At 51.6% G+C, this 66068-nt stretch overlaps 2 protein-coding genes across 2 annotated transcripts; both read right to left on the minus strand.

The window, feature by feature from the left end:
• Positions 1–776: 776 nt before the first annotated feature.
• On the minus strand, positions 777–24287 carry TMEM201 (transmembrane protein 201). The gene is made up of 11 exons (XM_087820123.1): positions 24175–24287; positions 17375–17495; positions 16531–16725; positions 15113–15289; positions 12755–13107; positions 11859–12062; positions 6414–6646; positions 4798–4869; positions 3920–4219; positions 3068–3205; positions 777–2010 (listed from the first exon to the last, which is right to left on the minus strand). Exons 1-11 carry the CDS (start codon positions 24285–24287, stop codon positions 1913–1915), a joined length of 2004 nt encoding a protein of 667 aa, XP_087676249.1. The 3' UTR covers positions 777–1912.
• Positions 24288–27399: 3112 nt separating this feature from the next.
• SLC25A33 (solute carrier family 25 member 33) lies at positions 27400–48509 on the minus strand. Its single transcript, XM_087820124.1, has 7 exons — positions 48408–48509; positions 38415–38594; positions 33999–34076; positions 33221–33321; positions 31539–31605; positions 29067–29347; positions 27400–27877 (listed from the first exon to the last, which is right to left on the minus strand). The coding sequence occupies exons 1-7, from the start codon at positions 48461–48463 to the stop codon at positions 27675–27677; spliced, it is 966 nt and encodes a 321-aa protein (XP_087676250.1). The 5' UTR covers positions 48464–48509; the 3' UTR covers positions 27400–27674.
• Positions 48510–66068: the final 17559 nt, after the last annotated feature.

Below are 66068 nucleotides of genomic sequence, written 5' to 3' on the forward strand. Positions count from 1 at the left end.
GGTGGTTCTTGTCTGAAAGAAAATGTTAAGTAAACCCCTCCCTGCCCAGCCTCTCCCCTGCCTCTGCGGGTGCTCGGACCCCGGTCCTGGGAGAAAGGGCCAGGCCTGGGGGGCGGTGTGGGCTCTGTGTTGGGGCTGCCTCAGAGCCAGAAAGGAAGCACATTTGAGAATGGAGTTTGGCTTTATTAGACAAAAAATAAAATTAAAAAGTTGACACACATGCCCACTGTACAAATGGGGCCCAGAGACACCATCTCCGAGTTGGAACCATCTCAGGAAGTTGGATGCAGCTCCTGGTGTGGCCCCCAGCGCCCATTCCCCGTGCTCCGGGGAGGACCGGGCAGGAAACAGCTCTCGAGACAGGAGCGGGGAGGGAGAGAAGTCAGAGCAACCTCCTTCCCCGCCTGGTAAAAAAAACTACTAAAAAAGCACCCAAAGCTTAAAAAAACTAGCCCTCCCTGGCCGGGAGGGTTGGGGACATCCTGCTTACCAGCAAAATGCCTCACCTGGCAGAAATGTGTAGAAAAATAAAATTAAACTTTATCCCTGAATGACAGAGTGAAGACCCTTCCTCCTGCCCTCATGACCCCCACCCCCAGTCAGTCTCAGAATTCATCGAGGCAGCCACCCCTCCCCAGGTGGCACAAATGTGCGCACTGTCACACACACACACACACTGCTCCACATCTCTGTCCAAAGCCCAGGGCAGCAGGGACTGGGCACAAATGTGTGCACTGTCCCACACACACACACACACACACACATGCACGCACGCACACACTGCTCCACATTTCTGTCCAAGGCCCAGGGCAGCAGGGACCGGGGGTCTGACATCCACAGGTACACACAGTCTTTCAGCATCGTGAGGGTCCCTGTGCCACACTGAGGTCCCTCCTTCCCCCTTTAGGGGCAGGACAGGACCCCAGCACCAGGGCAAGGGTGGGGGCAAACCTGCAGCAGCAGCTGGAAGGGCAACGGCAGGGACAGAGGGGAGCTGGGGAGGAAAGAAAGCCAGTCAAGGTGGCCTGAAGGCAAGAGGTCACACTTGGCCCGTGGTGACAGCAGAGTGAGAGGGAGGACAGTGTGGTCTCAGCAGCTGAAAGGAGCCAGGTTCACAGGGGGTGGGGTCCAGTCTCGTCTGTGACCTGCAGGCCACCCTGGGCAGTCCCATGGCACAACCAGGGTGAGAGTTGAGCAAGGCCCCGGTGGGCAGCACATGTGGAGCCCTGGGTAGTGTTCTCAGGGTAACAGGGCTGTTGCCTGAGGTCGCCAGAGGTAATAAAACAGGGGCACTTGGGCAGAAGGGTGTCTGGGGGCGAGATGTATACACCAGTCCTGAAGGCCCAGCTGGGCCTCTGAGACCCCTGCCCACCAGGAGAGCCAGAAGCAGACCTGGCCCAGGGCCAGCAGGAAGGGGTAAGATGGGCAGAGGATGCTCGTCCTCAAGGGGGCCTGCCCAAGGAAACGTTTCCCCTGGGCAGGGTCAAGGGCGGGTGACACAGGGACCATCCCTTCCACCTCCCCGGGGAGCCTGAGGCACCCGGTGGGACAGGGGAGTACAGTACTGAGGTGATCGTGGCCCAAGGCGTGTGTTCAGGGACAGCCAGCTCCTGCTGCGGTCACAGTGGTGGGCGTCCCTGCAGGCGGGGCTGGGCATGCAGCCCCTGGGGGAACCCCTGGCTTCGGGGCAGCACCAAACACAACTGATGTCAGCAAGATGAGCGGGAGGAGCGTGACCTCGAAGACCTGCTCAGCCCCGCGGTCTGCTGGGTGAGGAGGGGAAGGCAGTCCGAGGACAGGACTCAGTCCAGCAGGTCGAGGGCCCTGGAGAGAGGGCGCAGGCGGCAGGGGCCGCAGCAGGCTCCTGGGCACGCCCTCCGGGGCTCCCCGTGCCGGGAGGCTGGGCAGCAGCTCAGCGCAGGCTCTGGTACAGGTAGGCGGAGGTGAAGAGCGCGTTGGCGGTCAAGCTCACGGCCAGGAGGCCCTGGACCAGGGAGGGGACGAAACGACCTTCGAGAGAGTAGAGACCCAGTCAAAGGCACAGATGTCAGAAGATGAACCCAGGGTGGAGGTCTCTGTGCAGCTGAAGGCCCCGGCCCACCAGAGATGCTGCGGAGCCCTGGGGCCCCATCCCAGCTCTTCCCGTGCCCAGAGGCCTCCCCACCTGGAAAGACACTCCAGCCCGGGGTCACCTGGTCAAGTCCTGGTCCCTAAAGGCGCCTCCTTTCTGAGCCCGTGCCACCCGACAGGCACTGGCTAGGGTGCCCTGTGCTTGCACCTTGGTGATGGGAGTAGGGATGTGACATCACTTTACAGATGGGGAACAGGGCTTTAGGGGTACAAGAACCCGGCCCAGGTTCAGAGGTAAGCAGCCAACGGGTTCCCCACCTGTTTGGGCTCTGGGGATGACCTCAGTGCTGCCAGGTTACACCCTAGACCCCACCTGATTTGGAGGCAGCACCTAATCTTTCCAGGAAACCTACCTCTGTCCGTCTTCAACACGCGTAACCCCCCCCCCCCCCCCCAGGGGAAAGTACCAGGTGCTGACAGCTGAATGCCCACCAGGGGCCCAGCGCCTTACACAGAACCAGGATTTGATCTCACAGCCGCCCCGCAGCCCACAACCGAGTGCCCGGCGCAGGCCTGCAGCCCCTGTGCTGGCCCCCAGCGGGCTCAGGCTCCTTGGCCAGCGCCCTCCCAGGGAACCGTCTGCGAAGGTGAGGCCTAGGCCTAACAGAGCAGCCACGGGCCACATGTGGCAATGGAGGCTTGCAATGTGGCTGGGCAGCTGAGGAATTAAACGTTTATTACTAAATTTTAACTTTCTTAAAATTTACATAGCACCTGTGGCCAGAGGCTACTGTGACAGAGCAGATCCGGACCCAATCGGGGCGGGAATGGTCTGCTGCGCGCAGGCTGCACCCAGAGGGCGCTGGGCGGGTTACCTAACCGTCCTCCGCCACTAGAGGGCTCCCTTGAGGGGTCTTTCGGTACAGAGAGAACAGGTGATGCAGACCCCAGGCCCCCAGGCTGCCACCCCCCTCCCGCGATAACCCGGGGTGCAGACCTCTCCAGGCGGCGGCCTCCTCGGAGCAGCCCCGGGTGGTGGTGTCCACCACACAGGTGGATGACTGCGACGAGTCGTCCTCCTTCTTGATGGAGCGGCTGCTGCAGGCGCTGCGTCTCTCCGGCACTAACCTCACGTCTGCAGAGAAGGGGTGTCTCAGCGCGTGCTCACAGTTCACTCCCAGGGACAGGACAGTCCTTGTCCTTCCCAACCTGCTGGCCCCACCTTGGGCAGTGGGAGGCCAGATCCCCATTCAGATCCCAGCTGCTGCCAGGAAGGGAGCTGGGTTTAGATCAGGAGCAGCAAATGCCAAAGCCAGCAGCTGCGGCCACAGCTGAGACTGGACAGGGGACCTCAGCCTGCCTTCTACAGTCTGGCCAGCATTCAGACCCAGTGTGGCCAAGTCTTCTGACATCACAAGAGACCCAAGAAATCCATACATTCATGTGAAAATTCTAGATTTTCAAGGCCGCGGCCTAATTTAAAAATTTTTTAAATGCTTTATCAACCAACATTATTTGAGCAAAACAAAAATACTGTTACCAGACGCAGCCTGGCAGGGCATAATACGTTTCTGATCCATCCCAAGAAACAGACAACCCTCAAGGTCAATTGCAAAACAAGAAAATAACATCAGCCAAGATATGGCAGTGTCCTAGAGGATTCAAGGTCATGAGGAGCCAGGCCAGGGGCTACTGGAGCTTGGGAGAGTGGCGGCACACACAAAGATAAGATCAAGGACAGGCCCTGTGCAGCCTCCTGATGGGTGTCCCCACCCCTGCACTGACCCCAGAGGTGCTCCCACCCCTGCTGGGCTCTCCTGCCTCCAGGGAGGCGGTCAGAGGGTCATACCCACAGTGTGCTTTGTGTCCTGTGCCAGTTGCCTCTGTGGGACCTGGGGTGGCTCAATGTTGAAGTGGCTGCCGTTGTGGGGCAAGTGTTCGTCTGAGCTGCTGGGGGTGCTGGGGGCCTCTCCAGGGGGTGATGGGAACAGCAGCAGCTTCTGCCCCTTCAGGTTGAGCCGGGCAGGGCTGATGAGGGGCCTCCGGTGGCGCAGAGAGCCAGAGCTGGAGGCCACCGAGCCGGCCACGGAAGGCGCCGGGGAAGGGAATGGAGAGGAGGGGCAGCTCCCCGACAGCAGAGAGAAGTAATCTGGAGGCGGGAAGATGAAAGTACAATGCCGGTAACGCATGAACGTCTGGACTGTCACAGTAAGCCTGCCACGGCTACTCTGTTCCTGTCAACCCAGGAAGGAAGGCAAGGCTGTGCAGAGGGAGCAGCCAGTACCGCCAGGCACCTGAGGGAGGGGAGAGGACCTCAGGACCTCAGCAATGTCCCCTCTGCCTCCTGATTTCTATCCAAGGCTCTGGTCCCTCCCTCAGCTGAGAGCAAGGCTGGGACAGAAACCAACTTAAGACTTAAGGTCAGCTCACCTAAGCCCTGCTGATGCAGAACCCCAAGTGTGCCACCTCCACCAGTGGTCACCGATAAGGACGACAGCATTGTATCTAATCCTAGAAACTATCATGCCCATTTCACAGATGAGGAAGCTGAGGGACAGGGCAATGAGTCACTTGCTGCACAGCTGGGAGGTGCAAGGCTGGGATCTGAACACCGGCCCTGTCTGATCCCCGAGCTCATGCTTAACCTCTGCTGCCCCCCCCATGCTCTGGAAACCTCTCCCACATGCTCCCCACCGGAGGCAGCTTCCCCGCCGTCACTTCTCTTACCTGAGACAGGAACCTCCCCAGATCGAGACATCTGAGACGGTGGGCGGCTCCCACTGAACAGATACCCTGAGTCTAGGGGGGAAAGAAGGGAGACACAGGTCAGGCCTGCAGAGACGACAGGTGCCCACCCCGCCATCCCCCATGGCCTAATCTGCTGAATCCAATTGGTCATGAAATTGGTTATTTACATCCCTGCCTTTCACCCTGGGGGCTGATTAACGTGAGTCATTTCATTTTTTAAAGAATAAACCAAGAAGCAGAGTGCCCAGCGCCTAGCAGTCTGCAACACTCCCTCCCTCCACGATGGTCATCAAGAGGCTCCAGCAGGGTCTGCACCCACCGTGGGCCCAAACCCGTCGCATGCCCACCCTGAAGCCCTGAGCCCCCCTGGCTCCTGGTGGGCAGCTCCAGACAAGTCTTTTGGGGAAGGGCCAGGTGCTGGGCCTCCCAGGTCCCCATGTCCAGGGCATTCTGTGGTCCCCCTGCTCCAGCTGCTCATGAGGAGCACCGGAGGCCCCAGGGCCTGAGCTGGGCCAGGTCTCAGCTATGACGCGAGTGCAGGGACTCAGGGACTCTGCTCATCAACGATTTCCTGGCAGGAGCACAGGCAGCAGCCCCTCTCCCATCAACCTGCCACATCTGCTGACACAGAAACGTCCAGAGTCTAGGTCCCCTCCTGGGTGCAGTCCCACCCCAAAGGCCTCAAACTCCACCCACCACTCAGTCCAAACACTGTGCCCTGTGAGCTGTCCCTCCTGCAATGTGACCCACCCTCTACCTACAAGGTCCCCGACCTGCACACAACAGGGCTAGAAGCCGAAGCCAGGTTCAGCCCCACACCCCAGCAGCTGCAGGACCCCGGGCAAGTCGCAGAAGGAAACTGAGGTTCAGGGGGGTGTCTGATTGAGCAGGAAGCCCCACCTGGCAGAGCTGCTGAGGGGCTTAAATGAGACAGTGACCGCACGTTAGCAAGCCCTGTGCAACTGAAGCGCCCACATTCTTAGAGGTTGGGGTACTCCTCCAGGGCTCCCCCAAGGGTGAGGCAAACCCAGCCTGCGCCAGGCAGCTTCCCCAGGGTTGAGGGTTATCACAGAACATGAGGAGAGCTGAGAAGGCAAAACTGGGTTGAATTTCCCATCGCTTTCCAGGAAGATCCAGTGGGGACAGGTGAAGAATGACAGTGTCTCATGACAAGGACCACGTCTCAGTCATGCCAGAGTCCACGTGCAGCAAGTGCTCAGCAGATGCGACTGACCGGAACTGAATCCTGCGCTCTGGACCACACAAAGGCCAGGGGCAAAATTCTCAGGCCCCAGGTCGAAAAACAACATCGGAAAAAATAAGGGCAAGGATGGTGGTGAAAGCACACCCCAAAGGACGTGAACATTTCCCGAGCACCCGCAGGATGCCACTGCCCTCGTGCTTAACCCTCACAGCCACCATGAGATGGGTTCTACTGCTAGTCTTATTTTTCTTGAGGGAAACTGAGTCCCTTGGCGAAGGGCAGCTACTTTGTGGACGCAGCAGGATTTGAACCCAGTTCCTCCAGCTTGCACACAGCTGGCGTCCCTGTGCCCAGCTGCCCCCAGGCCCGCTGATGCCCGAGCGCCCCTTACCTGCTCGGGTCAGAGAGGGTATGGTTCCCAGCGAGAGTGCCCGGCTGAGGCGGCCTGGCAGCGAGGAGGGCGAGGCCCGTCGGGGCGACCGGAACAGCTGCTGGTTGGTGAGGGGCAGGAAGCCCGGCGAGGCGGAGAGGAAGAGAGACGGCGAAGAGCCCGCGCTGCTTGGGCAGGGGACGCCCAGGCTGGGGCACGTGGGGAAAAGGCCGGCAGAGTCTCCGGGGAGGTACCTGCAAGAGCCCGCGGGCAAGGCGGAGAGGAGGGTCAGCCTGGAGAGCTCTGGGGGCGGCCTCCGCCTAGCTGTCCCCTCTCCCTCGGTACAGGTGGGGCCTGAGTCAGGGTCCCAGAGGCGGCGTGCGTTAGTTGAAGCGGGAAGCAGTCTGACCACATTCACACCATTAGGATCAGGTGGCTGGGAGGTGCCAGCATGACCCACCCCTCCCCGCATGCCCCCTCAGATCCCCTCAGCGTCACAGCAAACTAGTTCCACTACAAGTCTCGGTATTAAAGTGACACTGTCACCCTTGCCAACCTCACGCCAACCCTTCACCTTGAAGCAAAAGTGCCCAGCCCCGTGCCAGGCTCTCAGTAAAGGCCAGTGGCCTTGGGCTTCTGCTTGTCCTTCCTGCTTGTGCCCAGAGCCTCCTGACAGTGGCTGAGCCCAGGGGGCCCTGCTCCCTGGAGTCTGCCTGCTGCTCTCCGGCCTCAGACATGGGACACTAATCTAAAGCCCCTTGTAGAGCAGAGAGGGGCGGCCAGGCTTAGGATCCCCAGGAAGAGACACAGGACAAAAGCCAAACTTGAACTTGGAAAAGACCGATCCATAAGCGACCGCAAGGCTGCCCAAAAGACAGGTGACAGTGTCTCTTTAAGTCGAGAATGGTACAAATCACACAACAGGACCCGGTGGCCCCAAGCCAGAATGTCAACCATGCTTCTGATTAAGGCAACCGATTACAGAGGGGGAAGGACAGCAACAGTTAATACATTAGTCTGCCCACTGTCTGGATGGAGTCTCGGGAGGCCCAGCCTTACCTCGGTCCCAAGGGACAAAGGAGACCATGGACAATGTGCCGACGGACTGGCAGGCTGGCTCAGGCCCTGCAGCAGAGCCAGGCGGCTAAGGGACCCACCTGGGCCATCACAACCGAACGCACGGGGCCCCATTAGCCAAGCTGCACTCCGCTGAGTTCCTCGCTATTTTCACCCCTCCCTTTCAACAAGCTTTGAGGAAAGCACAGGGTCAGTGTTGCCCTCCTAGAGATCACGTGACATCTTTAAGGCCTTCCAAAGGGCCAGCAAGCCACTTGGACTTCACAACCAAAGGCAGGCCCGTGTTTGGGGAACGTGGGGAAATCAAGGCAGGAGCTCATCAAGCCAAGCTGCAGAGGTTTGGTTGGCCTGGCTGGCCCCAGGCTGCACATGCCTGCACTCCACCTGCTGACCTGTCCCGAAGCCCCCAAGACACCTGGGGAATGCTTCCCCCCTAAACAAAAGGTACAATTTTGTACCCTCGTTTTAGAATCGCGAAACCATTCGCGGGGGAGGGGGGAAGCTTTGGGCACGCTGGGACCTTAGGCCAACTTGCTCTGATCACGCATAACGCTGTTCCCTGCTGGGGCCCGCGCCTCCTAGAGACCCAGGTCTGTCCTGTGGAGCTGCAGCCGAGGCCCTTCCAGCAGATGGCAGCAGGACTCTGTGGTGGGGCTTCCTGTGCCACGCCCACCAGGCAGCCCTCCTGGGGCCACCCCAGCAAGCAGCAAGTAGAGGAGAGGGTCCGAGCCAGGCTGCAGGTTTCAGAGGTGGCCAGCTGGCCCAGGATAAGCTAGGTCTTGCCAGCACTTTCCCCATCGTGCTCACACCTGCGGCCACCCCATGCTGAAAACCTGTCTGGCACAGGGGCTGTCGTGTCTCTGATGCCACTAAAAACGTTGGCATTGAGGGGGAAACGGTTCTTCGGTCTGACCCCTCTCGCTGTGACAGCCAGTGACATCACTCAACTAGCAGATCCTTATAAGGTGCCAAGTGTGAGCTCTTGTCACTGCTGCAGAGACCAGTTTCCTGGGAGCCTCCTGTTCGGGGGCCCATCTCCGCGGGCTCCTGAGCTTCCAATGAACCGACCCTTCCTTTGGCCAGGTGCCCAGACTGCCCTGCGGTCCAGATTCATGTCTCAATAGGCACCCAGCCCGAATCCCAGCCTGTACGTCACCGGAACAAAGGGTCTGAGGAAGGGATAGGTGCTTGTACCACGTCCCATCCGACACTGAGAGGGACGTTTGGCCTTCTTCAACCCAATCCCAGTCCAACCCAGGAGTGGAAGGAGCAAGGATGTTTTAAACAGCAGTTATTGAGAAGGGAAAATCCCACCCAGCAGGGCACATGACAGCTGGGAGCTGGGTCGCTAGATGCCCACACTGCTAGCTCCCAAACCTGACTCCTTGGGCATGCCTGTACCCCAAAATTCCCACCCCGGCACAGAAGCCAAAGAAAGAACGTGAAAGAAAAAACAAAAAAGACGCGGTACCTGACGCCCACCGGTCAGAGCAGGGCCCCGGAGGCATTTATTTAAAATACAGCATCAAACACACAACGTCTATGGCCAGGAGCTGCGGTTACAGTGATTAGAGGGTCACTAGACAATCATCTGCAGTTCTACTACACGACCAGAGATAAGAGACACAGCGAGAGTCATAGACAGAAGGGACACGGGTCCTCCCCAGGCCAGGGCTTCAAGGCAGTTTGCTTCTGGGCAACTGTTACTGGAAGAGCATGCTCAGCCCGGGATGGGGACCCCAGACCAGAGGGAGAAGACAGCCATGTGACGTCCCTCACATCCTGGGGACAGAGGTCCCTGGCAGGGGTGACACATTCCCAGTTAATAAACCACGATCCCAGTGGTGCCTGCACTCCCTCGGCTTTTACCAGTAACATCAGAAGGTGCTAGAATATGCTCCAAGTAATGAAACTTTAAGGGACAGACGGGTAATTCAAAAAGTCACACAAAACCCTAAAAAGGCCAGGAAGCCTTCCTCTGATGAGGCTCATTTCATGAGGGTATCTTCCCATCCCCACCAGGGGTAAGGACAGACATCTGCTCAGCAGGGGCTCCTGGCCAGCTAGAGAGCTGGTTCTGATTATAAATAATTTAACTTAAATACACACATACACACAGATGTCCTGTTCCTACTCAACGCCAAGAAAAGCAGTAATTAGCAACAGGCTGTCAGCTGCCTTGAGAACAGAAGACCCCAGAGACAAGGGCACGCACGCAGCCCGCTGACACCCGGCTCTGCACCTGGAAACGCTGCCCCTCGCCCTCAGGCAGGCTGGCCGGGGAAGGACAGGCAGACAGGCTAGGTGCTGGCTCAGTCACCCCACTCGTCCTCCACTTCCCTTCCACGCAGAATAAGCAGGCAGGGGCTTGTCTGAGGCCACACAGCTAATGGGGGGCAGCTCCTGACGCTCCAGGCTCTTCACACATGGATACGGAGCAGGGCATGGGATCGGTAGGGTGGGGTGGCCTCTTAGGACGCCGTGAACATGAAGATTAGTGACAGTGGGGCTCAGGTGCAACTCTTGTGCTCCCTGGGACCTCACCTGGGGTCTGGCCAGGGCCTGTCCCACATTCCCCGCAGGCTCAGTCAGTGCCCCCTTGCTGAGTGTGGCCGATACACGTGTCATCTGGCCTTGCGGAGTAGAGGGAGGAGGCTTGAGGGTGTGTGATCCACTCTATGGTCACGAAGAGTACAAAACACGAGGTAGGGGACAGCCTTGGTCCACTCTCTTGCCCTGACCCTGAGGCAGCACTCATTTCTAGAGCAGGTCCACACCGAGGTCGGCACTCACGGGTCCTGGAAAGGGGTCTATTGCTCATTTCACAGATGGTAAACTGAGGCTGGGAACAGCAGGGACCTGCAGGACCACAAAGCTAGTGAGCAGCAGGTCTGTGCCACGCACCAGCTGCTTCCCCTGGAGCACCGACTCTGGGAGGAGGCAGCCCTTCATGGGGCTCTGGGTCAGCATTGGCCGTCCCCTTCCAGGGAGAGTGCCGCTGAGGCCCCTGTGGGCTTCATGGTGTCCTCTAGGGGCAGAACAGTAGTGACTGACACACCAGAGTGACAAGGTGACAAAAGATCTGGTGTCTTCATGGACCTGCATGTCTCTTAGGCCGTTTACCCTATGCTAACCTTGGGCAACTAGATCTTTTCCCAGGCATCATATGAAGGGGTGAGTAGAGAACTGGGGGCATCCCACACATCAGGGCAGTGGCAGGGCCAATGAAAGCTATTCAGGCCCCGCACTGCTGGCCAGTCAGGGCAGCCTTGGCTCAGGAAGCCTGAACCCCAGTCCCTGCAGGGGCACGTGGAGGACCCAGCCATGAGGGCTGGGGTCCTGACTTTACAGGGCAGAGCTGGGGGCTTCCAGGAGAGTGGGCAGGGCGTGTGTGCCCTGGTTCTGTCTGACCCAGAGTCATGTCAAATAAACAGATGAATATAGGACGCTTCAGAGCCCCCCAACCTGGGCCAACTCCCACCGCGGCCTAGCTGTTAAGAAACCTGCTGACCACAGCAGAAGCAGGATCTTCTACTGTTCACCTTGAGAAGAGCCTTGCCCTACACACTCGTGGTCAAGGGCAGCCTAGGCCTAAGAACTGCACCCTCCACTCCCAGGGAAGGAGGCTAAGGGGTAACGGGGTTCTCAGGAAGCTCTTGGAGTGGGAATGGAGCAGTGGATCTAGGGGGACAGCCCAGGCTCCCTCTGGTCCCACCAGCTTCCAGAAGGGCTGGCAGGCACAGGGCAGGACAAAAGGGACAGACCAGAGAAGTGATGTGGGGGTGAGGTGCAGGGCTCTCTTCTGGGCCCCGCTCAGCAGCACCTGCCCGTATCAAGTTACCCAAGTGGTCAGGCCATGCGGCAAGGGCCCAGCCTGCAGCCAGCTGTCACCAGCCCGTGCCAGGAGCTCAGAGACGGGGCTTGTGAAAGGGGATGCAGACAGCAGGCCCACAGCCCTCATCCCATGGTGTCAAGAGCCAGAAAAAGGGCCATGGCCAGGATGGGGATGCCTGGAGCTGCCAGGAGGAAGCTACAGGTCAAAGGCAGGCTGTGTGGGTGCCACCCATGTTCTGGCCTTGGGGCAATGGGGGGGGGGTGTGTCTTTGGCCAGAGGTGGTGGCAGTGGTGAGCAGCTGAAGGGCACTCGGGAGCGTCTTAGGTTGGGGGACGACTTATTGGTGTGGAAAGGAAAGGGGGGGGGGGCAGGCCCGACTCCTAGGGAAGAGGAGGGGCTGGGCCAGGACTGGGGGCACTAGGCTGGGCAGGAGTCAGAGTGAGGCAGGGAAGAAAGATGCAAGACAGAGAAGCGCCCTGCACCGGGCTGGGGGCAGTGCTCTGAAGCTGTCTGTCCGTCTGTCCTCCCCCCGCAATCACTGCTGCTTCTCTGACCTTCGGGGCCGGAACCTCCGTGGGCCCGTCGCCTTCCTCGTGGCCACGGCTGCCGTGAAGCCCACCAGGCAGCACAGGGACATAGTGCTGAACTTGAGTGTGTCCAGCCAGCTGGGTGTGGCAGCCTGCAGGTACTGCTCGGCCAGGTGCAGCCCCAGCAGCAGGGCCCACAGACCGGTGGCGAAGGCATCAATCCTCCGGAGCCTGAGGGAGAAGCAGGGGGCGGGGGTTGTGTGAGGGCCCGTCTCGAGGGGACAAGTCCCGTCATCAACTGCCACTTCCTGCCTCCTTCATCCACCCAATCCTGCTCAGAGGACAGAATCTACAGCCAAGAGGAGCAAGTGGGCCTCTCAATCCGCCTCCAACACGTACACCCTGCACAACTCTGAGCAGGTTAGTGTTTCTCCTGAGCTCAGTGTTCTAGCCTGAAAAATGGGGCTAAGAACCCTCCTCCCCCAAGTCACTGAGATGACGTGGACACCATTTGGATCAGGGTATGTAGCTGCACAGGGAGGAAAGTCAAGGGCCATGAGAACCCACTAGGCTCTCCAACAGCCCATAAGGTGGCTGGTTAACAGAAGTTTGAGGTGGAGAGAAAAGAGGCAATTTGTGATTTGGCCTTGGAGGTCCCAGCACGCAGTAGTGAGTAGGGGGGTCTGCTCTGAGTGCCACTGCCCCCTCTAAGGCAAGTCATTTGCTTTATCTCACCCACCGGACTCCCAGCTGCTGGGAAAAGGGATGCATCGTGTTTCAGTTACAGCTACATGTGGAACTCAGTCCAGGGCTGTGCATCCAGTAGGCCCTCCTGGTGCCGGCCCTAGCACTCCCCCCGCCCCCCAGCCCTGCCTGAAGTAATCACAGTGACCCAGGGTAGACCCGCCAGGCCCCACACGCACCTGATGCGGCCAGCCAGCAGCATGGCCAACAGGCAGGTTAGCAGGCCCAGCACCACGACACCCGTCTGGTGGCTCCGCCCAAAGGCCCAGGCCTCCTGAAGCTTCTCTGCCACATGCTCCGGTAGTAGGCCCAGCAGCTGCTGCCAGCCCTCAGCCCCAGGGGCAGTGCCATTGTCAGGAGCAGCTGAGCCGTTGCCACCAGGGGGCAAAGCTGGGGGCAGGTTGAGCCCTGGGGCAAAGGGGTCACTGGTGCCATACAGCGTGGTGGCCAGCAGGAAGATACAGGCCAGGAAGGCGAGGGTGCGGAGCACGATGACCTGAACTGGGGCCTTCACCGCGGATGAGCAGAAGCTCTGAGGGAGGGAGAGACTGGTCAGTGAGATGGCAAGAGTCACTGACAGCCATTGCCAGTGCCCACTCTGTGCTCGGGGGTCTGGCCAGGGCCCCAGAGCACTCGCTTAAGAACCTACCTGGGTCCTCATAATCAGAGATGCTGTCTACAATGCCTGAAAACCTCAGGCATTCTCAGCTCTCTCTAGGCTTATTGCTGAGAACCACTGAACTGTCCCATTGCTGAGTCTTCACCCCACTGGGAAAGTTACTGTGGGGGAAGGGTCTACCACACCTCCCCCCCCCTTCTTAATATTTTTATTGATTTTTAGAAAGGGAGGAGAGACAGAGAGAGAAATATCTACATGAGAGTGGAACATGGATGGATCAGCTGCCTCCCACATGCCCCCACTGGGGAGAGCCCACAACCCGGACACATGCCCTGACTGGGAATCGAACTGGCAGCCTTTTGGTGCACAGATGATGCCCAACCCACTGTCCCACACCAGCCAGGGCTGCCATGTACTTTAAAGAAACCTTTTTGATATTATGGTGACCTTACTCTTTCAAGTAAATTTTCAATGACTTTGCCGAATGCACTGTAAAATTATACTGTGATTTCAACTGAAATTATAGTAAAAAATGTATACACACTTTAACAGCTGGTAACTTAATTTTCACTCCTTTTCAGGTTTAACTGATTTGAAATAATGGGTGAAGCCAGACTAAGCTTTGAACAAAGAAAATTTATCCTAAAGTGGTACTAGATTTTTTTTTATGAGGATTCATAAAAGATAAAAGTTTACGGTACAAAACCGGCAATAGTCGACAAATTGAGGGCATGCAAATGTGGAACAAAATGATTCTTGGTGTTTGCGATTTCATTGCTTCATGTTACCAACAAGGCCTGGACCAGAACCGTCATCAGTTTGAAAACAGGCATTGACAAAACAATGATTCATTTCTGTAGATTCTTTTAAATTTTGAAAATGAACTGTATGCTTAAATAAACGCTGACTTTATAATCATTCAAAGTGCATATATATATTTGGGGACCTTCTATATAAGAAAATTTAGCCAAAGTTAAAAAATATGGCAATAGGTTGTTCAACCTAGGAACATGGTGGTGAGGAACCCCTAGGCCTGAGCGTCTTGCTGTGGAAACATGGGTTTGTGGGCAGGCGGTGTGGCTGTGTGGGCAGGGGCCCTGTTATAGACTGGAAACCACATGCCAATTGGACACAGGGCACATCTGGGGACTCGAGGGGGTGGGTAGAAATTTCTTTGGGGGATAGTTTTACATCTTAATCTACTTGCTACTACATCAGATTTTAAAAACCAGTACATTCCACTAACTGAGTACTGTGATAAAAAGTTAATGAGTTTTTGCCCAGCTGGTGTGGCCCACTCCGTGGTTGAGTGTCAACCTAGGAACCAAGAGGTCACAGTTCAATTCCCAGTCAGGGCACATGCCTGGGTTGCGGGCTTGATCCCGGCTAGGGGGCGTGCAGGAGGCAGCCGATCAATGTATCAGTCTCACATATACATTTCTATCTTCCTCTCCCTTCCCCTCTCTCTCAAAGTCAATAAAAACATATTTTAAAAAATTAGTAAGTTTTAGCCAAATGGTCCTGGGTTCAAATCTCAGTGCCCCCACACATCAGGTGCGGGGCCCACTGAGCACCAAACCTCCCCATCTGGTGTCCATGGCTGTGAGTGGGAGTGGAAGAGCATAAGGCCGCAGCCACCACACGGCGCCGAGGGCAGCGAGTGCAGGTGCGGGAAGTGCTCAGGCGCAGCAGGGCAACTCAAGACCTTCGAGGGCGCAAGTAGACTCCAATACCGAGCCACTCTTCTCAGAACACCCACTCCAGCTGCTGGCCCAAAGGGGCTTGCGGACAGGGTAGAAACGCGATCCCACGGGAGGTTGTTTCCCAGGGAGAAGGGTCTCAGCTCTGCAGAGCTGCCCTCCAGTCAGTGGGGCCCAGTCCTCCGTGGTACCCCAAGTGCCCCGGCGCCCCCTCAGACCTGCGCGTGGCTCTGGTCGGCCTCCCGGCGCTTGAACTGGCGGCTGAGCAGCAGGGCGCGCAGCTGGCGGTTCTGGTGCTTGATGTAGTGCTCCACGGCCGCCTGGCACGGCCTGCACAGCTTGTAGATCTGCTCCAGGTGGTGCCGGTACACCTCGACCTCCTCGTCGTACCTGCCCTGCGGGGCAGGAGGCGGGGGCTCGGGCCTCGGGTCGACTGAGGCTGCCGGGCTAGCAGGGGACCTGGGCTCACTTACAAGAGGGCTGACCATGGGCAAGTTGTCCCCACTCTGATCCTCCTCCCTCTGCTGCCCAACAGGACACACAGTACACTGAGTACGGTGATGAAGGGCTGGCCCAGGGCACAGCAGGGACCCAATAGGTGACTCTGGACAAGTTCTATTGCTCCAGAGGATGCCCTGGAGGCCATCCCTCAACGTGGTCTCTGCTTCAGGCCCTGCTTCTGGACTCAAGCTCCAGGAAGGCAGTGAGCCACGGGAGAAGGTGGCTCTGGGCTGATGCTACCTGGACTTGAGCAGATGGACACCCCAGAGGCAGGGCCTCTCCTCCTGCAAACCCTGCATCTAGAAAGCACTGGCTGGGCACAGTGGGAGCTACAGGGTCCTTGGGGCTTCAGAATAGCCTGGAAGACCACGTCCAACCCCTCCCCTCCTCCTAAGGAGGCAGCAACGCTCCTCTCCCTCCGTTTCCAGGGCGCCTGAACATCTCAGTCTGCAGGGGCCGGCAGGGTTACCAGTTTGACTTTATCTTGCTGGGACCAAACTCACCAAAAAGCTTCCCTGGTTGCCAAGTCACATATGCCTCCTTCTTTCTGCAGATCCCCCACCTCCCCCTGCCTGGCTTCCCTGTTTCCCTCCCTCCCACTCACCCACCCACCCACCCAGGCTGGGCCTTGGGAAAGCCAGCGTCTCTGGGCCTCAGCTCCTGAGTCACGACCACCGGTATGGGGGTGGAAAGACAGGACTAGCTAGATGACAAGGCTGCTGGGCTCCACAGCAGGCCCGGGGGAGGTGAACTCCTAACAGCCAGCCTCTCAGCAGCGCCCAGTTCCCTCCCCTCCACCAACTCCAAAGCAAAGTGCCTGGAAAGCCAGTGGGCAAGCCTGACTCAGAGGGACAGGCAGGATGGATCTGACAGGGCTCCAGCTGGAACTACCTGCCCCTGCCCAGGGACAAACCCCTCTGGACTGGCAGGCACTAGGTTTCCAGGCTTGGAGCCAACAGAGCAGGAACCAGGAGACGGGGGGAGAACAGAAGTGTGCTGAGAGGAGATGAGAGAACGCACCCGAATGTGAGGCCAGCATGGGTCAGGGTGGGGAGGGGCACTGTCTGAAGAGCCCTGGGCATGCCTCCCCTAGGCTGCTCTGAAGCACCCCAGCCTTCCTCGCCCCCTGCCCTACCTCATCCCGAGGCGAGAAGGCGGCCAGCTGCTTGATCTTGGTGGTCTGATGGTGGCTGCACCTCCTGCACAGCAGCACCTGGCTGCTCACCCACTGCTGCGGCTGCGAGGGGGTGCGGGGGCTGGGCACGCTGCTCACCACGTGGTTCAGGTGCTCCAGGTACTGGGCAGGGATTGGCTTGTTGTAGTCACCATTCTGGGGAAGGAGGGACAGAGTCAGTGGGGGAGCCCTGACCCAACGGGTTAAGTCTCCATAGTGGCTTGGGCTCGATGTGAGGGCAGAGACCAGAGGCCCGGGGCAGCGACACCCCAGAAAGTGAGAGCAGACCTCAAATGTTCCCAATGTTTCCTTCTTCTCATGCAGCAAACAGCAGAAGCTTTTCTTCCACACAAATTTCACAAGGAAGACTGACAGGCAAGCTGCCAAGAACGCAGCCCCCAGGGGAGCGCAGCCTGGAAACTGGTGTAGTGCAGGGGCCCGCAAACAGCCCGCCTGCGTCTGTGAACTGAGTCTTCCTAGACCACAGCTGCCTGTACTCGTTTGTATACTGTGTGCGGTGGCTGGGCAGAGTTGAGCCGTGGGGACAGAGACAGTGTGGTCTGCAAAGCCTAAAGTCCTCCCCGGCCCTTTACCGAGAGCCCACTGACCCCTGGTCTGGTGCAGAGCAGAGTAGGCGTGAGCCAGAGGATCTGGGGCTGAACCCGAATCTGCTAACTTCAGTGGTGTGACCCTGGACAAGTCACCTGGGTTCCCTGGGCCTGTCTGCTCATCCTCAGAGGACAGGTGTAGGGCCAGGGCTGTGGGGAGGGGAGGGGCTGGACAAAGGCCTGGGGTCCCGGCGCACCTCCTGGAAGCCATTGTACTGCTCGCAGTGGGGGCAGTCCCAGCAGTTGCGGTTCCCGTAGGGCACCACCGTGTCCTGGTCGCAGAACCAGCAGTTGACTGTGGTGTGCGTCGGCTTCGCCCTGTGCACAGGGAAGAGGAGAATCAGAGGAAGGCCTCTGCCCCTTACGCAGGATGGAGACCCCGGGGCGGGGCGGGGCGGAGGCAGCAGCAGGCAGGGCGAGAATCTTCAGTGGATGTTCTGCATCCACCAGGAGGAAGAGCAAGGCAGCCACACGGGCTTGGGCTTCTCCTCGGTCCTCCAGGCAAAGCCCCTGCACCCCAGGTCTTCTGACACTCACCAGACCCCTGAGCTCCAGCATGCCCATGAGGGGACCCAGGGCCACCCGCCCCTGGTATCCTGGGGCTCAGGCTGGTCAGGCCACAGGGCTGACAGTGATCAGGTCCAGACCTGACACCCTCCCTGTGAGGCCTGTTCCCAGACTGTGGAAATGGTGCTCCTAAAGCCTCCAGATGGAAGGAGCCTCCTGTGCTTCACAGAAGGAAAACACCCAGGAATGGGGGCCAAGGAGGCGAAGGGGCAGGGACTAGACAGCTGCTCGGCCTGGGGCCAACCCTCCCTGTTGGAGGGAACAGAGAGGGCAGGCCACAGGGGCCTTCCCAGCCACACATGTGGTGACAGGTGGGGTCTGCAGGATAATCCCAGCTCAGACACCAGGCGATATGTGTTCTGGGCCCCTCTAGCCACTTCACTGGCGATGGGTATGGCAGGGGGTTGTGCAGCAACTGCCCAGCAAACCTCTCCAGTCCCAGGAATCTAGAGACAATGCAGGTGATGGGAGGCAGCTGCTTGAGTCCTGGGGTCCTGGCCAGGCCACCGCCAGTTCTGGGGGTGCTGCCTAGACTGTGCTGCCATCGACAGTCACACCACACACAAGATCCTGCTGTCCACAGGATGGCACAGCACCCAGCTCTGCCCACTTTTATATGTGAGCCCCCAGGAGCTCCTCCTCTCTCTCGGCCCTCTGTCCATCCTTTCTTCCTGCCTGCCTACCTAGGGTCATGTCTGCAAAGTGCGTGATCACAGCACCCAGGGTATCTGTGCATTACAAGGATCCAATGATGTAAGACACATAAAGGTGCTTTGTCACGTAGAGGGCCAGTGCTGTGACTATCCTTCCCCTTGGGAGCAGAGCTCCTACTCCAGACACTGCAGCTGCCCCCTGCTCCGCCCCTCCAACAACCATGGCAGGTTCTGAGGGTTCTCCAAGCCTCAGTCTTAATCACCTGTTAACTGGGGACAAGAAGATCTCCCTCACAAGGGACTGTGGCTGAGAAGTGCTTAACAGTGCCTGGCCAAAATGCCCCACAAATGGTAGTTACATGTGGTAGGCGGAGAGGAGAGGAAACTCAGGGAAGTGCCCCCTCTCCCCATAAACCCCTCAACCCATTTCTCCCAGAAGCTAGAGACGGACAGAGGTGGAACCCCGGATCACCCCCTGTAGCCACAGCCCTACATCCCTTGCCCCAGCTCAGGCCAAAGCCCTCACAACAGACATGGGACAGTTACATCACAACTCGTCAACAACAGAGGGTAGGCCTGGAAAAGCAGCACTGTGGTCACAGGTATGGCCTTTGGGGAAAGTCATTCTGCCTCCAGAAACCTCCACTTGTCTTGTTCATCTGGTCAGTGGAGATAACGATAACCCCTGCCCCCAAAAGGCCGCAAGCAGCTAAGATCAAACAGTGCCGAGGGCATCTGGCAGGTGGCCCCCGCTCAGCACTGACAGCCTCACTGGGCTTCACGCAGAGCCTGGAAGGAGGCACAGCCCGCTGGAGGTGTGGGCGCACTGAGATGCCAGCGCCTGGTGCTCCTGGCAATGAAGCGCTGGGCTTTCTGTTAGTCAGTACGTGGCATACAGGCTTCTTTCTAACTGCACGGGGCATGTCCCAGTGGGTGACGATGCAGGCAGTGACCTCTCTCACCTGCCCCCTGCGACCCTCCAGTTCTTTCACCCCAGAACCCCACCACGCCACACCCGGCCTCTGGACTGAAGCAAAGCAGAGGAGCTGGCAGCCCATGAATAGAGAGGCGGGCAAGGGGACAAAGACGCAGCCAGGGCGCCCTGGTGGGTGAGCAGGAGCCGCTGCCTCCGCCCGGGAGCGAGCCCGAAGCCCCTCCCACCCCGGGAGTCATCATTTCCACTCTGAACTCAGCCCGGTTGCTAGGGAAGTGAGCCTGGCCTGGGAGCCGGTGGCAGGAAGGGGAGGATGATTAGCCCTGGTCCCTGGGGCTGGCGGCTCTGGCTCCTGTCACTCTCAGCCCTTGGTAATCCCTGCCCAGGGTGTGTGTGGGGGAGGGTCCTCTCTCAGGGCCAGAACAGAGGTCACCCATGTGGCGGGGGGTGGGGCAGGGTGGGGGGGGCGGGGGCATGCACAGGTTAGGGAGTCATCTCCCACAGCTCCTCTGGGTGAAGCCCTGCAAGGGTCCCCAGGCCTGTGAGCGGCAGACGGGCTAGCAGAGCGACAGGGAGCTGGGCTGAATCTCAGCCCCCACATATACCAGTGTTGGGCCTCACATGCATTAAGACACATCTGCGAATGTGAACTGTGTCCGGGCTACACTCGACAGCCGGTTTGCACGGCTTCCATGCTGGCCCTGAGCTTCTGGCATCTGGGCTACACCCACCTCCATCCAGCCTGATGTAGGAATATTTGGGTCCATCTATCTGAGCCAAAGCTTACCCCAGCCCCTGCTCTTACTCAGGGAAATGGCCCCCAGCTCCCTTCATAAACCCCTAACCCCCTTCTCCCCTCCCAAGCCTCTGGGACCAACCACTCTTAGTGCAGGTCTGATGTGACAAGACAAAATGTTCCTGCTCGCCTCAGGAGGCGGCTTTGGTTCCAGCAGGTGGGCAGACAGGAGGCCTGGAAGGTGCTCGCCCAGCTCCCAGCTCCCACTACACTATCCTTGTGCTGAGCTCTTGGCTCTGCTGGGGCCAGGGGAGGCCTGAAGCAGCCGAGAACAGGGGTCCCTCGGGAGGAGCCGGGGCAGCAGCATGCTCTGGACCCAGTCCTCCACAAGCCTGAACACACGGGGAGGAAGATGACCACGTGCCCTTAACGCCAGTATCACCCCATCAACCCCGAACACAGGTATTTTGTTAAACAAAGCTCGAGTTCTGCCATCCCGCCATTCCCTACAGATGGGTGTGTTCTAGGAGTGAGGCCACCGCTGGGGGCTGCAGCTCCAGGTCCTTGGCCCAGGGCCCTGCCAGGGGTTGGGCACCTGCTGAGGGCCCAGCGCTGTGCCACATGGAGGACACTGGATGGTGCTCAGTCCCTGTCTGAGAAGCTGAGAGTCTGGGGGAGGTGAGTGTGTCAACTAGTTTCCACCAGGCCCTGGAAGTGCCCTGTCTCCCTCCAAAAGGGGCCTGGCACACAGCCTGAGACCCTGGGCACTGTGTGCTGGCCTGGCGGGGTCTGGAGAGTGGTCTCAATGAGTCAGACCTGGTTCCCTTAGGGGCAAGAGGTCAACCTCTGGCAGGATGGGGCCCTTGCTGGACTGCTAGTTGGCTCCTCACTCGCTCCCCTGTGCCTCCAGTAGATAAGACATGTTGTCCTACCCAAAAGGGAGAACCTGAGGTGCCTCCTGGGCTGCAACGACAGCAGCATCAATATGCCAGCCAGGACCCAATAGGCCTCCAGGAAGAGCAAGCCTAAGTCCACAGCAGCCCTGCCACACCAAGACAGAAAGCCCCAACCCGCCCCTCTGGGGGCCGACCTGGCCTGGAGCAGGTGGACCCTCCTTCACCTTGTGTTTACAGAGAGGCAGAAATGAGCAAGCTCTTCACAAGAATGAGGACCTCATGGGGCAGCTGGTGACAGATGCCACAGCAGAGAGGCCAACAAGGGGAGCATCTGCTATCACCCTAAAGGAAAGGTTTGCTGGCCAGCAGAGCAAAAGGAACAGATGGCATTTAAACAGACAGGGCTGCTAGGCAGAGGGGGGACCACCCAGGGTGCAACCAGGGAGCAGCGTTCCCTCAACCAGAGAATGCAGCACCAGGAGCATGGAGAGCGGTGGGCGGGAAATGGGGACTCTGGGTACCAGGACAAGTCTTTGCTACTTAACCCGAAAGCTGCATCCCCTTAGTCTCCCAACAAGACGAAGTGGACAATCCAATCAACACCTCTGGGTGCTGTGGGTGGTCCCTGAGGTCCGGAGCCTGGATGTGCTGGCAGAGAGGATGGAGCCTGGAAGCAATGCCGAGCAGCAGGGCCTGGGGGAGGGATGGGCTCAGGAAGCCAGCATGGCCGCCTGGACCCAGGGCATGCAGGCTGAGGGAGGTGTAATTTGGGCTTCCCCCAGGTCAGTGCCGGTGCAGACATCCGTAGGCTCCCACGGGTGCTGAGAACAGCCGAAAGCTCAAGCCTTGGCTAGGAGCTACAGCTGGGATGGGGCGGGATCTGCTGTTTAAGAGCTGGGTGCTGAATGGCAGGAAGCCCAACCTTCCAAGCTTTCATTTCCTTAGGTGTGGAAAGGGGGACACCAGGTTTCATCAGGTGGGGGCCTGTAGGGGAAGGCGCAGGGGCTTCCCCGAGTCATCAGCACAGTAGCGGGGTCAAGAGGACTCCACAGGTGGGGAAGCCAGGTGGGCCCTGCCTGAAGCTCTGGGTGCACTGCAGGCCTTAGGGGAGGGGGCCTCTTCCTGAGGCTCCTTGGCCAGTGTTCCCTCCACATCTGTGCTGAGCCCGCAAACACCCACGAGGACAAACCACTTTCCAAAAACAATTCTCCTCACCTGTCCTCTAGAGGGTCACTTGAAGCCCATACTTCGGTGGTCAAAGCCACCGTTCCTCTCTGTCACCAGGCTTCTCATCCCTGGAGGGAGAAGGGCTCAGTCTCTGCGGAGCTGGTCTTCTATCTGAATTGCAACAGTGGCCAGTATATGACCCCATCAAAAGCCAGTGCTCTACGAGCATCTCAGAGCATCCTGGGAAAGGCTGGTCCTTCTCAGCCCAACAGGTCCCAAGGCCACCCCATAGCACCCCTCGTACCACTGGAGTGAAAACCTTCCAGGACCCTCCCAGCTCATCCTCGCCCAGCTCTGCTCGAAGGTCCCAGACCCTGGCCTCAGGGAGAGGGAAAGCTGTGGCTGGCAGCCCGAGAACAGCTGAAGCACAAGACACTGGAGCATGCGACACAGTTCAAATCCAGCCACACTACATACAAATGAGGCCTGGCAAAGCTGGGGACAGTGCCCCAGCCCAGAATCTGATCCTTGCAGGAACATTTCCCCATCCCGGTTAAATGAGAGGCAGCGGCATCCAGGGGACAAATCGGCTTTGGAACCTGAGCAAGGCACCTTGTACCTCTGCACCCGTCTCCTCATGTATAAAATGACTGTGGTTTGAATCAGCTGGTCCCACAAGCCCTCCTAGCTTCCAGAAATCAGGCAGGAACTGGGACACTAGAGATGTGGGTTATCAGGGACCCCTTGAGTCGGGGCTCCTTCAATCCTACAGCTGCCCTCCCCAGGAGGCTGCGCCCCCTCAGCTGGCCAGTCTGGCTCATCCTGCAGACACAGCTGATGTTCCTCCTACCCTTTCCTCCTGTGACTCAGTCACCCTCACTTCTTTTCCTCTTGGGTGAGAAGTGGTGTGTGGTGGTGGTTGAGGAAGAACAGCCCCACTGTCCAGGTTCAAATCCCAGCTCTGCCGCTTGCTGCCAAGTGACCGTGGGCAAGTGCCTTCCCTTCTTCCACCTTTTAGCGCACCGTAGGCTAAAATCTGAGCTTCACACATCCCTCGCTGAAGCTACAAACCCACTCACTGTGTCCCCAGAATGTACTCTCAGCCCCACTTCTTCTCCCTGCCGCCTGGGAAGGTGGATCAGATGGGGAGACAGTTTGGCTGCCGCAGTCCCTGCTGAAGCAAGAGCTTTTAGCCTTGACCACGAAGGTTCATGAAGACAGGCTGGCTGGGGGGGGGGGGGGGCATAATCTCTGAGCCTGGGCCAGGGCTGGGGGCGGCCCTGAACCAGCTCAGCAGCAGCCCCAGCCCATCTGAAACACCTCTGAAGGGTGCCAGGCTCTCTCCGCTCTTGGGGACAGCACAGCCCAGGAGTTGGGGACGCAGGCTCCAGGGTCAGACCACTTCAGATGATACCCTGACTCTTCTCATCAGTGAGAGTTTACTTAGCTCTCCTGTGCCTCAGCTCCTCCAGGGGACGCAGAGGTGGCGACTCTGCAGTGGGCTAAGGTGGGATCAGAACACCACCTGAGACCACGGAGCAGCCAGAAAGTGCCGCCTGCGGTCACGCCGCCCAGCGCGCCCTCGAGGCCCAGGGAGCGGGGCCGCGGCCGAAAGCAGTCGCAGCGCAGTGCGATCCCCGCTGGACCTCACGCAGGGTTTGGAGGGCCGGGGGTGTGGGGGTGTGGGCGGGGACCGGAGGCCGCCGGTTCTGCGGCTCAGCCCGCGCAGGTCTCCGCGGGGAGGGAAGTTTGCAGCCCACGTGCTGGCTGCTCTCGCCCGCCCCGCTTTCCTGGAGCCCCCCCCACTCCCAGCGGCTTCCGGGGGACTTCAAACCCGGTCTTTCGGGGGCGGGGGCGTGCAGCGCGGGTCTCAGCACGTGGGCGCACAGGCCCGGCCCCCGTCGCAATGGCGCGGCCTCGCCGGGCACCGGCCGGGCGGCGCTGTGCGGCCCCGGAACCCGGCGGGAGCGCGGGCGGGCCGCGGGGGAGCGCGGCGGCGGCGGCAGGGGCGGGGGCCGCGGGCGCGGGGGCCGCGCGCACTCACCTCCGCGCGATCCGGTAGAGCAGCACGCCGGCCGCGGCGCACGCCGTGACCCCCAGGCCGCCGGCCAGGCCTGCCGTGGGGCAGCGGGCCAGCAGCGCGCTCACTCCCTCCATGGCGTCCCGCGCGGCCGGCCGGCGGGCGGCGGGCGGCGGGCAGCGGGCGGCGGCGCGGGGAAGGGCCGCGAGCGGATCGCGGGGCGGCGGCGGCGGCGGCGCGCACCTCCTCGCGCCGTGACCTTCGTCGCTTTGTAGCCGGCGCGGGCCCGCCCCCTGACTCGGCGCGCTCCCGCCGCGCAGCCAATCGCGGAGTGGGGCGAGCCTGGTGGGCGGGGCGCCGGGGCGGGCGGCGGCGGCGGCGGCCCGGCCGCGCCCTCTTGCGGCCGGAGGTGGGAGGCGGCGCGCAACCCTGACCCGCGCGCTCCGTTCCCGCGCTCGTCAGGCCCCTCCCGCAAAGCCCGCCAACCTTAGCATCGAGGGCTGCTTGGAATTAGTCTTCGCTCCCGCTGGTCCTGTTTTCCCAACGCTTTAGCCAAACTAGACCTATGCACGCAATGCTGGTTTGCTGCAAGTTGCAGCTCCTTAAGCCACTTCCACCAAGCCACTCCAGTGGTCAAAAATAATTTATAGAAACATGATTATATTTATAGAGATGAGATTAAATAAATCATAGGACAGTCCTATGTCTGAACATGAACGTAATGCAACGATTAGAATGTCAGAGCTATAGGTAGGTATTGGCCTGGAGGGATGATACACTGTTCAGGAAAAGCAACATGCATATTAACTTTGATATCTGAAGTTTAAATAAACCCCTATACTGTGTATTCTTGCAGGAGGCAGAAGACAGTTAAATGAACTGCAAAGTTACCTCCAGGAGGTGGGATTAGTGGGGAAGATACATTTTATGTGTTCTAGTATTATGGATTTTGGCTAAATTACTAACTAAAAAGAAGAGAGAAAATATTTGTATTTAATTACACAATGTATTTCAGTATTCCCACTTTTCCATGTTTTGGGGGCTCACCATTCGAGTTCTCATTGTCGTAGCAGTGGTGGATTGACAGGTTTCCTGTGGCCAATCTGTCCCACACCCTAGTAGAGTGCATCTACAACAAGCTGCCTGCAGAGAGGGAAGGGAGCCCACCCAAAACCTGGGGGTGATTAGAGTCTGCACTGGAAGCTCCTTATTCTTGGAAGTGGGTGTTAGAGCAAAGGCCTTTCGTTTGCGGTCTTGCTGCTTTCACCAGTCTGGAGCACCCAGAGGAATGAACAGCAGTGAAGCTGCCCTCTAAACATGTGACATTCTGTTTAAGTACCGTTCTTTTTCCAAGGAAGATCCAGCATCTACACAGTAACCCACTCACAGGAAGGACTGTCAGGGCACTACTGGTTCCAGTGCAGCTCTTTGGGGACCCAATCCTTAGGTGAACTGAATGCAGTGCTGGGCTGGAACTTGGCTTCAGTTAGAACACTCCACAGGTTCAGATGCCTCCGCTACTTTTCATTCATCTACTGGAGAAGCAGTACAGACCTACTACTGGTCAGCTTATTACTCACCATCTCCGAGACCTCAAACAAGTCATGTAAACCTCTGAGCCTCCTATTTGTAAAATGTGATGATAATACCTGCCTCACATGGTTGTCAGAATTAACTTAAATGAGAAAACACACAACACTTTGCACAGTGCTTGGCACACACTGGGTAAGCAATGAGGGTTTTTATATATATTATATTACTTAAAAACAATAAAATCCCAACGACTAAGCTTGTGGAGAACAGAGAAATTAATCATGGGATTTCCCCATTAACAGCTCAACCAGTGGCATTTCCCACTTAAAAATCCAACAAGCCCCTTCACACAGGAAGCATCACTTTTTCCGGCCTGTTCTCATCCCGCCTTTGGGGCCCATATTTCTTGCATTTCAGCGCCCTGGTGCAGGAGAAGCAAGCAGAGAACTAACTTGTACTAGGTCAACATCAAATTTATTAATTCAAGAAGAAAGTGTAAGTGGATATTATTTTGAAATAATTCTCTTACCCAATTAGTGAACATTAAACAACCGAATTTTTAATCTTCATATTAGATAAAACCTTGAGGAAAAATTCAGGTCTTAATATGACTACTAAAACAAAGACGTTGATAAGTGCCACTATCAAACAGCCGTTACAATGAGTTTCTGGATAGAAATCTCTCGACTGTCCTGCATTTTGGAAGCACTGAAGCATGACTGATGTCATTTATCTTGACTTCTACATAAGTTGTTGAAAGTTGAAGCAAATTACACTAGAGAGCTCACCACCACCAACCAACTTCCTTTATGACTCAAGGGAAACAAAATTAAACTCAATTTAAAAACAGTTAGAAACCATCCTCCTCGCCTCCCTACCAGAGTATGTGCAACTCAGTTGGAAACTCCAAGAACTGGTTATTTAGAGTCATCTTTCTGACATTCACACCGAAAGGGAGCCCAATGCACAATATGCGCCAGGTCCAGTGAGAGAGCTAATGGGAGGCCATCCATCGTACCCGCCTTCTGTCTTGGCTTTCTGTCCCTTACTAAATTTCCTTTTAAGATGGGAGGGTGGGTCTACAATTTTCATAATTTCTCATTTCTAGGATTTAAAAATTTTTTTGAACTAGGGTATTTAAATACCACCACCACTTCTAGTCAGAGTAAAAGTGAGCCTTCCAAGGAGCCGGCAATCAGCCTGCGTCACGCGCCTCTTTCCCAGCAGTAGGGGCCGAGAGCAGGCTCAGGCCCCAGAGCGGGCGCATCGCTCACTGCATCCCATGTTCACAGCCAGCCGCACTGTAACACGCCTACAAAGCACGCAGGCTCGACTAGGCTTAACTTCTGGAGATACATGCAAGAGCGAGGCCACTGGGAAACGGTTCTTTAAAACTCTCGCCTTTGGTTCCAACTGGGGATAAAGGACAGCTTCAGGAAAATGTGTATAGCTTAAAAGAACCAATGTCAGAACGCTGTACGACTGTTGTTTTTAGCTCAGCAGCCTGAAAGCTTGGAGTATCAATCTGCATGAGACTTGGAAATGCACAAAGGAGACCACCCAACAGGGACCCTCCTACCTGCCCCGCGCAAGGTCTGACACTCAGATCAGGAAACAAGTGCACTTGGACTTCAGAGGTCCCCGTGTTTCTAAAGCTCGTTTCCCTGAGCCCTATAGTTCACAGTACAGTGGACATCAAAGAGCACAAAAGCCAAATTTATACTTAAATTAAATAGCATGATTTAATTTAGTTGCTGCTTAGTCCTGAATCCTCTTAAGTTAAAAAAAATTATAATTAACTATTAACGTTAATGAATTTAAACCTTCCAGAATACATGAATCCAAAAGGAAATGTCCAACAGGTGACACGAGCCACGTCTTTTATGGCCTTTCCTGTGTCAGTCTCGAGCATTCTAAACATCAATGGAAAAGAAATTCTCTACTGAGTTTTTCAGTTTTATTCTTCTAGATCACAATTTTCTGGCCTTAGGTTACTGAGGACGGTCTTCCAACAGGTACACAATCAGCTCGTAGGTGGACAACACGATGGCTGTGTTCGGTATCTGCCGGATGAGCTGGGCAAAGAGTCCTCTGTAAAAGGCAAGGTAGCCTTCCTCCCGGAAGACCAGCCGAGCGGTCTGGACAAAAGACTTGTACTTGGTGCCTTCCTCCCGGAGCCGCGTCCTTATGACTTCTGTAGAGAGAAACACATACTTTATGTGACAAATAAGTTGCATTTCCAGGCAATATGAGGAGAGACTTCAACGCACACAGCTTTATAATTGTCAGTGTATACCTCTGCCTATTTGCCACCTAAAATAAAAAACCATGTTAAGATCTCAATAGATGCCCTGGTCGGGTATCTCCGTTGGTTAGAGCACCGTCCCGATATGTGAAGGTTGTGAGTTCGATCCCTAATCAGGGCACATGTAGGAAGCAACCAATGAGTGCATAAACAAACTGAACAACAAATCGATGCTTCTTTCCCTCTCTAAAAAATATTAAAAAAAAAAAAGCTTAGCTTGAATGGGAATTAATTTTATAGTTTATGGTTTTCTACTCACATTAAGCAAACACTGTAATTTCACAGAAGGTGAAATGTGTATTAAGTAATACCTTCCACAAGACTCTTTTCATGCCCTCCCCACCTTTCTCCTCCCAGCATCCTCCACTCTGTCCAGCTTACACGCGGCCTCCTTCCTTTTCAAACCTTGGCGCACTTGGCCCCCCTCACCTAGGCCCACGCTTCTGCCTGCCTACGATGAGGGGGCCAGCCTGACCACTTCCCCATGAGCCCTGAGGCCCCTGAGGGCTCTGGCTCACCCAGGGGACTCATCTACCTGTTACTGAGTTCACCATGTGCATTTGTCATAGCTGACAGTACAGTAGGCTTCTGAAAAAACCTTTTTTTTGTGGCACAGTAAACAAAGTTATTTTTTAATAGTAGGTCAGAAGGACATGAGGCCTATAATTCTTTAAAAAATAAACCCCAAAGTAGCTTTACTCAGCATTCCATTCAAACTGGAAGCTGATTTTTTTTAGAGTTTGGCTCCTATGTCATTTTTTTTTAAATCGAGAGATTTTTAAATAAAATCCAGATTTTTGGCTTCTTGAAAGCATCAGAAGTTCTACAACACAAGGCCCACATTCTGCACAGCAAGTTTTGGGTACAGCAGCTGGGGCTGAGTGTCACCAAGTTCCTGCCACTCACACAGCCAGCTTGTGCGTGCATACACATGGGGGAGACCAGATGCACCTGGGCTGGTTCCATCACTACCTGCCGGCGCCTGCATTTCAACTGGCTCCAGGGGTCTCTATGTACACTGACAAATGACACAACCTGACAGCTGTTTCACTGCTCTGGGAGAGAAAGCAGCACATACCGTGTGGATAGGCGATACAGGAGGCACATCCCTTTGACACAGCAGCAGCTGCCATGAGTCCAAAAAAATTTGTGGAATTCTTCTCAGTCCCATTTGTAGAGGGGGCTAATGGAGCGTCTTTCAGATACTTCTTCAAACTTTCATAAATAGCAAAACAGATGACAGTTTCTGAGATTCCCGCATACGAGGCAGTTAATCCCCGATAGAAGCCGCGAATGCCTTCCGTCCGGTAAACGTGGCGTGCACATTGGAGCGTGTTCATCTGTTTGCAGCCACGCACCCTGGTAACGGAGACCAACGACAGGCCGTCAGAACATATGAGTGAGTGGGCACCAAAAAGACGATCGCTGGACAGGAAGGAAATCAGTGGGTGACACATGTCCTCCCTGCACTGTGGGGGCTGCCTGCGCCTGGTGCACTGCGAGCCCAGGTCCACAAGCTGGGCCACCTGACCGGCCCACAGAGAGTGTGTGGCCTGTACAAGAGTCACATTCACAGCCTCTGACATGATTTTGGAAAGAGCTACATGGAGAAAGACATTCATCACACAGAAAATATAATCAAAACCATCCAAACACCTAAAACAGGCAGAGATAAGTAAACTACGGCACGAGTGCCAGGCTGAAACTGCTGTGAAGGCAGTAAGACATGGGAAGTGCTGGAAGCGGAAGGGAGACAGGCTGATGTGTAAAGAGTAGTTAGTTACGATACAAAGGTGTTCTAAGAAAATACTGAAGGAAAACCACCAACCTTCAACAAGGGGGTGAGTGAAAGGATGCCCTTTCTCATCGCTTGTCTCTGACTCCATCACTTCTAAATTTATAAAATCACAAACGTTACAGACTACACAACTTAGCAAAAACCTCAGGCTGGGTGCTCCTCCTGGTGACGCAGTTTTCATGAACTGCTTGGACACAAACTGAATCCCAGGACCTGACAGATTTGCCTTGGTCACAGTCAGAGACCCTTCCTGCTCCCATCTGTCTGGATGGGCCTTCTCCACTGTGTTTCCCCCAGGCCATTCTCTACACCCGAGCTGGGGTGACCTTTTCTAACACAAATCCAAACAGGCCACTCCCTGCTTACCACCCTCTATGCAGCCTGAGAAATACATTTTGGGCCAGATAATTCTGTTGTGGGGGCTGTCCTCTGCACTATAGGACCCTGGCCTCTACCCACCACATGTCAGCAGTATCCCACCTAAGCTGTGACAACTAAATATATCTCCAGACATTGCCAAATGTCCCCTGGGGGCAAAGTGCCCCAGGCTGCCAAAAATTTCTCTTAATGACTCTCCACTGCCCTCCAAATAAAGCCCAGGTCCAACTCCAAATTCCTTCCCCAGGTTTTTAAGGATGTTTCTCCAGCCTTATCTTTCCATAGTTCCCTCCTGCTCCAGAACATTCGCATGTGGTACACTCTGACCACACTTCCCTTCTTCTAGTTCCCCAAAATTAACGATGCTTTTCTGCTTCCAGATGTTCTGTGCACACAGTTCTCTCTGCCTGCAGCCCTCTTTACTGCCGGCTGTTTCTCAGATGGCAAGGTGGACGCTGCAGCTACAGGAGGCCCCTGGCTGCCCTTCTCTGTCCATCCTGCCTAGACTGCATTAGGGACCCTACAGGGTCCTGCAGTACTTAGGACCCTTAATCCATCAGACTGTGATTTTCTTTTCTGTAAAGCTGAGTTTATGGAAGGCAGGGCCTGTGTCTTATTCCCTGTCTCCCCGGTGACTAGTGTACAGGAAGCGTGCAAAAACACTCACTGTTGAGGGACATGTTAACAGAGCTGACCTGAAGAAAGCTTTACAATCTCCTGAGCACAGATCACTACCAGGTAGATTTAAAAGGATGCACACGGAGGCTCTCAGCCGACTCATGCACTTATCCACCGCTAAGGTTACGAGGACACTGTGCACACCTGGAATTGGAAGTGGCTACTTAAGATTTCCAGGAGAGGATGCTGATTAGAAGCTGGAAAGACAGGTTGGTGTTAGCACAACCAAGCAGGGCCTGCGGGCTTCACCAACTACCAAAGAATCCGCAGCCTGTGGAAGAGTTTTAGGGCAGAAACCCACGCACTGAGGGCCTTGGGGTTCAAATGGCCCCGAGGGGCCTGATGGCATCTGCTGCTCTGCCCTCACTGCCATCTTCCCACTTGAAAGAGAAGCACCTGGGGAAAGCCCACAGCGCTGCAGCTGGCGTGGGGTTGGCCCAGAGCAGAGACCCCCGACCGTCTGTGAAGGTCGGCACTGCAGACCAGGGGCCACAGTGAGCGAACCTCCAACCATTTCTGTTGGCCCTTGTCCCCCACAATGCTTGACAGCACGAATCTTCAAACTAAAGAAGCTGCTACATAGGCTCACATTCAAAAAGAACAAGGAGTCCGTCTGTACACTGCATTCAAAAGACAGGAATGGGGGGGACATCCCCAAGAAGTCTTCTATCGAGGAAGCAACACTTAATAACTTACTTCCGTTCTAGCTGCATCCGGGTTTTAACCATCCATATAGGATTCATTAAGGAATTTGTGACAAAAGCTGGAAGAAAAAAACAATAGACAGTGTCATCACTGAACACAACCAATGCTGATTAAAGTTGTCTATTCCATCTGATAAATGTTGAAATCAGGCTTTCAATGGTTTAATAGTAAAAATGGATAGTAGGAAGCAGCTACAGTTCTGTACTGCAGACAGAAGCTCCAGTCCCCTAAAATGTAACTTCTCTTGGTATGTTGGACCTAAAAAAAAATCTCTCGTTTCTAGAGCCGTCTAGTGTTTCCCAGCCTCTAGGTGGTGCTGTTGGTATTTCTGTCAATGTGATTCCTAAGGTAAACATGAAACCATTCTAAAACTCAATTTGTAAGTGTCAGGTCCACAAATAATTTGTTTTTAAAAGTTGCTGTCCTAATCCAAAAGGTTACCTTATATCAAACTTAAAATAGTAGAAACTAAATCTCATTTAAGTGAATCCAAACATAGGCATTTTAATACCTGACTAATCATTTCAGGAAACTGAAGTTTTAACACTGATCTGCTTACAGGAACCATTTGTTAGTAAGTTTTCCCATCTTAACACTAATCATTCCAGACCAGCCAGAACAAGGCAGAGTCATGGCATCAGCCCCCCCATAGTGACCCTCTTCAAATGCCTCTCCCCTCCCCAGTCCTAAGCACATCAGTCAGATACCAGGAACCTAGAGAGAGATTAAAACTGCCTCCAGGTCCTCTTTAGGTAGCAAGGGTTCTTCTAAGTGAACTTTGCAGAAGCTGCACATCTGATGACCAGTATTTAGGTCACAGCTAACCCACTATCGGCCTCAGAAGTGGACACTACACTTGCTCCTCAGGGCTCCATACTCAGCACACACACCTTTCCTGTTTAACATTATTTTCTACTGGGGTCCAGAAATTACCTATAGCTATTCAGATGTGTTACTAGTACTTTTATTTGTCGTAAGAGACAGAACTTGTGCATACACTTTACAGCCTGGCAGAAGGCGGAAATTTTTCACAAACTGCCAATGTAATACCTTTCTAGTTAAACAGACATAAACCTTATCTATAAAATGACAAAGCCTTCTCTCAGCAATCTACAAGTCCATGCTGAGTTTTTGGGTTCTTCTGCCAAATATTTCCTGGGGGGAAAATCCTGTTATAAATTTCCCACAGTAAGTGGGATGACTCCCTGAAAAGACGCTCTCTGATCTGTCACCGCCCCCTAAAAACCCACCAGCCCCCAACCCTCATCACAGAACCTAGTGGTAAGGACAAAAGTGCCAAATGTACACAGGGTGTGCTGGACACCATGAGTGTCATGAAAAGAAAAAAAAAAAGGTCAAATTTTAGAATGTAACATAATGAAATAGCCATGAAAACCACATGAAAATTCCTTGAAAACAAGCACTGCACCAACAACTAGCATGCATGGAACACGTACATTCTGAGGAAGAATACAAAGCTTTAGTGGTTAAAGAAACAGGAACCAAGTGAAAAACTGATCCTAAATACTCGTATTTTATCAGCTCTAACATAAAGCATTAGAAAAATGATTTTAGATGCAAAAGAAGCAGAGAGCAAACTTCTAATCCCGTAAAAGGCACAACACATGCTTTTGGAAGGTGAGACGCTTCTCTCCACCACGGGGGTAACGTACCTGCAGAGCCAGCTGAGAAAATGTGCACAGTATTGCTATTAGGCACAAAAATGCCATTGAACTGCTCTTTGGCTTTGGAGTAACATGCAAAGTACACAGCCCTGTTAGAACAAAGAGAGAACGCTATAAAGACACCGGCATGGCACTGTAAATGTACGTCCCTCTGCAACCTCTGAAAAATTCAGGAAAATAATACGGGCAAGAAGTTAACATGTAACCAAAAGCTTGACCTCATCTGTGCTAAACCCAGACCCACTGCAGGCTCCCTGAGGAAGGTGCTGCTCATCTCTCTAAAAAGTATTCAGTAGTGATGGGAAGAGCCCAAAAGAACTGAGGAAAATAAGATTTTGGTAATATACATACAAAGTCCACTGTAGTCTTCATTCTGGATAAATGCCAATCCGTTAGGCACCAACATATACTGTAACTCTTAAAATTTGAAGTATTTCTAAAATATACCACACGTGTCCTGCCTTACACTAAAATTAGTATGTGTAACCCGGGGGTGGGGGGCAATGCTGCTGAACACATACCACACTTACTTAGAGAAGATCCCAGGGGTGAGAGCAGACTAGTTTTCAATGTAATAAAATAACTAGAATCGCTTTCTCACAGATGCACTAAAGACACACCAACGGCTATCACTATTTCTGTCAGATGTATTCAGGCAAATCCTGCACAGAAGAAACTGGCCATCTAGCAGTATGGCTCTCCTGTGAAAAAGGCCTCGGTACATTACACAGGTATACAGGGACCCGGCTGAAAATTTAAAGCTTACCTTGATGGTGCAACTCCAACCAAATTTGGACCCAAGCCTCTAAACAGTGACTTTGGTCCCTCCTTCTCCAAGATCGACCTGAATAAAAAATAAAAATTTTAAAAAAGGTGGTATCTTTCAAATCCTTAGGCAAGGCTTATGCAAAACAGGCTGTGAGTGAGCCTCCCCTTTAGCCAAGAATAGGTTGTTTGCAAGCCCCAGGCTTTATCTGATTAAATCACAATACAGAATCGGGAAGGCTGAAGAATGCAGCCACATTAACACAGTGAAAAACTGCTTCAGAAGCATCAGTCTCACATGTTTGCGAGAAGCCTCTTTCCTGTTCACACAGGAGCAAGACCTCCAGGGTTTATACACGGAAATCCTGTAGGGACAACAAGCACTGAGAAAGGGTCTGACACAGGGACATGATTCTAGCCCAAAAGTTATGGGAACAAGGGCTTGGGGCAAAGACAGTTCTTGGGTCTCTCTAAATCTAAGCAGCCAGATGAAGGTCATAGAGTTCCAGTGAATTTTCACACTGGCCCAAAACAAGTAATTCGGCCCTTAACAGAGGATGAGAATTCGGTGTTTCCAACTTTAAATACTTTGCTTCTGTTCTTTCTTACAAAAGGACTGATAAGAAGCCAAGTTCTCCAAACAAAATCTTTTCTTAAACACCACCTTGAAGTGACCTGCACCTTATAGTATGTAAAAGATTTTCAAATGGTCAGTCTATTCAAAATGTTTCAAGTTTAGATTCTATCTGTCCCCCTCAGTGTACACTGTGCGGCCAGCCCAGAGGTCATTTAGACACAATTCCAGGACTATCTGGCTCCAGAAAGCCTGGGCCTCTCATCTATAATGCAGGAGGAACACTCATCCTCAAGGGACTCGGGCCTCTTCGGAACTGCACAAGGACTGTGTCCCCGGTGACGCATATTAACAGTGGGCAAGAAGTCAAATCTGTTACATAATTCAAACTTCTAACCTTGCTGGCTGTGTACAAAACTCTTCTGGAACAATCAAGTGCCTATTATAAATGGTACACTTCAGCCTCAAAATAAAGCATGTTAGGATCCAGACTCATTTTCCCACAGTTGTAGAAACATTCATTTAGGAAAGAAATGCAAAAAGAAAACAAGGGCCTTATTTGGAGCGTTTCATCTTCACTAGTTTTAGATCACGATCCAAGACAAAGATCTCATCTGAACACATCAGTTTTATTTATATAACATAACTAGATCACTAATATATTACTTTTCAGATTAAAAAGGCATCTGAGTAAAAATTACCTGAGTAAAGAATAAGAGGAGCTCTGATTTAAATTTTAAAAAAAGATTAAGCATAAGACTTTTTAAGACAGATACCTGGAATAAACTGATAAATTCTTCCCCTTTGGCAAATTTAACAGTGAGAGCCTTTTTAAGTAACCTCACTCAAAATATAAAGGCTTTTGGTGCTGCAATGGAGAAAACGTACTCTGTAACAGGTACTCTGTACCTGTGACGCCAGCAAATGCCAATTTCCATTTTGAAAAAGAAACTTCCTGTAAACAAGTTCTGTTGCCTGTTAAGCCTTTTAAAGTAGTGATTCCTGAAAGAGTAAGACCAATACTAAGCAACTGAACCATCATCTCTGCCCTTACTAGGGATCGTTATTGGAAGAATTAGAAAGCAATCTAGTAATAACCCAGGGAGAGAAGAGAGGTGGCTTTAACCAGGGTGATGGCAGAGTGCAAAGCGGTCACCTTTTTTATATACACACACACACATTTCTCAGAGAGGGAGAGGGAGAGATAGAAACATCAATGATAAGAGACAGTCCCTGATCAGCTGTGTCCTGCATGCCTCCAATTGAGGATCAATCCTGCATCCCAGGCATGTGCCCTGACCAGGAATCGAACCGTGACGTCCTGGTTCATGGGTCGATACTCAACCACTGAGTCACGCTGGACAGGGAAAGCAGTCACCTTCTGCCAGCCCACCCTCAGATAATGCTGCTCCTGTCAGCAGTGTCTATATGGGAGTGTAACAGACCATTATTAGAACTTATTAGCAGGAAGACATGCATTTCCCCTGAAGAGTTAGTGTGCTTTCTTTAGAAGAGAACTGTGTAACATGATAGTCTCCTTTCTGCCTTGACTTCCAAGAAACTCAGTTGTAAATTTTACATTTAAAAAGTACAGGAAGTGCATATTTACATGAAGGGTGCAGGGGGGATGTGGAGCTCTTTATATGCAGTATCTTACTGATGTGCCAAAATTCATTCATTAATTCTATTTGTACTGAATGCTTACTATGTGACAGGCAGCATTCTAGGTGGTTGGGGACACCTCGGTGATAAAAAAAAAAAAAATCAAGTCCCTGCCTCTGAGGAATTTCCATTCTAGTGGAGGCAGGGAGAAAATAAACAATACGAACAAGTAAGCTACACTCTATGTTGGACTGAGGTGAGTACGGGGGATAAAAATAAGGCAGGATGGAGGGATGGAGCACGAGGGCAGGCTCAGTTTTAAATAGCACGGTCACTGCAAAGCCTTCTTGCAAAGGTGATAACTAGGAGCCAGCCATGCGGATAACGTCCAGTACCCGGGCCCTAAGGCAGAATGCGCCAATGTTCCTGGCTTTTTAAAGGGGCAGCTGAAGGGGTGTGGGAGGGGAAACATCAGAGAAGCAATGGGAGGAGTGACAGCTGTGTGGAGACTGGCAGGCTGCACAGACAGGAGAAAGCAGTCCCCAAGGGATCTAAGTGAGCATCAGACAGAGGACGGGGAGGGGAGCAGGTCTCAGGCCAGACCAGTGAGGAGCGTGTGTTTGCTCACTCTTGTGCTCTCTCTCTCGCGCGCGATTTTTTGGAGCTAGAGAGACATCAGAGATGTAGAACATGCAACCTCAAAAACCTGAACTACAAAAACAGTCTCATTCACCCACGGGCTTGGCCCACTGACACCCACAACTTTTGGGTAACAGTGTCCCAGTTACAGCAAATCTGTAAACCCATTAGTCATGAGTTATCTGCAAGCACGTAAGAGGAAGTTCATGTAGGATGTTAGTCAAGTTGGCAAATTACCTGTCTGTTTCATTATGTCCAAAGCACTTCATGTTCCTCAGAAGGTGTCACTTGAGACACTGCCACTGCCCACACATATAAAAAGGCAAACCAGGATGGGGACATTTCACAGCCATGTCTTCTTGAGGATATGGGGCTGTCTTGCTCTTTCCTGAGATCAGAGTGGGCCTCCCAGCTGTGTCCCTGTCCCTGTCTCCTGGGCCCGTCCCTGACCTGCTGCCTCTGCCTCTGCTCCTTCTCAGCGTTTAAGGTGAAAAGTGGGAATCTGGGGTGTTGGGTGCCAGCCTCTTTCTCTGGCTGGGCTTCCGATTCTCCCACATGGGACCTCGCCCTCAGCAGCCGGTCTCGCGTTCAGTTTTGCTCAATAACTAAGCTTGGATGCAACCTCGTCCACGTTTGGCACTGATGCCTGGGTGACTGGTAAGCAGGCTTTACAAACAAAACATACCCAAAAATAAAGTAAGTGCTTTCCAACTCATTCTGCCTTATTGAAATGTGACTGAACTCTGTCCAAAGTGGTATGTGGTGCGGTTGTTCAGACAGAGCGTTTCTACTTCATGGACTCTGTTCCTAACATTTCTCAGCTAAGCAACTACACTGGTAAACGGCAATGTCTTTCTTGAACACACCCCATTCCAGTGGTCAGTTTCAGAGATTTGAATATCAGGTGTATTTCAATTCAACTATCGTTACAGAACATCTCTTAAAGCACAGGGCCCCAGGTAAAATTCAGAGATTGTCAAGGGCTCTTCTGAATTTCTGATTCTGCCTTAAGCATAGATACCAATAAGTCAAATTCAACTTATGACTATTTAGCTACTTCATAAGCAAATGAGACATTTTTAATGCAATAAGAATAATAAATTAGGCAGGTAGCCTAGGTATGAAACAAAATATTTTAAAACCACTTTACTAAATATATATTGAGACTTTTCTATAAATGTATAACTATTTCCAAGTAGTAAAAAATTAAAATAGTTTCCAGATTACTTCCTCTTAAAATACTCAAAACCCTTCTTGTGAGATTTAAAAATTGTAATTTCATTTTACTACCCCATTGCTTCCTGCTAGCCCTCAAAAGAGTATGAGCAAGAACACTTTGATGCAACAATTTGAACAGGGTTTTCTGGTTTGCTTTGTTAGGTTTGCTCTAACTGTCCTTGGATGATGACCACATGCAAAGTGGGCGCCCTGCCGCCAACGGAGCAAGGTCAGAGTTCAAAGGTATTGGTACAGTAACCTAATTCTTAGGTTTGGACAGAGGCTGTGCAAACAGAACATCCTATCTGATGTGCTTAATACACATCCTGTATTGATAGTGGGGGCAGGGGTGTGGCCAGAGTCCAGAATGGGGACTGAACTTACTTCAGAACCTGTAAAAGTCCAGGTGTCACTGACGTTGGTCTCACCACTCCAGCTCCACTAATGGTCCCCAGATGGACCTGAGGATAATAGACTGTCCGAAGAGTTAATTTTGAAGACTGCAACCTTGTCTTAATGACTTCGAGTGGACAAGTGAAAATAGCACCAACAGTGCCCCCGCATCTGTGAAAAAAGAAATCACAACAGGATCAGAGACGCCATACCATTCTCTACACAAGCGAAATGTGAAACTGATCTTTTCTTTATTAAAAAAAGAGGACCCATGTTCATTTCCTAATTAAAACACATGGGGAGGTAAAAAATTAAGAGTTCAAATCCCAGCAGTTAAAGAGCTAACCATTGTTAACACGTTAGCACATCCTTTAGGGCTTTTCATGACCGGCTTTTTAATCTCACTTTATTTCCTGTTACCTAGATATTGTGAGTGTCAGTATATACACCACTTACATCCTTTGTAATAGCTGCATACTATTCCTCTGTACTGATGTATAATATTTTATCCAATCTCCTACTGTTAGACACTCATGTCATTTCCAATTCCACTACCCCGTTGCAATGAATATTCTCGAAAATGCATCTTTTCACAGTCAAACAGTTATTTAGGTAATGCTATTTGAACAACATTTAGCCCAGCCGATGTGGCTCAGCGGTTGAGCATCGACCTAGGATCCAAGAGATCACAGTGTGATTCCTGGTCAGGGCACATGCCCGGGTTTTGGACTCGATCCCCAGTCGGGGGTGTGCAGGAGGCAGCGGATCAATGACTCTCATCACTGATGTTTCTCTCTCTCCCTCCCTCCCTCTCCCTTCCTCTCTCTGAAATCAATAAAGATATAAAAAAGAGAAAAGACAATCAACATTTGCTACAACAGACTTTTATTAAAATCTAATTAACTTGGACTCCACTGAAAGTTAAACTAAAGCTGACTTTTCCTTTTTTTTTTTTAAATATATCTTTATTGATTTCAGAGAGAGGAAAGGAGAGGGAGAGAGGGAGATAGAAACATCAATGATGAGAGAGTCATTGATCAGCTGCAGCCCACAACACGAGCATGTGCCCTGACCGGGAATCGAACCCCGATCTCCTGGATCTCAGGTCGATGCTCAACCACTGAGCCACGCCCGGCCGGGCCTGACTTTTCCTTTTTAATCCTCACCCAAGGATATATTTTTTCCATTGCTTTTCAGAGAGTGGAGGGACAGAGAGAGAGAGAAACACCGATGTGAGAGGCACATCAATGGCTGCCTCCTGCATGAGCCCTGTGACCAGGCCTGGGGATCGAGCCCACAACCAAGGTACGTGCCCTTGGCCACAATCGAACCTGAGACCGATGCTCTAACCACTGAGCCGCACAAGCCAGCGCAAAGCTTACTTTTAATGACAAAGTCCTTGTGTTCCCCCTTGAGGTCAGAACTAGTCGATTCATCCTGTGTTTTCATTAATCATACTCTCTCTCTGAATCGGGGCTCTCCTTTACAATTTTTTCATATCAAAATATTACCTGAATTAAAAATTTATGTAGTTTTCTTCTAAACAACTCACTTATCCTAAAATATCTCCTTCCATCTTTTCTTAAACAATAATACTTATGACGCTGCGTGCTTGATGGGCTGGCGATAATTAACCATGTCATGTACCATCAAAAGCCATCCCAAACCACCAGTGACGCGGGTCCTTCTCTTTGGAAAAGATGAAGGCCCAGGACATGTCTCGTTCCCATCTGTAGGCCCAGCATCAGGACTCCCAAGTTCACAGTATTTGCTAAGCAAAGGAATGATTAAATTGAAGTTTCAAGAAGAGTGTCTTGTAAGGGATCTAAATGTTTGAAGACAGCACTTTCTGTCCGCCTATGATCACAGTGACTGTCTCAGGAGCACCTAGCTAGGGCACAGTAGTGCCTGGCGCACAACAGGTGGCTTGCTAGAAATGACAGCACCAGCATTTCTGAGGGAAAATGAGAGGAGGTAGGGAGGACAGTCCGGGCTCACAGAGCACTTCCTCCTCTAGCGGACGCAGGTGCTGGGAATCTGGAGGCACCGGGGCCTAGCACTTCCCAGTGAGGACGGCAGTCAAGGCCCTGCACAGCACTTACGACCAGGAGCCTGCAGGCCCACAGAGAAGTCAATCCTGGTCACAAGAGCTGGGGGCCATCGGCTGAAATGCTAGCACGCCTACCACTGAGGGGATGATCGTCTAGTGCCAGGCACCCAGTCCTCCAACAGTCCCCCAAGGCAGGAACTGTTATTTAGCCTCAAGTCACCCTAAAGAATCTAAATTTCAAAAAAGAGAATAAAACATACAGATTTCAGGGGTGGGGAGGGGAGGAGAGAAAAATAGCCATTCTGCACTATCTAGGTAAGCCCACTTTAAAGTCATGGTGACATACGCCTAAATTAAGCTGTTTACCTACAGTGTTTTCTGAACTGTGGGCCAAAGCCCATCAACCACAAAAGCAAGGCAGGGATGGGGAGTGGGGGCGCCGGGAAGGCCTCAGTGTGTGAACCAGCCGGCATTTACCCCTCAGGGGCTGTGGAGTGGAAGTGCCCTCACTGTACAGATGGGAACCTGGGTCTCAATGACATGATGCACTTTCTCAGTCACAAAGCAGCTCAGAGTCTAAGCTGAAACCCAAATCCAGACCCGCTATGTCAACAGCCTGTGTTCGTCCCACTGTGCTCAGGTGTCCTCTTCAGGAGCATTATGGGAAGAGGGATTGCAGACAGCTTTGCTCGCTGATTTACACTACTTTCACTCATACTCAAAATGGAAAACCGTTAACCAGACAGGTAGAACTTTAAAACTCTAAAGTGTCCTTTTGTATCAAGAAAAATTGTGAGCCTAACTGAATGCCGTTCTGTGTAATTGGCTCTAAGCACTAGAATGTATCTAAAGAAAATCAGATATAATGGGGAGTGTTTAAAAAAAGAGGTTAAAGAAATAACTTCCTAACCATGTCTAGTCACACAAAATAATTACTCTTATCTATCACTATAACCATGTGCTTTAAAAGTATAATATTTTAAAACACTGGAAAAGTTATACGCTACAGAGTAAGATAAAGAAATAGCTGAAACCTACTTATGTTCAATAACATGAGTCCATGTCACTAAAAAACAAACAAAAAACCAGCTCCCTGGGAAATTCTTTCATCAGAAAGTCAACAAGTTGGAATATGGCACAGGTCAACCACCTTTACTTTGTCCCCAAGTCAGCTGCGCTCCTTATTTGGCCAACTGTCATCCAAATCTATGCCACTGATCAAAGGATGACCTCCAGGACAGTGTGCTTGCCTAACCAGGCTAGTGTCCCACTATCAACGAGTCAGTGGACTCTTTGAGGATGCAGCCATGCTCACTACCAGTCACTGTCACCTGCTGCACACTCTGCCCCTCGCAGAGGGGTGGTGGTGGTGACACAGTGGTCATTAGGAAACAGACTAATTCTGATGAGGTACCAATATTTCAGACCACTAATTTCAGACCACTAATATCCAAAGTGGGGGACATGCTTTAAGAGGTGTGTACAATGAACCAGACAGAGGGAGAAAACAGTACAAAGAGAAATGGAATTTCATTACATTGATCACTATCATCTCTACCATTTAAGTTCTATTTTGTGCATGCCTTCTAATAGAGTAATATAAATATACATGGGAATATGCACAAACATTTTAATCGTAGGGCTGTATGATCAAAGTTTGACAACCACTGTTCTAGACCAGTGGTTCTCAACAGGGACAATGTGCCCCCCCCGCCCCGTGACATCTGGCAATGTCTGGAGACATTTTTGGTTGTTGACATTGAGGGAGGGGGTATTAGCATCTAGTGGGCAGCAATTTACAGGAGAGCCCTACTCCACCCCAACCAAATAATCATCTGGCCAAGGTTGAGAGAGTAATAAAACAGACAATATTTGAAGGCAGTATAACCGATGTGGAGGCCACTGCTGCTTGTCTCCCAGCATCTATCTCCTCTTCCTGTCATAACAAGAGCCCAGATTTCTTAAGCAGTTTGGATGGGATTGAATCCATTTCTAGGTTTAGCCCCGACTCAATCAACCACATAGCCAGGTGTTCTACAATGGGCACAATTCAGTCCAAGCAGCACAATTCCCCAGGGAGCAAAGACCAGTTTAGAGATGGGTGCATGTCCAGGTTGGTCCAATCAGAGCTCAGCTCCAGCCAGACTTGTTCAATGGTGGAGAAACACGAGGAGCTGCTGTAAGCCATGGTGTGCTTGTGCAAGAAGCAACTCTGGAGTCAAGCAGGTATTTCTAGAAGTCATCAGGGTTCCACAGTGACACTGCTGAGCTAATTAGGTAAGTCCTTACCTAAGTCTAGCTTTCTCTAGAATTCAGATGTATGTGCCAATCATCAAGCCAACTAGAACTGAATTTTTTATTATTTACAACTAAAAGCCTTCTAAATGAGCCTGGTCAAAAAAACCTTACACAAGCTTCTCAAGAAAGCCCTTAAAGGGTTTTAATCTCATCAGTACTCTTCCAAAAAGCAGTCAGGACTCCAGTTTCCAGTAGGCTAGGTTTCTAACAGCTATGTGGCAACTCCCTGAAAGTTAATTTAATTCGCCCCTAGGCAACAGTGCTCTAGTCACTGAGGAAATTCTCTGGGATAGTCCATTCAGCAAAACCATCCAAAGAGTTTGAACAGAGCAGTGGAAAGACCACGAGGAGCAGCTGTTACTTGTCTCAGAGTAGTCACAACAGATGGTGACTCTCTGAAACCTATCTGCCTAATTTTTTTTTTTTTTAATATATCTTTATTGATTTCAGAGAGAGGAAAGGAGAGGGGGAGGGAGAGATAGAAACATCAATGATGAGTCATTGATCAGCTGCCTCCTGCATGCCCCCGAATGGGGATTGATCCCGCAACCCAGGCATGTGCCCGGACAGGAATCGAACCCTGATCGCCTGGATCCCAGGTGGACGCTCAACTGCTGAGCCACACCCTGCGGGGCTATCTGCCTAATTTTCTAAAAAATCTATCACCTGGATTTTCCTGTGCCTTTTCCCTCTTTTACTACTTGTTCCTTTTTCTATAAAAACATCCCTCCCCCATTCTCTCTGTCTTCCTGCCCAGAACTAAAGTCTTGTGTTTATTACATAAAGATATATTTAGCCTGGCCGGGCTGGCTCAGCGGTTGAGCGTTGACCTAGGATCCAGGCGATCAGGGTTCGATTCCTGGTCAGGGTATATGCCCGGGTTGTGGGCTTGATCAATGACTCTCTCATCATTGATGTTTCTCTCTCTCTCTCTCTCCTTTCCTCTCTCTGAAATCAATAAAGATATATTTAACTGTTTATCGTTTTACCCACATAGGCCCGGCTTGGTCCCTCCCTCCCCCTGTGAATTAGGCTCCTCTCCTCCACTTTATAGCAGAACAAACAAGGCTAGACTATTAACACACACACACACACACACACACACACACACACACACACACACACACTCTGTATCTTCATGGGATCAGAGACATAAAATTTTTAAATTATGCACACAAATTTTTACCTTTTAACTCTGGGTTTCAAGTAACAGGTACTATTTTGAAAACTCAATTTTCAACAAGAGTCTCTGTTTTCTACATATACACTGGCTCATTTTAGGCACTATATAGCCAAGGCCAATATGCTCTTTATTATAATCGCCACCCAAATGATAGGAAACTGGTATCCAGACCCACAGCTTTTACATAACTATGATACGGATTCTACCAACAAAGAATACTGCCAGACCCAATTACCCAAATCTCTGGAGGTTGTAATTTTCCCTTTCATCTGCTATCTCTATGGTCACTCCTTGAAAAACACTAGTTCCTCTTTACATAGAAATTTCTGGCATAAGGCTTAGAAGATTTTGATTATACAAATTCTGTATTCATTCAGTCAAAGCCAAATGCATAGTTTTTGATGCAGTAATTATGCTTTAGATGCTATTTCCTGTCTTCTTTCTCATTTAGAAAGAAAATTTAAAATAGCACTGGGAATGTATAAAAAACTCTATACTACTTTCTGAACCTGAAGAGAACCAGTATCTTTCACAAATACACAAATCCAAAATAATGTTACCTTGCCCTGGCCAGGTAGTTCAAGTGATTAGAGCATGGTCCAGACATGCCAAGGTTGCGGGTTTGATCCTCAGTAAGGGCACATAAAAAAATCAACCAATGAATGCATAAATAAGTGGAAGAACAAATCGATGTTTCTCCCTCTCTCTTTCTCCCTTCCTCTCTCTCTCAAATCAATAATAATAAATAAAAAGTTACCTATGCCAATATCATTTCAGGAAATCTTAATATAGAACCATGTTTTTACAGTTCACAAATAATCAAAGTACTGCTTCTCTTAATTTGGGATAATTTAACAAGCCACATCAGCATATACTCCCAGGCATGACCCACAATACCTTTTATTCACTTGGTTAATCATTAAACAGTTGTTGATTAAGCATCCGTAACATGTGGGGTCCTGTACTTGGGATGTACCAGTGAAGAAAACAGACATGGCTGTTGTCCTCAGGAAGCTTAAATTCTAGCAGGAATCTTTCATCCAAACACCATACAGTTTTTAATAGTGTTTGTTATATATATGAAATACACTGGATGAAATCAATTTATAATCTTAGTATACTTATGTAAGCCATATGTAAAATATTATGTGCATGTTCTATCTGTCTTACTCTCATTAAGATAGATTTTAAAGATTATGTAAGTATGTTTGATGACAAAAGAAAAATATCAAGCTATAAAAATAAGACCTAAAGCATATAATCCAGACCATTAACCTCTCTCTAAATCTAATGACAGCTTAAGTCTATTTCAGGTGCCGAGTACATCTAAATCACACCTCGGGATGTTACTGCTTGCTCAGCAGAGGAAGGACATCACTAACATTACATGGACAACAAGAGTGCCCACGTGATTGGACAAGGAACATTTAAGAGATTTTTCTCAACAGACATAAGGCCTAGACAGCAAAGGGCCCCTTCAGAGGATTTCAGTGTTTCTCTTAATGAGATGTTAAGTTTAAACAGTAGAAAACGAATGATAGGTTTTGTTATGTAATAAAAATAAAATTTGTGTGAGTACATTTTGTGTTCTGATAATACTCCCCAGATTCAGAGATAGGAGGAAAGAAAGCAGAAAACAGCAAAATCCCTAAAGATACTAAAAGTCAACAGCAAATGAGTGAGGTTCCCTCATGCAGAAGTCACCCACGCAAAGATATGGTTTATGAACGTGCTGGTAGGTAACCAAAGCCTTAAAAATGTGTTTTGACTCAGCAATTGTACTTTTAAAGGTTTACCTGAAGGAAATAATCAGAGAACTACACATATATACATAAGGATGTCCAGCTATTTATATTGGCAAAAAAAAAACCACAACCAAACATCAATGAGAGATCAGAAATTATGTAATCAGAATAAGTTAGTAGTCCTGTCATAAATTACTGTAATGTCCTCACTGAACTCTAGGCACGGGCTTGGAAACGGTTTGCCTTCTTTACTATAACCACTGAACAGTAAAGCTCCATCCACAAAAGGTACCCGCAGAAACTCGCTGCCATTAAAATACAATATATTATGAGGAAGAAAGCAATTTTTAAATCATGAGCCTATTTTAAAATTAACTATGGGGCTACATTTGGTATGCACATAGGCACAGAACTTTCTTCTAAAGTGCTTATTTCCAGGTGTTGGTTTGTGGGTGGGCTTTCTTCCAGTTCTCTTCTTTCTTATAGGGCAACACTATATTCAAAAGATGATTTACAGCTTAATGTAGGACTATTTTCACCTTTGCAAAAACCCCAAGAAACTGTCTTTTTAAAAAAGAATTATATCTGAAAGACTATTGGGTTGTTTTGCATTTAGTTTTTATTTTCTAGGTTCTAAGATCAATTTTTAACCATTCACAGGCCTGCAATACCTGATACAATCTTTATTCAATATCATTAATTAATAACATTAAACTTGTTAGATGTTAGTTTCCAATGGCTATTCAATAAGCAGGAGAAATGTGACATTTAAAGAGCAGAGGCTGACTTATTTTCAAAGGAAGTGAACTTAGTTCTTTGGAAAGATGCCAGCTTAACAACATGGAAACTGGTCACTTAGAGCAAAGCAGCAGTTCATCCACTGGTCCAGGCGGGAGCACGGGCTGACTGATTTTAACCGTGTGATACACCCACCCATTCAACAATTAGCTCTATAATGCCCTTCCCTAAAAGAAATGGAGGTAATATACTTTAGGCTAGTGGGAAGGAATCAAAATCCATCTAGTTACTCTGAAAGCTTCCTTCTGGAAGATTTATTTTCTTTCTTGAATATCTGCAGCAAGTAACCCTGAAGTACGGCTAATGAAGGAACTGAAACCTGTTAAATTCAGAGCTTCAGGCACTACCCTAATGAACTCGCTACATTTTAATCAGTTTTCCTCCATCACAAGGCTGGTGTTCCTGCAGGAGAATGGGCAGCCAGAGGGCACCGTGAAGGGCGTGCGGGGAGACTCACCCAGACAGGGCAATCAGTCTATTACGCAGCGGGCCTCACGGAGTCTGCTCCAGAGCCCACAGCTCGCCCAGTAGGAAACACAAAGAAATTTTTAAAAGACCACCTCACTATAAAGAAAAGTTAATAAATCAAAATCACCGAGTACAGCATCCTTAGAAAAAATTATCCTTTTTGGCTTTAATAATACGAACAACTTGTTTACAATTCCCCAGAATGACAAATTAATACATCGTCATAATTTAGGAATTGCCCCCCCTCCTTCAAACATCAGCGAGGAGATGAATGCTTTGGTTGGAAAAACAAAGAAACTGCCGGGGCACCTACAGGAAGAAGTACACAGAGCTCAGAACCTTCTCAGCACAGTCATTTTCACAGGTTAAGCTCTCAACCATGACTCAAGGGACACATCTAGGCCGCAGTCTAAGCTGCAACTAAAAGACTCAAGTCAACATGACAATCCAAAAATAAAAATAAAAATCTGATTTTTATACGTTCCTACACTTAAGAACTGCTGTGCCAGGCCTGTGAGGTCCTCCATTAGACTCCAGATACCTTGCAAGACTCCAAAGGGGCCCAAGCTACCGGCTGTATCGAAAAAAAAAAAAAAAAAAATTTACTAACACTCGAAAAACATGTTAACGTCTATCTTTCAGAAGAAACAAACAAATCGGCTCCCTTCCTAACCCCGTAACCATCCAACCTCCGTAAAAATGCAGGGCGGGCCTCCGGCTGAAAAAATAGCAGCAGCAGGGTGATGATGATGATGATGATCACCATCATCAAACGAACGCGCACGCAGCTCTCGAAACAGAAACATCTTACCTTGGACGCGTCTACCGGCAGGAAAGAAGCGTTTCGACACGCCTTCCGGACCTTAACTTTCGCCCGGGGTCCCCCAATAGCTCGCCCACAGGTGGCCGGCCTGCATCGCGGTTCGCCAGCACTTCCCAGGCCCCTCCTGGCCGCCGACGCCCGCAGCCCCCTCGGCTGTCTGAGCTCTGAGCTCGGCCCTGCGCTACCCCGAGGAGCTCCGGGGGCCACCCCAGGCCCTGGGGGGAGAATCCAGGCCGGGGGGCGGGAGAGGGCGACTCGCGAGGGCGGCGTCGCCAGGGCGGCTGGGCCACAGTGACCAGGCAGGGCCACCCTCCGGGGACACTCGTCACACCAGCCAGTAATTGTTTTAAAAGGACTCACAGCTGGAGACGCCACGGAGAGGGGGATGGGCGTGGGAGCGAGGCAGGCTCGGTGGGGGGTAAAAGCCACCCTCGGGGGATGCGGACCCCGGAGGGGAAAAGGCCGACGCCTCCGGGGCCTCATCACCGCCCGACGCCGGGACTTCCTCCTCAGGGAGCCGGCGCTTCGGCCTGGGGAGGGTCCGTAACCGGTCAGGGCGCCGCACCGAGGACGCGGGGGACGGGCCGAGAGAGCCGCGGGGTCGGGCCGGGACGCTCACCCGCCGGCGAAGAGGTGGAGCAGCGTGTTCTCCTTCTGCTGAGTGCCGGTCGCCATGGCCGCGCCGGCGCCGCTGGCGCGAGGCGGCTCGAAGGATGCGCGAGGTGGCCCTCTCCGCTTGCCCCGCTGCTCTCAGGCGGCCGCCGGCGCCGTCGCCATGCACGCGCCCCCCTCCGACCGAGCCCTGGGTCCGCGCCCTCCGCGGCGTGGCCGCCGGCCCCTCACCCGGCCTCTGCGGCAGGAGCCCGGCGTCCGCTGGAACCCACCGCGCGGCCGTCACGTGGCGGGGGCCGGGCCAGACGTCACGCGGCGGCGCGCGCTGAGGCGTTGAACGGCGGGGGTGTGGGCCCGGATCTGCGCTCCCATTGGCCGACCAGAGGGTGTGGGCGGGGCGACTGCACGGCCCGGGGGCGGGGTTCCGTCCCCAGCCCGAGACTGGACGGGGCCAGCCTGGGCCCGAGCAGCGGAGCGAGAACCGGGCGTAGCAGCCTGGTGCCTGCTGCAGGCGGAGAGGCTGGGCAATGCGGAGAGACCCTGGCCTTTTTTACTTTTTCAGTCTGTATTTTACTTTGTGATATTTACGATGTGCAAAATGTATGTAAATTATATAGGACACCTCACAGCTCTGCACTCACCACCCAGTTTAGAGAAATAACAAAATCAAAGAGCCTAACACCCCCCCCCCCACCGTGTACCCTTAGTATCGTTTTGCATGTTTTTTCTTTTTCTAGAAATAGCATTACCTGCTGCGATATGCTTTTCGGCCTATCTTTTCTGATCATCTCCAGCCAAGACTTCTATATTCAACCTTCCGAGCTTCTCTATCCAAGCTGCTTCTCTGCTTGTATGTCCTTGGGTGGCTGTCAGACTCAGCCTGGCATCTCCTTACCTCCAGGTCTGACGCTCAGGCCTTCCCTGGCTGCCCTTGCTGCATGTCTATCACATGACTCCGTTTAATTTCTGCAGTTACTTTGTTGATCAATTTGTTTAAGTTGTTCTGCCCCTGGAGTGTAAGCTTCAGGAGTGCAGGGACCTTGTTGCATTTGTTCATGGTTGTTCTAGACAAGGTATCTGTGTCTAATAAAGCCCAAGGAATCCAGTGAATAAATGTCCCTAACCGAACTCATCATTCTCATTCTTCTGCCTCCAACCCGTCTGCCTCTTTTATTTCCTGTCCTGGAAATATGATGACACGATCATCTGCACAGCCACCAAGGCCAGCATCTTTCCTGTTGCCTTGAACTCTTCCCTCTCTCTTTCCCTCTCTCCCTTCAACTCTCTACCCCTCTCCCAACAGTCCCGCACTCACCTGGCGCTTCTATCTCCGGAAATTCTCCCAAAGCCACCCCTCTTCCCCTGCTGCTGCTGTTTCAAGCCAAAGCAGTACCTTGATCAGACCAAGCTGTTGGACCTCGGGTGTGTAAACACACAGAGAGCTTAAGTGGAAGGGGAATTGTGTGCAAACACAGGAGCTGGGGATTTGATGGCTGGGACTCTAATTTAAAAACAACTCTGGGGGCAGTCATCCGAAATACAAATACAGTGAGTACTCTATATTAAAAGCATTACCCCCAGGTCTAGAAAGGGGGGAGTCATACTAGCACTCCACATATGGGGCAAAAAGGGAAGGAAGGGAGGAAGGAAGAAAGGAAGGGAGGGAGGGAGGGAGGGAGGGAAAGTTTCTGACACATCCTGGATCTCCCACATCCCTTGCTTTAGTTGCTTAGGAAGTCCGAGTGGGTCTTAGCTGAAGATATACGACCAGAAGAAGGAAGGAGAAAGGAATGCGACCCCGTCAGCCAGGAGGGAGCCGTTCCCACCTGGGTGAAACTCTAAACCCGAGGAGATGCCGCCATCCTTGCAGCATAGCCCTCCGTCGCGGCTGCTCTGTCACAGGGGTTTGAGATGGGGACCCCGGCCGCTCACGCCAAGGAGCACCAGCCTCCTGCCTTCTCTCCCCGAGGACTGTCAGTCCCGGGCTGGGCTAGACGCAGAAGGCCTCCTTGTTAACAGGCACGCTGCCTTCAGGTGAGAGTTTCTGCACGGTCTCTCCCGTGTACTGTCTCGCTGGATACTCACAATGTTTGGCAGCCCTGTTGTTTTTCATTCCCTTTTTAGGGATAAGCGGGATAGATTGGCTCAGGGTCACACAGCTAGTTAGCGGCTGATGCAACCATTTTTCGTGCCTCCATGCTAGGAAGCGCCCTTCTGCTGCCGGTCAGAGAGAGGGAGCTATCCGATGCATGCATTCATTCATTCATTCATTCACTCAGCACATATTTATTGAGCTTTTACTCTGTTCAAGGCGGTGTTGTAGGCTCCAGGGAGTACAGCAGGGATTAAAATGGATAAAAATCCTTAGCGAAACAGTAGCAAGCAAATCCAACAATAAAAAGGGATAATACATTATGATCAAATGAGATATGTCCCAGGAATTTTAGGTTGGTTTAAAACTCTAAAATCGATCAATAGAATTCAGCATCTGTTGTGTATTGGTTTAATATTATTTCAATTCCACTTGTTTATGACAAAGAAAAAAGGTGCTTCTGATATAAGAATGAAAAGTCATGCCAGGATGTCATCATTTTACATCTGTTGTCATAGATAAGCAGTCTGCTGAGGGGCCTTCCTGGGGGTTTATCCATAAGACCTGGTGGAGAAGCACCTATGGCAAGGGGACATTTAGACTATAAATACTGAGAGTTTGTGAGGACTATCTGAGAGTTTCGGTGTGGACAGAGGGACTCCTCCATAAGATAAAAACTTCCTGAAGACCCTTGTGGCATCTGTCCTGTCTTGGTGAGGTATTCCTGGAAGACAGTGATGATAAATATCTCCGCTCCCTGGGAAAGAGATCAGTCCTGCCACCAAAACTGGCTTCTTGGTTCCCTAGCAAGATGCCCTAGCAACGGAGGACTTATACTTTTGAGCTGGCAGCAGGAAATCAGGTCTTCAGTTGGTTGCCATTGCTTCCAGTGCCCTCTTGCATAAAAAGATACACCTCAGTTGAAATCTAGACTCTATTCATTCGCCTCCCCTTGCCGGGAACAATAGCGTGATTGATCTGCCATTTGTTTGGAGTATGTCATTTTTTTATTTGGCTTATGAGGAGATATTACCCTGTATGCTATTGGCTTGTGAAATTATTATAATTCTCACAGCAGACCTGTGCTACATAAATTGCTGGCAAAGACAAAACTCAGTTTCTAAATCATACTTTTGCTGTCTCCCAAAACAAAAACAGAAATGAAGCAGCATATTAACAGAATAAAAGAGAAAAACCAGATGATCATGTCAATAGATGCAGAAAAATCATTTGACAAAACTCAATCTCCATCTTTTAAAAAGTTCCCAGCAAATAGAATAAAAAGAAATTCTACTACCTGATACAGGGGGTCTACAACTAACTCATGGTTAACATCATACTTAATGATAAGAGACGCCTGCCTGCTCCCCTAAGACAGGCAACAAGAAAAAAATTCTGTTGTTATTCAACATGGTGCTAGAGGTACCAGTCAGTGCAATAAGACATGAGAAAGAAAAGCCAAAGCCCTGGCCAGGTAGCTCAGATTCGATCCCTGGTCAGGACATGTACAAGAAATAACCAATGAATGCATAAATAAGTGGAACAACAAATCAATGTTTCTCTCTCTCTCTCTTTTTTCTCCCTTCCCCCCTCTCTCAAAACTTCTTAGGGTGATGAACATGTTCTGCATCCTCATCAGTGTTACAGGAGAGCCACCAGAATCAGAAGGGGCTCTCCCCTCCTTGGCTCTTGTCATGCGTGAGAGAAAGAATTCAGATGAGTGACAGAAAACAATGTTGAAGCAAAGCAAGCAAGTTTATTAAGGGAGCAAATTTATTAAGAATACACATGGCATAAAGCACAAGCAGGCAACTTAGCTAGTCTGAGTGCCCTGTCTGGTGGGGGATCAAGAATTTTATACTTTTTCCCACCTATAGGTTTCCAGGTTCCCCTGTCGGATATCTTAGGCAACAGCCTAGATTTCAAGGTCCCCCTTTTACATTGTTGCTTTTCCCAGAATTTATGAAAAAGTCTGGCGATTTTATCTTGGCATGTCCCAAGACTGCTGACTTCTTTGTTCAGTGGGTGAGATAAACTCCCCCTTTTTTTCCCCCTCCCTTGATTCACCTCCTTCTGCCCTAGCAGTGATCTATCCTGCCTAACAATCAGGATATACATAGATTAGCCACAACTCACTAAAAGTTACACTTAAGAGGGTACATTTTATTGTATGTGGATTATATCTCAACAAAGTTGATTAGAAAGAAAAAAAGCAAGACAGACTCCATGTATAGATATATGTACAACATATCAATTTTAGAAATGAGTCAGGGCTCGGACAGATAGTTATTCTCAGAGATCCTCTTGGTGTTGCTGAGTCACAGACCAAGGGAAAACTCCCGGTTTGATGGGGTAGGGAGGAGAGGCTGCTTTGTTTTTTTTGTAACCATTCAAATTTTTCCTCCAATGTTAATTATTTCTTTATTATAATGACAAGGCAGATGATGGTTTTTCATATGGCCATTACATTCATGCTAGGGATAACAATGCTTCTTCGATTATAAATGCTGCTTGATCATTTAAAACAGGTTATTTACTATGCTTGGAATATTTGGGCATGCTTAATAAGTGTAACCATTCAAATTTTAAAGGACTCAAAGGTTTCTGCAGAGCTGTTGCAGGTTTCTGCCAGCTTTTTTTCTTTGACTGTTGATTGTCAAACCTCTAATTGCTTCTTGAAAGCTGTTTTTCTGCAAAACCTGTCGGAAAAGCATCCCAACCCAACCCCCAGAGGCTGGGGTTTCATATCTTTGCAGGAAATTGTACGGAGCAGTTCAGTTTTGAGAGAGCCTGAGGCTGGAGCAGTGCTGGTTTCCCTCCTTGAGGCTCTTCTTAGAGTGAGAGGACACACAAGGCCTTTGTCTGCTTGGGGGCTGGAGGCCCGCAGGGCAGGTGGTGCCCTTGGTAGCAAAGGACAAATGCCCAGCTGCTTTCTCTCCTTTGCTTTCTCCTTAACAGATCCAACCAGAGCCAAGTTTCAGCTACAGCCTTTTTTTTTTTTTAATAGAAGTTTTATTGGAGAAAATTAGAACCCCCAGGTACACAGGGAAAAGAGCACAAAAATTCAACTGGTACAGAACAACTGAAAAGTCACAAGGATCCAATGTCATTTGCAATTACCTTTCAATTTCTTAAACAGCTCCCCTCAGGAAAAGCAGAACACTTTATTTGGGTTTTTAAAAATCAGAACTGCTTTAATGCTTTTTGCAGCAGCGTATCTCCTTGACTATTGGGGCCGTTAGGAAGAATACGTGGGTCTTAGCGGAGACTTGGTTCTTGTGTTTGCTACTGGTTGTTTGCCCGAGTTAAGACCTGTCAACCACTATTTAAGCAAAGTTGCCTGTGTCTCTCTAATTGCGTCAACATGCAAGTCGTTGTCCAACAATACACTATATTTCGAGCCTTCCCAATTTCTTTTTGAACAGCCATTGCCTATACTTTCTCAGCTGCTCTGGCGCTGGCTCCTCTGGTGTTTCCTTATATGAGCTCATCTGACAAGGAAATATTATCTTGTTTGTCCTTTCTGCATACTTGGCCGTCTACTTCTAACTCATGCCTCATGGTCTCTGAGATATGTAGACTGTTCCACAAAATCAGGTAGTTGCTCTTAAGAAATTTTTATACAGAACCGGTCCCGTTCAGAGGAGGCTCTGGGTGTCACCTTCGTCATCTTGAAAGCTGGTCCCTTTTCTGAGGCTACTAAGTTTCTGAAAACTTGATGCTGTTTCAGCTGAATAATTGGCAAGAGCAGCTACCGTCTTAACGAGGCTCTGCAAGCGGAGCCTTCTCCTGAGTGCAAGGCCTGCGTGGTCCGACTCTGCAGGGTTAACGCTGCCGGCCAGGCTGGAACCTGTTTTCCCAGTCTTTGTCAGGCCATTGTCCCTGCCCTCGTTTCCCTGACTGTTTTTAGAAGGAAAGCACCTTTGGTAAAATGTCAATTCACGAGGCCCAGACTTGTGTTTCCAACATATTTTGAATAATCCTTGGGATTTGAGGGACATTCAGTATTAACCAATGATACTTGTGGCTGGACTATCTGACCGCCCAGGGTGGACGATGCCCTTTTCCATGTCTCCTCCCCTCTCACGCTCCCTTTTGTCCCACCTCCTGAGAGGGAGTAGAGCATAGAGTTCTGTTGCCAAACTGCCAAGTTGCTTAATCTCCCAGTGCCTCAGTTTCCCCACCTGTACAACCAGGCTACTTATGGTACATACTTCAGAGTAAAGATTGATAATAATAAATCTGCTAACACTTAATATGCGCCAGGCACTGTTCTAAGTCCTTCTAGGACTCTTCAGTTGGACCTGCGATTGTGTCCCCATTTAGGATACCATGGAGAGGGCAAGCAGCTGGCCTCGCTGGTAAGAGGCGGAGCTGGGATTTGAACAAAGGGAATGCCTTGGCAGAGGGCATGTGCTTCACCACCCAGCTGCACAGTCTGGGTAGGACAGTTAATGGGCACAGGGCCTTGCCCATGGCCAGTACTGAACACACAGTCGTTTTTTTACCAGGATTCTCACTAGTATCTACTAGAATCCATCGAAATGGACTAGAGCTCTTGTTTCCAGCACGGAAAAGTGGAGTGGGCTGGAAAGATGGTTATGGACATAAGTAATCCTCAAAGAAGGGGGACTGTCATTTATTGAGCACCTGCTGAATGCCACTTTTGTGTGGTGGATGCTATAAACACAATTCTGAATCCAAAGCCCCGGGTGTGCTTCACAAGTCAGAGCTTTTCTGATGATGTTAGAGATATCAGATGGTGCACATACCTTTTTATTTTATATTTTATTTTATTACTTTATTTTATTTTATTATTGTTAATCTTCACCTGAGGATACTTTTTCTATTGCTTTTCAGGGAGTGTGGAAGGGAGGGATGGAGCGGGAGGGAGAGAAAGAGAGAGAGAAACATCAATGTGAGAGAGACATCGATAGGTTCCCTCCTACATGTGCCCCAAACAGAGCCAGTGGTCAAACCTGCAACAGAGGTACATGCCCTTGACCAAGAATCAAACCCACGACCCTTCCGTTGGAGGGCCGATGCTCTAACCACTGAGAGCACTGGCCAGGGCCCATACCACAACCTTTCAGACCACACCCTGGCCAAGGGAGCGCTCCGTCATCAAGCACGTAACTGTTCTGAATAGTCACGCTGCCTGGGATTTAAAAACACCCTCTAAATAGCCTCACGGTCAGCCAAGGTCAAGGTTTGCCACCAAGTGAGGTACAGCCAGGTCTGGTTCTCCGCCAGTTTTCGGGGCTTTTGGATTTAGAATTGTGGGTGAGAGATCGCCAAGTGGCGTTTCATTTCCTTCCGCCGTCAACCCTGCAAGGCGGGCCTTCTCTGCCCCCGTGGCCAGGTTTAGCACTTTGCCTGAGGTCACAGAGCCATGGCAGTCACCATGAGAAGAGCATGCACCATAGCCAGGTCCAGGGCTGTCTCACTTAACCCTCCCAACAAGCCATGCCTCTTATTCCCATTCTACAGATGAGCAAACTGAGCTTCGGAGAGACTCAACGAGCTCCCCCTGCCTGCAGGATGAGCGCACTTTACCACCGCGCCGGGGCAGAAGCTAATCACACCCACCCCAGGGCCGGGCCACATGGGTTCAAATTCCAGAACCCTAGGCAAGTCACTTAAACCTCTCGAACTTCTGTTTCCTCAGCTGTAAAAAGGAGACGGGCCAGTAGTGCCCTCCTCCCAGGGCTGTGTCTCGACCAGAGCAACTGCCAGTAAATAATGCATCTGATTGTCACGCTTTTGGCTTCCCAGCCCCTCAGTAGGGCTTTAAGCCACATTGATTGGTGGGGGGTGGCTGGCAGTTGGCAAGGCTCCTGGGCAAGAGACCTTGAGAAGTGGGGTCTGGGTTCTTGTCCACGAACTATGATTCTGAACTGGGGAGATGCCCACTGTTCCTCTCAGGCTGGTGCCCAACGCTGGCGCTCTGAGCTTGAGCATCAACACGGATGTGCCCATCCCAAAGGGAGAGGCAGTGATGTCTGGACCCGCAGCAGCTTCCAACCCCTGAGGGGGTGGGGCAGAGCAGGAGAGAGACACAGGGCAGGCACCATATTCCATTCATTCATCCATTCATTCATTCATTCATTCATGCAATCGATACTGATCTGCCCCCTACTCTGTTGCAAACCTGGGCATGGCACAGGGCATCCAGAGCTGGTGAACTCTATAGGGCCCTGCATACCTGGAGCTTCATCAGTCTTGTGCAGAAGAAAATGCAACAAGCTCTAAAAGAGAAGGGAGCCAGGATGGGGAGGAGAGTGCGGCGGGAGGCCCTGGGCTTGTCTGGGGAGGCTCAGGAGAACGAAGTGCCCCGAGGAGTCACCTTGGCCAAGCTGAGTGGGCAGCTTCACCCCAGTTGCATCAGCCAGGATTCTGAGAAGGGACAGCTCTCTGGCTCCCTGTAAGACAACATGAGAGCTGGTAAACACGCAGGGCTGTCTGTGAGAGCAGCTTCAGGCTGGGATGGGTCACTTTCCAGTGGGCTATTTTCTGGGCCCGCTCTCCCAGGGAGGCAGAACCAGGGCCCCCTTCAAAGGATGTTAAAGAATTTATTAGCTTCTGGAAATCAGCCCGGGTTCCCCTCCCTCCCCGAGGAGCTGGCTCAGGTTGCAGGCCTGGCATTGCCACAGCCTAAGTAGGGCAGAGAGCCCAGGCTGCTGCTCTGGGCCCCGGGAAAGGGGAGGGGGCAGGTGTGAGAAAGGGAAACAGGATCCGAGCTGATGTTTATAGAGACTGCGCTTGTATTAACTCACTCGACTGTCCCAACAACCCCGCAAGGTGAAGACTATTTTAACCACCCCCGTTTTACAGATGAGGACACTGAGGGGCCGAGGCTTTGAGCCGTGTGGTTTGGCCCCAGAGTCTGTGGTCCAGCCCCTCCCAGGATTGGATTAGAGGCTCTAAACAGAAGGTGTCCTCAGACTTCCTCCCTCTGACTTTCAAGTTAAGCTGCCCTGAAAGCCATCTTCCTGCTGGTCACCTCTCTGTGCTGATTTGTAAATCTGTCACCGGCGAGGGGGAAGGAAGGCAGGGGTGGGGAAGAGAGACAGGCGGGGTTCTCCTCTTCAGAGGGCTTCGCCTGCCGTGGCCATCGCCCTCAAAGCCAGTGATAGCTGAGCACCTCACTGTGTGCGCTACCACTTGCAGGCTGTGTGACTCTGAGTGAGTTACCTGCCGTCTCTGAACCTAAGTTGCCTCTTTTAGGAAAAGATTGCTCAGAATCTCCCCAACACCCTTCCCTCAGAGTTAGAAGTGGCCCTGTCTGCTTCCTTGGGACTCTGCCTCAGGGCTTCTCCCACTAAACTGTGGGTTTCCCCGGGACAAGGGCACATCTAGTTCCCAACACCAGCTCTTGGGGGCACTGGGGAATGTAGTTTGGTTGTTGATAAATAAAGGAGATCATGTGACCCACAGTAATTTCACAGATGGGGAAACAGAGACTCGGAGACTGGAGAAGTTGCATTGTGCTGAGCTATACAGCTAGTCGGCGACAGAGATAAGAGGGCACCTGAGCCCGGCCGGGCGTGGCTCAGTGGTTGAGCATCGACCAAGGATCCAGGCGATCCGGGTTCGATTTCCGGTCAGGGCACATGCCCAGGTTGTGGGCTCGATCAATGACTCTCTCATCATTGATGTTTCTATCTCTCTCTCTCCCTCTCCTTCCCTCTCTCTGAAATCAATAAAGGTATATTAAAAAAAAAAAAAAAAAGAGGGCACCTGAGTCTTATCCTTCCCGATTCCATGCTCCTTCTGTGGCATCCTGATGCCCACCCCTGAAAGACAAAGTGGCGTAATGTAGTCCCTACCGCTGAAGGACTGCCAAGCTTCCCAGCCCTGTGACTGGGGGCCTTTCTCTCTCTCTCTAGGTGACCTCATCTAGTCCCAAACGTTAAAGGCCATCTTTATGGCATCCGTATGACCCCCAGTTTCCATCTGCAGCTTCACCCCTTCCCTGAGATATGTTCGGGAACGTCCACCTGCTTGACACTTCTGATGGGTGTTGGACGGCAGGTGGAATTTGGCCTTGAAAAGCACATCCATTGATATTCATCGCACCCTCCCCATATCTGCTGTCCCCCAGACCACCTCGTCTTTCCCACTGGACAGTGACTGTTGAAGGACATTGCCACCCACAGGTTGATTTCTAGGCCTAGAACCAGTTCAGGGCTTACTGGCATCATTGAATCCTGAGAAGTCTGATAAAAATTTTTCATTTCACAACTTCTATCTGAATTCCTCCTGGTGTGGACCCTAGGGACTCGGGTAAGGACAAGAAGCGGTCCCCACCTCTCATGGAGCTCAAGTTTCAGCAGGGGAGACCACCAATAAAGAAAGACACAAATAAATGTATATGCAGTCGTTTCCTCGTGTCCGATGCCATGAAGGGAATCAGTGGGGTGCTGTGGTGGTTAATTGCTTTAAATATCTAACATTCCCTTTGGAGAGGGTGGTCAGGGATGGCCTCTCTGCAGAAGTAGCATTAGGCCAGATGTGGAGAATGCAGAGGAGCTAGACCTGTAAGACCCTGGGAGAGTGTCCCAAACAGCAGGTACAGCAGGTGCAAAGGCCCTGAGGCAGGATCATGTGAGAAACTGGAAGGAGGAGGCCAGTGGGTCTGGGGCCTGGTGAACACTGGCAGGAGAGATACCAGGGGATGGAGAAGCAGGTCGGCGCCAGGCCAGGTGGGCTGTGTGTGGGTAGACACTGTCAAGGAAAAGTCCGAGATGTCCTAAATTAAATCGGAGCAGGCTAGATTAGAGGGTGGGAGAACGAGACGAGAAAGATCATCAGTTAGCAGACTCCAACCGAAAGCGACCGAAGGCCGCCCGCACTCCTGACTGCATGTGGAAACTGGGTGAGCTTCCAGCCTGCTGTGCAGATGGAACAGCCCACCAGCGGCCACCACACCTGTCCCAGAACTGTCCCCGCTTCTCCCCCCCTCCCCACAATCTAGAGCCACTGCACGTCCTTTCAAAACAACCTGCATCTCTTCCCCTGAACATAATGTAGAGAAGAGCCGGTCAGCCCCAGGCAGGAGGACAGGTCTGTTCTCTGCACCGTCGCTGCTGGTGGTGTAGACTGCGTGCCCCGGACCTGGCCCTTTTCTGGCCAGCATACGGCTCAGGAAACCCTTTCTTTTAAGAACAGAGTTCGGTCGCATTGAATACATTTACGCGTCTGTACAAGCGTCACCACTGTCCATCTGCAGGACTTTTTCACCCTCCCAAGTGGAAAGTCGATCCCCATTAAACACGAACCCTCCATTCTCCCTCCCTGGTAACCACCCTTCCACCTTCTCTCTCTACGAACTTGACTCCTCCAAGGACCTCATATAATAGAATCACACGGTTTGTCTTTTTGTCACTGGCTTATTTCCCTTAGCGCAGTGTCCTCAGGCTTCATCCAGGCTGCAGCATGTCTTGGAATTTCCTTCCTCTTTAAGGCTAAATGACCTCCCATTGTGTGCACACCCCCTATTTAGCTTACCCATCCCTCTGTTGATGGTCACGTGGGTTGCTTTCGCCTTTTGGCTCCTGGAAATAAGGCTGTTATTTACACAACAAAAATCTGTTCAAGATGCTGCTTTCGGTTCTTTTGAGGGTGTGCACGGAAGTGGAATTGCTGGATCATATGTTTTTATTCTATTTTTAATTCTTTGAAGAACGGCTACACTTTTCCATAAAAGCGCGAGGAATCTCCAGGGGTCAGTAGAGAGGGAGTCAGGGCTGCCCTCCAGCTGTTCGCTGAACTCTGCACCCCAGGTGTTGGGAGTGAGATGGTTGAGGGGATAGGGGTGCCGTCGGTCCCTGGCCATGTGTGACCCATTAAGTTAACTAGTCCTGGGTGGCAGTGCTGGGAGAAGGGGTCTAGCAGAAGCTCCATACCCTCAACAACAGCTTCGCAGGGTCCCTGTCCTAAGGTGCCCAGCTGGAGGTGAGCTCAAGTCCACCTCTTCAAAGCCGTCTGCCCCTGGCGATATTTCCAGATTCTTCTGCCACCGGTCAGACACTCCCCGCCTCCAGGCCTTTGTACGTGCTGTGCTCTGCCATTTACCTCGTAAGTCACCTCCCTGAGCCAGAGCCCCGGCTGCTGTCCCTCCCCAATCCGAGCTGACCCAGCCCCCTCCCTCTGCACCCTTCCTCGGGGCCCTTCAGCTGGATGTCCCAACGCAGCTTTTGTTTATGTGTCTTTCCTGCTTTAGTTTTTACTGCCCGCCTCGCCCAGCCCAGGAAACATGTCAGAGAAACAGATAACAGAGCCTGGAATGGACGGCCTGCCCCCACCTCCCTCTCACCCCTGCCTCAGGAGCCTTGCTGCAGAAAAGTCGCCCAACTTAGTTTCAATAACCCCGTGGCCTTGAAAATAATAACATTTAATTCTTCACACTGTGAACTGTGAAGTTCACGCAAGGTCTCCCTTTAAAGTCTGGTATCGGTGTTTTTGTTTTCGTTTGAAACTGAGCTGAGATTCACCTCCCATTCTTCAGTGGGGTTTTAAATGCACCCTCGGCTCAGGGCCCGCGGGGTAAGTGTGTGGGGGGGGCTGGTGCTGCCCAGCCCGGGACACTGGCTGGGCCTGGCGGTGGTCTCAGAGATGTTTCCTTCCTCCCTCTGTCCCCTTTCACTCCAAGGGCTTCATCCTGGGGAAGCACAGGGGGCTCAGCTAAGGCTCCAGGACCAGCCCGGGGTTGCCAGAGCCTCTTAGGCAACCACGGGGACACGCCAGCCTTTCAGCCGCTCTGAAGCCCCGGCTGTTAAGGACACGGCACAGGGCCACGGGCCCCATGCGCCCTCCCAGGCAGCCTGAGAGTCACGGCTGCTTTTCCATCCCCCGACTTCAGAGGCACGCTGTTCCTGAATGGCAGATTTGGTCACAAGTCACATGTCTTGAGTGAGGCGTAAACTGGGAAAGTGACTTTGAAGGGGGTGTTTTCATTCCAGGATCCACTCCGGGGAGCGGATAGAGGCTGGGGCACCTATCCATGGAGACAGCTCCCCTTAACTTTGTTTTTTATAGCTCATATTTGACACCAGGAATTATATCCACCAACAAGGACTGAAGCAGAGAAACTGGCCCATTAGTTAGTCTCAGAGTCGCCTGATACAACTGGCTTGACGGATTTTTAAATTTTTTTTTTCTTAATAAGGATCATCAAACTATAGCCCATAGGCCTGTGTTTGCACGGCCGGGGAGCTCAGCATGTTTTTGACATTTTTACATGATTGGAGGAAAAGCACCACGAGAATAATATTTCACGACATGTGCGAAGTACAGAGATTGAAATTTCTGCATCTTTAGATAAAGTTTTACTGTCACGCAGCCAGGCCCATGCGTTTACCTACTGTCTGGGCAGCTTTCCCTCCAGAGGCGGAGTAGTGGAGACAGAGACGGGATGGCCCCAAAGCTGAAAGTTGTTACTGTTTTACAGAAAGTTCGTTGAGCCCTGGGTTATACTATTGGTAACAAAGCCACTAATGATGTTGCTCATCTGTGGCACCTGGCAACACAGCATTGCATACATATGTGGCGAAGAATGAATGAATGAATGAATGAATGAATGAATGAATGAATGGAGTGAACAAATGCCGTTGTTCCCAGATCCAGGCTGCACCAGCGCCTGAAAGAGTACCTGTCGGTTGTGGGACCGATGGATTTCTGGACAGTGGGGGTTGTGGCGATGTGTTGAGTCTCAGGGCCTCGGGAAGCTGCTCCTGGACAGCCACCAAGTTAGCTCTGCTCAGGAGCACAACTGTCCTGGGAGTCAGGGGCACTCCCTCTGCTTGGTGCTGGGGATGTTAGGTGACCTCATGTCTCGGTCGGCTAGGGCTGCCCCGACAGAGCGCCCCAGTCCGGATGGCTTAAACCACAGACGTTTATTTTCTCAGTCCCGGAGGCTGGCAGTTCAAGATCAAGGTGCTGGCAAGTGTAGCTCTTCCCGAGGCCCCCCGTGGTCCTCCCTCCCTGTGTGCATCCCTGGTCTCTCTCTCTCTCTTCTTATGTCCGGTTGGCCTAGAGCCCACCCGTCTGAACGCGTTTAACCTTAATCACATCTTTCAAGGCCCCACCTCCAAACACAGTCACATTTGGAGGGACTAGGAGTTGGGATGTCATAACAATCTTCTTTACATCTGCTCTGGGCCCTGTCCTTGGGCATGGACAGGAAATGTGTTATCAGGCGTGAATGCAGCTCCCGCCTCCTGCCTACCCCCCTGCGGAGGTCCTGAGGGTATTCTGACACCCAGACGTGGGGACAGGACCCTTGGAACTTCCGACCTCCCTGGCTGCTGCGGACCTGCCATCTGGCCTCAGAGTCTGACTCTGTCCCCCCACATCCACCTGGAGCCCCCAAGGACGCAGGCAGGCCCTCCGCCTGCCCTCCCCTGAGCCCCCAGCCTCAGCCAATTCAACTCTTTTTGGAGATGAAAAAAACCCTCTGAACTTTGTCCCAGGGCCCAGAAGGCCTGAGCGTCCAGCCCCACAGCCCAGCGGGGAAGTGTTCAGGTGGGGAAAGGGGCTGAGCGAGAGCTGCTTCTTTTTCTTAGAGCAGGGAAACAAAGGACTCACATCCCTTAGGAGGTGACGCTGACCCGCTCGAGCTCTCGGCCCAGCCACGGCCTCTGCAAACCTCCGCTCTGCTCAGACCCGCAGTGTCCCTAAACGATGCCAGCTCAGCCGCAAAGAGAAAACAGATGACAGGGCTGCTGGCCTCGAACTCGCGGCTTCCTGCCAGGTCCGTGGAACACCCTCGCTTCCGCCTCCCTCCCTTCCCCCGAAGTGCAGGGGTCCCCGTGCCAGGCCAGGTGCTCCCCCCCCCCAGCTCCATCTGCGGTCCCCTCCTCTACATTTTGTTTTGGTTTTTAAATAAACATTTTAATATTAGAATTGTTCAGACTTACAGAAAACTTGCAAAGATAGTACAGAGAGTTCCAGTTTCTCCCACTGATAACATCTTCATTACCGTGATACATTTGTTACAACTAATGAACCAATATTGATACACGATTATTAACTAAGGTCCACACTTTATTCGAACTTCCTTAGTTTTCACCTGGTGGCCTTTTTCTGTTGGAGGAGCCCACCCAGGACACTGAATGACACCTACTTGTCATGTCTCCTTAGGCTCCAACTGGCTGTGACAGCTCCTTGGACTGTTGCTGTTTTTTAATGACCTTGACAGTTTTGAGGAGTAGCGATCAGCTATTTTGTTGCATCCGTTGGGATTTGTCTGATATTTTCTGGTGATTAAATTGGGCTTATGTGTTTGGGGGGAGGAAGACTGAAGGGGAGCAGGGCCGCTCTCATCACATCGCATCGAGGGAGACTGACCACTGTCGCTACTGACCTTGATCCCCTGGCTGAGGTGGCGTTTGCCCGGTGTCCCGCCTGTGAAGTCCCTCTTTGACCCCCTTCTTTACTGTGACCAGGTGCGGCCCTCACAGTGGGCGGGGAGTTACCTGGCACCTCCTCGAGGGGTCAATATTTCATCAATTACTTGGAATTCTCCTGTACAGGAGATTGGTCGCCCCCACTTATTTACCTACTCAATCACTGATTCGAATCAGTATGGACTCGTGGCTATTTATTTTATACCCTGAGTTGCTATCCAGTGCGACATCTTTTATGTTGTTGCTCAGATTGCTCCACGTTGGCCCCCGGGAGCTCTTCTGGTGGCTTTGTGTCCCTTCGCCGTAGCCCGTAGTGTTTTTAGCAGCCCCCCTCTTTCTGGCTCTACCGGATGCGCAGGCTCCTCTGAAACAGCCCCTCCTGCATCCAGCTAGAGTACAGCTCTTATGTATAGTTCCCTTTGTCTGAGATTCTGAAGTCTCCACTCGTTTCCAGAGTTACTCAGGCACCTTCGGCAGCATTTGCCTTCCCCTCCCTCCCTCCCTCAGCGAGGTTGCAATGCAGTTAGATGCTTTGCCACAGTCTGCATTCCATCCTGGGGTCCCCCAACCCCTAACTGATTTTTTAAAAATTTGTGTTCGTTAAGGCTTGCTCTGCTAGAAACTTCGGGGGCTCTGACAATGCCCAGCATCAGACATCCACAGTGTCACACACAACACACAACAGTTCCGCTGCGCCCCCCACATGCCCCGTGCGTCACCTATTCAGCTTTCCTTCCAGCCCTTGGCAGCCACCCATCTGTTTCCTGTCTCCCTTTTCTGCATTTTTGCCTGGACTTGACTTTCTCCACAGGCTCCTGCCCACCGGCATTTAGCATCTTTTAAAACTTGGGTACCTCCCACGACAGTGTCACATGTCTTCTCCCTGCACAGCCAAACTCTGTGTTTGTCCCCAGCCTGACTTCTCTCCTTGCCACTGAAACTGCTCCTGCCAAAGTCACCGATGGCTTCCCAATGCTAAACTCGGAGGGCCCTCCACCCCCTCTGTGATCACCTGCTGGTGCCAGGAGCCCAGGCCCCCGTTCTCTCTCTGCAGTGTCTCTCCCTGGTGACTCATTCCCTCCCCAGCTTAATTGGCACCTGTGTGCTGGAGGCTTCGGCGTGGTCACCTCCAGCCAGACTTGTTTTGAATGTCAGCTCCTCTGATCTTCCCCAGACCTCCCTCTAGGATGTTCTCACAGGTACATCTAAGAGCACAGGGTTGAGCCAACCTTGCTCTCTTGCTGCCCACCATGAGATTGGAGGTCAAGACAAAGCGAGGAACATAAAAAAAATTTTTTTTTTAAGTCCAGTGATAAAAAATTTTTACATTAATCAGCTGCCTGGCTAACCTCCTAGCATTCTTTTTCCTACATTTGGTCTCATGCTTTCTGGCCTGGCACCGCCTGTCATGTGTGAGGTGAGCTGCAGGGAGTGGCGAAAGTGTTTCTAGAGGGTTTTTCTACAATAACTTATACCCGGACTTGACTAGGAGCCACATAAATCTACTCCCTAAAACCCAGCTCACCTTCCCTCACAGGACCCCAGGTCCCAGCCTGCAGCCACTGTGATGTCCCCGGACACGGGGGACACTAGTTGGAGGGGAATTCAGAAGAGAAAGAAGCAACATTTGATTGCTTGAGGTTAAATATCTCACTTTTGCAAGTTTTGCAAAAACACTTGACCGTGAGAAGACCGTTGCCGGAGTCACTGGCACTTAAGCTTTGCCTTCCTCTGGGGACGGCCTCTGAGGCGATCTGAACCCAAGCCAACGTTCTAGGCAAGATATGCGCACGGTTCCCTTAAGGACATTTGTCATTTTCCAGCTGGTGATTCCAAAAGAAAACCAAACATTCATAAAAGCATCATTCATAATAGCCAAATAGCATTAAAACCCAAATGCTCATTAACTGATGAGCAGATAAACAAAATGTGGCCTGTCCCCATGAGGGAGCATCCATTACTCAGCACAGGAAGGAACCAAGTCCCGACGCCTCAGCATTTACTGCATCCTGCCACGGACGGCAGCCAGACACAGAGGCCGCATGTGTAGACGCCACCTCCACGAAATGTCCAGAACAGGCAAATCTGTAGAGATGCAAAGTAGGCGAGAGGCTGCCAGGGCTGAGGGCAGTGAGAATTAGGGGGTGACGGCCGAGGGATATGGAGT

The sequence above is a fragment of the Miniopterus natalensis genome, chromosome 9 (genome assembly GCF_054644295.1).
Source record: "Miniopterus natalensis isolate mMinNat1 chromosome 9, mMinNat1.hap1, whole genome shotgun sequence".
Lineage (NCBI taxonomy): Eukaryota > Metazoa > Chordata > Mammalia > Chiroptera > Miniopteridae > Miniopterus > Miniopterus natalensis.

Bases quoted from the DNA above. Each gene is read 5' to 3' on its own strand.
- TMEM201 (XM_087820123.1), bottom strand. From the start codon at position 24,287: ATGGAGGGAGTGAGCGCGCTGCTGGCCCGCTGCCCCACGGCAGGCCTG. The intron at 17,496-24,174 runs GTGAGTGCGCGC...CCCTGTGCACAG, and splicing joins CTCTACCGGATCGCGCGGAG to GGCGAAGCCGACGCACACCA. The intron at 3,206-3,919 runs GTATGACCCTCT...CCTTCTCTGCAG, and splicing joins GGACACAAAGCACACTGTGG to ACGTGAGGTTAGTGCCGGAG.
- SLC25A33 (XM_087820124.1), bottom strand. From the start codon at position 48,463: ATGGCGACCGGCACTCAGCAGAAGGAGAACACGCTGCTCCACCTCTTC. The intron at 33,322-33,998 runs GTAAGCTTTAAA...TTGTTCTAACAG, and splicing joins GTTGGAGTTGCACCATCAAG to GGCTGTGTACTTTGCATGTT. The intron at 29,348-31,538 runs GTAAGTTATTAA...CTCCGTTACCAG, and splicing joins CGGATGCAGCTAGAACGGAA to GGTGCGTGGCTGCAAACAGA.